The sequence below is a fragment of the Chenopodium quinoa genome, unplaced genomic scaffold (assembly GCF_001683475.1).
Source record: "Chenopodium quinoa cultivar QQ74 unplaced genomic scaffold, ASM168347v1, whole genome shotgun sequence".
In the NCBI taxonomy this organism is placed as follows: domain Eukaryota; kingdom Viridiplantae; phylum Streptophyta; class Magnoliopsida; order Caryophyllales; family Amaranthaceae; genus Chenopodium; species Chenopodium quinoa.
The window spans coordinates 1,991,767-2,063,855 of record NW_018745413.1 but is presented as its reverse complement, the minus strand read 5'-3'; the positions used below and the strand labels follow the sequence as shown (position 1 = coordinate 2,063,855).

Here is a 72,089-nt window from a genome sequence, read left to right as displayed (position 1 = left end):
GCTTAGGGACAAGCAAAGGTTTGGCTTGGGGGAGTTTGATGTGTCCAATTTATATAGTGTTTTACCCCCGTCCCTTGGCCATAATTAGTAATGTTTTTGGCTCTTTAGAGCCACTTTTATTACTAATTGGTGTTTTCTAGTGTTTTTGTAGTTTTGCTTGAGTTTTGTAGGAAATTGCACATTTGGAGCGTTTTTCGGGTTTTTCATGAAGCAACTACGAGCATTAGGAGGACACGACCATCTTTGAAGCCCAGGACCGGTTAGAGCCGGTGATTAAGGGCTCGGTATGTGATACCGGGGCATTTGGACCAAGTATTCAAGACCCGAATAGGAAATCCGGATTGGGCCGAAGAATCAAGCCCCATCGAAGTCCAAGCCTCGAGGAAGAGACCGAGCCCGATCGAGCAAGCTTGCGCCCGATCGAGCGGGCGCGCTGAAGAGGGCACCAACAAGAAGGCGTGCCCCATCGGGTGAGCATTAGCTCGATCGGGCGCGGCTGCCCATGAAGACTTTGAAGAAAAAGGCGGGCCCGATCGGGCGGCCCTTCGCCCGATCGAGCGCGTGTTTTTGGAGCCGAGATTTTAATTTTCAATTAGGATTTGTTTTAGGGATGTTTAAGTACGATTTTTGTACGTAATTTTGATTATCTTCTCTTTTAGACTTTCTCACTCTACTTAGAATATTTTCTCTCTCTTAAATTCTCTCAACTTTGTTCTTAATTCCATTCCTTAATCCGGATTTCTTTTGGTAACAATTTCTTCTCTTTTAATTTCAGTTATTTTCTTTAATTCTTTCATCATGTCTTATTTTATTGTTTTGATTAGTTTAGATTTAATTATGTGTGAGTAGTTTTATTTATTGGGTTTATGGGGATCTAATAAATAATATATAGGGGTAATTTGTGATTGTTGATTATCAATGCTTGATTAATTTCCTATTGATTGATTTAATGCTATGCAATTAGGTTTGACCAGATTTAATTGTATGAGTTTAGAAATATTGATTCGAGATTCGAGAGATGAGAATTGATGTTTTAGGCTTAGTTTCAATAGGTGGACTAATTTATAAATGGTTAAGTCAAGATTCGAGAGATAAGATTTAATACAGGTGAATTAACTTTGTGATTGTAATACGTAGCGAAAGCCCTTTATAATCTGATTAATTGATGCATTGATGATTGCTTATTATGATGTACCCTGGAATATTGTTTATTGGTGAACCTATGCCCTAGGTTTTTCCTTCATTAATTTATCTCCTATTTTATTCCCTTCCTACTCTTACCTTTAGTAGTTTAGTTACCTTTTTACAACAATTTGGTTACTTGATAATTTAGATTGCTTTTAATTAATTAGGAATAAATTGAATTATTTCCATGTGGTTCGACTCTTTTCCCTATCTACATAGTTAGTGGATTTAGGTTTTATTTTTAATTAGGTGAATAAGACTTGAGCCTGTCAGTAAACAGTTCAGTCGGGTTGAGTTGATCGGTTTTGGGTTATAACGAGTCTGCTAATAACAGGTTGAAATGATTAGTGGGTTAGTTTATGTCGGTTTTGAAAATTATCGGTTCAGTTTGATTTTGTTTTTTTTATTGCGGCTCCTATTCGAGTCTGATCCTAATCGGGTCATGTTGTAATCGATTTGGGTCATTATCAGTTTGGGTTCCGTTTTGGTTCAAAACGGATCAGGTGAAATAGGGTCGTGTGATAATTGATTCAGGTTATAATCGGTTTGGATTGAACTGGGTCGGTTTGAAACGGGTTTACCAAATTTGAAGCGGGTTTCAGTTAAAATCAAGTCGGATCATTATCGAGCCAGGTTAATAAGAATGGGTTGGATCGGGTCAGGTCATAATCAAATTAAGTCTTAAATAAGTTGGGTTTATCAAGTAGTATGTTGAAACGGATCAAATCATAAATATATTAGCTTACGGCGCGGGTTGTAAACGTGTCAATCATAATGGGTTACGAGCTATAAACGGTTCAATCTCAATAGCTTACGGGTTATAAATGATTCGGTCTCAAGTCTTAACGGGTTACGGGTTCAAAATGGTTCGGTCATAACGGGTTACGGGTTAAAATAGGTTCAATCACATCAGGTAACAAGCTCGAATGGTTCAAGTTTATGAGATCAAATATTTCACGATTTTTGGTTAAAATGGGTCGGGTTACTATCGGGTTCGTATGTTTTTGTGTTTTAACGGTTTGGCTTGATGACCAATCAGGTCATTAACAGTTTGCACAAATTCGGTTTGATTCAGTTTTGGGTTAGAAAATTTTGACTTGGGTTGATTTTCGTTTTTCTAAAAAGGATTTTTAATAGTTCGATTTCTCTTAGGATCAGTTCGAAACAGTTGGGTTTAATATTTCAGGTTAGAAACTGACACCTTTAAAAATATGTAAATTTATGGTAAACTAAACATGACCTAAGTATTAACGTTTGATAAAGAAATGGTGGGAAAAAAAAAAGGATTTTTCGTAAAAAACTACCTTTTAAACTCCAAATTTTGCAAAAAAACTACCCTAAAAACAAAATGTTTTAATTAACTACCTTATAAAATATAAAACGTTGTAATTGACTACCTTCTACCGGAATGACACATATGAATTTTATTTCCCGACGTTGACCATGTCACGTGACCCTTTAATGACTTAATTCCCCCTTTTTCCCCAAGTTTTCCCGCTTTACACCAATTCAGCCCATATAATTATCAAAGGGGTTGCAAATAAACAATATAAAATATGAATAATCGTATTGTTAAGGAAAAGAGTTTGTATAAAGCGGGAAAATTTGGGAGAAAGGGGGGAATTAAGTCATTAAAGGGTCATGTGATCCTCACATGACATAGTCAACACCGAAAAATAAAAATCAAATGTGTTATTCCGGTGGGAGGTAGTCAATTACAACATTTAATACTTTACAAGGTAGTTAATTACAACATTTTATACTTTATAAGGTAGTTAATTACAATATTTTGTTTTTAGGGTAGTTTTTCGCAAAATTCAAAATTTAAAAGGTAGTTTTTCACAAAATATATAAAAAAAAAAAAAAAAAAAAAAAAAAAAAAAAAAAAAAAAAAACCTATCTTTAGTAACTATTTCAGTGTAGTGATTTTGGTTGTACGTGATACCTCATAAATTTTTGCAATGTATTGAATAAAATCTAAATCATTGAGAAATGAATAACGACAACGGCACAATGGTGGTAAATAGTGATATTTCCTACCGAATGGAAAACGGACATATTCTGCTACAGTACTATGAGATTCACTTATTGAAATCATGAAATGTATTGCAATTTATGATTGGCCTCAAGCCCGCATATTGTGTGGCTTGGACGTAATAGACGCATGAAAAAACAAAATTATGATGCAAAAACAATCTAACTTTGTCAACTATATAGCTTACAGTACAACTGATTTTGTGATTGTTTTTATTTATTGATTTATTTATTTTTTTGACAAATAGAACAAAGAAAAGAACAAACCAAACAACAGAATTAAAAAGACAAAAAGAGAAAATGCCGACGGCGAGCTTGTTTTGCCAACCAATGCGCTGGAGTAACCCAGGATCGATCAACCTTTTGAGGGTGGCAAACCTGATGTTGTGATTGTTGTTATTTCTTATCTATGGAGGACGTACATCTTTGTTGTTATATAGTATGTAATATTGTAATAATACCAAAATACAAAGACACCACTGTGGTATTTATAGACAACTGATTGTGTTAGATTTCATGACCCTGTAAAAACAAAGATTTGGGCATGGATATTTGTAAATCGTGGGCATGGAAAATTATAGAAAGAGACATTAAAAAATAAAATTGACCCAAACTAAAAAAAATAAAATAAAATCAGATTTCAATTATACTGGAGACAATAAGTTAGCATGACTCATTTTAAAATAAATCCGTCTTGATCCCACCTGACTTCATCAAACCTGACATAGCATTTTAAATTGACACCTCAGTCATGAGAATGAACAACTACGAGAGTTTTTTTTTTTTTTTTTTTTTTTTTTTTTTTTTTTTTTTTTTTTTTTTTTTTTTACAACAGCAAAACACAAAAAACTAATAAACAAAAGAGGAAAAATTAATTCTACAGTCATTAGCTATAACGTGGGCCTGAGCCACTTGGTCCCTGCTAACCTTCCATATAACACAAGTCCTAATATTCGCAGCCATCATCTGGATGTCCCGGATAGTCCACAGAATACTGATATCCGCTGTCAGCTGATTACCTAGAGTTTTAACCAGAATAGAAGAATCAGAGAATAGGAAAACCCTAGGGAACCCCTTCGAAACAACCCATCGTAAGGCCATTAAGCAGGCAAGAGCCTCCGCATGTAAAGCCGAAACTGCCTTGCAGGAGTGCCCTCCACCATCCTCGAAGATGGACCCATCTGAAGAAAAAGTCCACCCTAACCCTGCATTGCCATTACTCTTCGTCCAAGAACCATCAACAAGAACTGTCACCCCCTGCGTTGTAATTGGGAAATGGAGAATAGTATAGTCCTCTATACCCACAGAAGTATAAAGAAACCCCGGTGGATGATTATTCGCGGGAGTCATCACATCATCTATTCCTTGAGGGCACCTACCCTTTTTCTCCCGGAATGTCTCCAGCTCCTGCATTACTTTGTTCATATGATGGAGCCACACCTCCCCGTCACCATCTTCCCCTCTAAAAACCCGTCCATTTCTAGTTAACCATAAGCTCCATAGAGTCACTATCATTTTAGTGATCCTATCTCTATAAATGTCATCCTCGCTATAGAAGAGCAGGATATATGTCTGAATCCATTGTCGCACCGGAGTAGATTCAGCAAGATTCAAGTTGAAAATAACTGAACAATTATCCCACGCATACCGTGCCACTACACACTCTCTAAAAAGATGTTGGAAATCCTCTTCCATCTCTCCGCACAAATCACACCATACCTGCACTGGAATACCCCTATGATGGAGATTAGCCTTGACCGCCAAACCATTCAAAAAAACCTTCCAGAGAAAAAGGCCCCATTTGGGGGGAATATTAAGACGCCACAGAATCTTCCAAACCTCCTTATATCTGCTATGATAAGATTCCACATCTCTTAAGCCCTGAAGGAAGGCATATCATGTCTTAGTCGTATATCTCCCTGATTTATGGTGCGGCCAGTAAAGTAGATCTTCATCCTGGTTACTAGACAGTTCCATGCCCAGGATTTCCTTCGCACTTTCCCATTCAAACCTTTTCCTTACCAAGGGTATATTCCACCTCCTAGGATCATTGAGCATAAACTCACTGACGACTTCTGCCCCCACTCCTCTCAACGGTTGGTTGGAGGCCATAATGGGCACCTTACCATTTACCCATTTCATATTCGCCGACTTGATCCTTTCACCCGAACCCACTTTCCAAGCAAAACCATCAATTAGAGTGTTGGAAACAGAGAAAATACCCCTTCTTCCCCACGAAGGAGAGAGGCCTAACTTTGAGCCTCTACGACCAGTAGTAAGCGGACTCTCCTCCCTTTGGTATAGCACTCTAGAGGCCAAAAGTTGGGGATTGCAGTGCATTCTCTGAACTTGTCTGAAAAGCATAGCCTCATTTAGAGTGCCCATAGCTCTAATTCCCAGGCCCCCCATCCCTTTTGGGAGATGCAGAATATCCTTCTTAACCCAATGCATCCCTTTCTCCTTGTTCGAAGCCCAGAAGAATCTAGCAATGATGGAGTCGATCGCATTTGTCGTAGAGGCCGGTAATTTGAAGCATTTCATCACATGGGAGGAGATACTTATAAGGACGGAGTTGATTAGGACAAGCTTAGCCGACTGTGACATCTTAAGCGAACTCCACTGTAGAATTCTATTGGCCACTTTATCCACCAGGAAACGAAAGTTATCCGCCCTTTTACTAGTGAAATCAATAAGGGATCCCAAATGAGTACCCAAATTATCCTTCTGGTCCATTTTCAGAATATCTTTGAAAATTTGCCTGTCCTGAGTTGACATAGAAGGACTAAAGCGAATGAAAGATTTCTGAAGATTCAGTTGTTGGCCTGAGACCTTTTCAAACCTCCTTAGAAGATCAGCTATATACCCACACGAAGAGGACGTGGCTTTAAAGAAAATCATCGCATCGTCTGCAAAGAACAAATGAGAGATGGAGGGAGAACGCCTCATAACTTTTGATTAGGGGATTTTTATCCACCAAGCGCCGTTTGACAAGTGGACCAACCAGGTTCCGCCACGCGTCCTCCACGGACCACTTAAGACACGCCACGTGTCCACCCATGCCAAATGGGACAACCGGCCATCAAGGCCCATTTCAGTCTAGAAGCCCGATCGGCCCTAGGTTTACCTTAAACCTAGAGAGTTGCACGCTTCCCAAGGCTATAAATACTCGATTAATCCTCATTAATCAGGGGACCGAATACATTACGGAACACACTAATAACCGGCTGATCTCGCTAGCAAAGCAGATTACCTACATTAAATACTCTCACCTAGAGAGACCTTATTACTTTAATTTCTGTATTAATTACTCCTTAATCAGGTACTAACTTGACCGTTGGAGGCGGAGCTCTCAGGAGTCTCCGTTATTTTGCAGGTACAGGCGTCCGGTTCCAGTCTCGGAATTGTAACTCTCCCGCAGGACATCAGAAAACCCCGAAACATTTGGCGCCGTCTGTGGGGAGAGTACTTCAGAGATGGCATCCAAGTCTGTACCGACCCCAGAAGAGAGGCGTCCCCTAGACGACCCTCAAGTTCAGTCGGACCATGATACCGAAAGTGAATTTGAAGTTGAAACTCATACAGCTCCAGACGGGACCCTAAGAGCCCGTCGTACCCGTCATACTGAAATAAGGGAACGGGAGTATCTTCAAACAGGAAGCGAGCCAGCAGGCGCACCGCTTGCTCGGCAACAGCCGACTGATGGGTCTGCTCCCATCACAAGGAACGAACTCATGACCTTCATGAGGGGATTCAAGGGAGAGATCCAAGAGTTGATCAACAAAAAACCGCCTGCTTCAGTCAAAGAGCAGGCGGCCAAAAAACCTTCCACTTCACTGAAGAGGAAGCCAGTTCAAGGGCGAGAGGCGACTCCCCATCCTAAATCTAAGAAGCGGGAGCCGTCTGCTCTTGATTTCACAAAACTCCGTTATCCTACGGGAAATAGGAAACCGGTTCGTCATATTCAGGCGGACGGGTCAAAGCAAACGTTCACAGATGCTCGGCACCTGCTAGAGCAGAAGAAGAGTGACCGATTATCAGAGTCGGCTTCTACTTCAAATTTTCAGGACAGTTTGCGAAATGCCTCGATGAGGTCAACTCAGTCGTACCATGAGAGTCAGTCAGGCGGCACCTCCCGTCAGTCTGGCTTTCATAGTGCGCAGGCGGTACCAAATTTGCCATTTGTGCCGCAACAACAATATTTTATGCAGCCACCTCCATTTGGTGGACCTGCAGCAAAAAACGTCCAACCTATGGACTGGCAGCTACGGCTGCTTAGACTTGGTGAACAGCCGTCGGCCTTCTCCAAGGAAATTACTGAAGCCGCTCAGCCGGCCAAAGTAAAAAATGTTTTAGTAGGCGCCTATGATGGCACTACTAACCCGGAAGACCATCTGATGGCATTCACCAACCTGATGTACCTTCAAGGGTTGGATGATCCCACTTGGTGCAAGTGTTTCCCAGCAACTCTCAAGGGAATTGCACAGCAATGGTTCGGCAACCTGCCGACTGGTTGTGTAAACAGTTTCAGGACGCTTGCTTACTTATTTGCCTCCAACTTTGCAATGAACATCCCTGCGAAGAAAACGACCCTTGATTTGGGAACAATTCAGCAGGGTGAAAAGGAGGGGCTTCGTTCCTACATCAGGCGGTTCAACCTGATGAGAATACAGATTCAAGGGTTACCGGATGAGGTAGCTTATACTGACTTTTTTAGAGGTCTCAAAGACGGGTCTACCTTCAAATTTGATTTAGTTCGAAAAAGGGTGGCGACTCTTCAAGAGGCCTTGATTGAAGCAGAAGCCTATATACAGGCGACTGATCTGTGTACAATGAAACAGTCGGACGGGAAGAGGTTCGACAATAGAGAGGGACGACAGAAACAGTCGTCCAACAAAGATGAAAAAAGAAAAGGGGTCTGGGCGGCTGATTCCTCTAAACAGCCGGCCAAGAAGAAAAAGGAATTCAAACCATACTCCCCAAAGTATGTGTTTAACAAGGATAATCAGTTTATCCTAAAAGAAATAAAGGGACGGCTCTCAATTGAGAAACCGCTCCCCATGAAGGGTTCTGCGAGCAACCGGAACCAAGACAAAATCTGTGCTTATCATGACGACATTGGTCATCACACCAACGACTGCATTAGTCTCATGCGGTACCTAGACCGCTTGGCTGATCAAGGTGATCTTGACACTTATGTCAAGAAATCTACGGGGAATACTTCCTCAAAAAAGCAGTCGGCCAAAAAGAATCAACAGGCCGACAGTTCCGATACAGATGATGCAGTCGTCTACACCATTGCAGGCGGCTTCTCAGGAGGCGGCCCCACTATCAGGGGCAACAAAGATAATATAAGGCGGTTAGATGTAAATTCCGTTCACCAAGAACGACCGTCCAAATATACATTTCCTGAGATTGTCATCACTGAAGAGGATCTAGGAGGAATAAGGGGGCCGCATGACGACCCTCTCGTTATTGAATGTAAAGTGGCCAACCAGAGAGTTGGTCGAATCCTCATAGATACTGGGAGCTCTTCAGATCTCATCAGCAGCAAATGTCTGTCAAAACTGAAATATCAGACGGACTGCATACATCCGGCCTCCCACCCTTTAATAGGGTTTGGAGGAGGAGTCGTCCACCCACTGGGACGAGTTGATCTACCCGTCCGCCTGGGCGAAAAAGGGGAAGGACGACACATGGTAGTCCGATTCCTAGTTGTAGAGGAACTCTCTGCCTACAACATGATTCTGGGTCGCCCAACCCTGAATAGTGCCAAGGCTGTTATAATCCCGTCACTTATGCTGCTTAAGTTTGAAAGGGACAATGGAACAGTCGGCTCCCTAAGGGGAGATCAGAGGATGGCCCGAGAGTGCTATCTCTCGGATGTCAAACTCACTGCTAAGGCCACTGGGTCAAGTGGAGAAAAAACAGACCTTGACAATGTCAAGGAAAGTGCGCCTGTTCAAGAAACAGGCGACAGAAAAAGAAAGGCGTCCCAGACAGAGTCCGCCAGAAAGGCAAGAAAATAGCAATCATTGGCAGAGGACCGGCCGGATGAGTTCCGCCCTCAGCCGGCTGGTGAGCATACGGACCTGATATTAGACGACTCCCGCCCTGACCGAACAGTCAAAGTTGGGACGACTGCTCTGAGAAACCTTGGTGATGACTTTCACAACCTGTTGAAAGAATACAAGGACATCTTTGCATTTGAAGTCCATGAAATGCCAGGCATTAGTCCTGATCTGGCAGTACACAAACTCGCTGTGGATCCGAAAAAGAAGCCGGTACGGCAAAAGAAGCGGAACCATGGTGAAGAAAGAGGTCAGGCGGCCGCCGCCGAAGTCAAAAAATTACTTGATGCAGGGTTCATTCGGCAATGTTACTTCCCAGATTGGGTTGCAAATGTGGTACTTGTTAAAAAGCCGAATGGCACCTGGCGAATGTGTGTAGACTACACAGACTTGAACAAGGCGTGCCCCAAAGACAGTTACCCTCTGCCCAAAATTGATAACCTGGTCGACTCAACAGCCGGCCATGCCTTGATGAGTTTTATGGACGCCTATTCTGGTTTTCATCAAATTCCTTTGTGGAAGAAAGATCAGGAGAAGACGGCCTTCGTCACTGATCAGGGATTATACTGTTACACGGTCATGCCGTTTGGTCTTAAGAATGCTCCGGCTACCTTCCAACGAATGATAAACACAGTGTTCTTTGATCAGATTGGGAGAAACGTCGAGGCATACATTGATGATATGATTGTCAAGACTAAACTTCAGAAAGATCATCTGACGGACCTCCGAGAGACTTTCGCCACACTCAGGCGGCACCATGTCATGCTCAATCCCAAGAAATGTGTATTTGGAGTTGAGTCTGGGAAATTTCTCGGATTCCTTATCAACCAGAGAGGAATAGAGGCGAACCCTGAGAAGGTACAGGCGGTCATTGACATGCAGTCGCCTCGTACCGTCCGAGAGGTTCAGAAGTTAACAGGTTGTCTGGCGGCCTTGGGAAGATTTCTAAGCCGATCAGGCGACAAATGCCTATACTTTTTCCAGGCAATTAAGAAAAAGGCAAGGTTTGAATGGGGGCCGGATGCTGAGGCCGCCTTCCAGAAATTAAAGGTTCACTTGCATTCCTTGCCAAGGCTGGTCAGCCCTTTGCCCAAAGAAAATCTCTACATGTACCTGGCCGTCTCTGATCATGCGTTAAGCGCGGTGCTCCTTGCTGAAAGGGACGGCTGTCAACTTCCGGTCTACTTTGTCAGTCACGTACTGAAAAATGCCGAGTTGAGGTATCCCCTAGTGGAGAAATTTGGTCTTGCACTCTTCATGGCTGTTAAAAAATTGAAGCCCTACTTTCTGGCACATGCAGTCGTCGTGTATACCGACCAACCGATCAAACGGCCCCTTACCACCATGGAGTCCTCCGGACGAATGATCAAATGGGCCATAGAAATGCAGAGTCTCGAAGTTACTTTCGAGCCTAGAAAAGCAGTGAAGGGGCAAGCCTTTGCTGACTTTATTGTAGAGATGACTCGTCCTCCTGACTCTCAAGTTCCAGACCAAGTCTGGAAGGTATATGTGGACGGAAGCTCTACTTCAAACGGTTGTGGAGCAGGCGTCGTATGTCAATCTCCAGAGGGCGACAGGTTCGAGTATGCTCTACGCTTCAGTTTCCAGGCTTCAAACAATGAGGCAGAATATGAAGCTTTACTAGCCGGGATCCGCATGTGTAAGGCGGCCGGGGCAAGGAAAATAGACGCCTGTTCTGATTCACAACTGATAGTGAGTCAGTACAATGGCGAATACGAAGCAACACATCCGGCCATGATCAAATATTTACAGGCGGTCCGACAAGCAGTCGGCTCCCTTGAGGATTTCCATCTGATCCAAGTACCGAGATCAGAAAACAACCAGGCAGATGCACTCTCGAAATTAGCATCATCCGCCTCCTCCGATACTCCTCGAACTGTGTTTTGGGAAGTAATGGAGAAGAGAAGCATCGAGGAAAATCCTATTGGAATTCTAGACAGAAGCTCAACCTGGATGGATTCAATCAGGGCATATCTGACAAACGGTACACTGCCGGATGATCCTCAACAGGCGGCATCACTGAAAAAACGAGCCTCCTGTTTTGAAATGATACAGGGGGAACTGCACAAGAGGGGGCACCTTCAACCCTTCTTAAAGTGTGTTACTCCTGAAAAGGGACGAGAGATACTAGATGATCTTCACTCTGGTTTCTGTGCTTCCCATATAGGTGGTAGGATGCTTGCTCAAAGGGCAAGGCGGCAGGGCTACTTTTGGCCTACTTTGGAAGCAGATGCAATGGAGATGGTGAAAAAATGTGACAAGTGCCAAAGGTTTGGCAAATTAATTCACCGTCCGGCTACTGATCTCACTACCATTCACAGCCCACTACCGTTTGCTAAGTGGGGCATGGACATTCTGGGTCCATATACGCCTGCTACAGGCGGCAGAAGGTATATACTTGTTGCCGTTGACTACTTCACTAAATGGGTAGAGGCGGAGGCTGTAAAGGGAATCAAGACGAAAGATGTAATTTCATTCATTTGGAAAAACGTCATCACTCGGTTCGGGGTTCCCATGTCTATGGTTTTTGATAATGGTCCCCAATTTGAGACGCCTGTTCTCAAAAGCTGGTTGGGAGACCAAGGAATTGGGCATTACTTTGCATCTGTCGGCCGTCCACAAGCAAACGGCCAGGTAGAAGCCTTTAATAAAATCATCTCAGACGGTCTCAAGAAAAAAATTGAACGAGCAGGCGGCCTATGGGCAGATGAACTACCACATGTTCTTTGGGCCATTAGGACGACTGAAAAAGGGGCGACTGGAGAAACTCCATTCCTCCTAACTTATGGTGCAGAAGCTGTTCTTCCAATAGAACACTACGAGCCGACTCTTCGAGTAATGCTATATGACGAAGAGGCAAACTGGGAAGCTATGCGCCTGGCATTAGACTCACTTCCTGAAAAGAGGGGCAATGCTGTTTTGCGCCATGAAATCTACCGCCTGAGAATGACTAGATCATACCACAAAAAAGTGCACAGGCGTCCACTCAAAGTAGGGGACTTTGTACTTAGAAAAATGGAAGCAGTTGGTAGGGCTAACGAGTCTGGCAAACTAACTCCCAACTGGGAAGGACCCTACCGAATCTATGCGGAAGTCAGGGACGGTACCTACCGTCTGGAAACACCAGACGGACAACCGTTGCCTCGAACTTGGAATGTAGATAACCTTAAGAAATATTTCTTTTGAATGATGTAAAGTAAAGAGCTACTTAATAAAGTTGGCACTTACTATTCAATTTTGTATTACGAGGGGCATGCCGTCTGTACCTTTACAGTCGGCTACTCTCCATTGAGTTTTTTCACTCTATCTTCAGAGGGGCATGCCGTCTGTACCTTTACAGTCGGCTACTCTCCATTGAGTTTTTTCACTCTATCTTCAGAGGGGCATGCCGTCTGTACCTTTACAGTCGGCTACTCTCCATTGAGTTTTTTCACTCTATCTTCAGAGGGGCATGCCGTCTGTTCCTTTACAGTCGGCTACTCTCCATTGAGTTTTTTCACTCTATCATCAGAGGGGCATGCCGTCTGTACCTTTACAGTCGGCTACTCTCCATTGAGTATTTTACTCACAATACTTAGCTAAAAAGATTAGGGCCTGGCCGACCCTGTGCCTAACAGGCGGCTACCCTTCTTTGACTTAGCACCTACGTTCACCAAGAACTTACCAAGGCCACCGGCCGAATGATCAGACCAGGCGCCTAGTCAACTGATCTAACTTTTAAAAACTAATCCGACCTGTCCCAACATTATAGCAGGCGTCCGGCGGCATCCATTCGGATGAAATTCGTCGCAGAGAGCAGCTCCCTTTTGGGTGGAACATTGTTCTATAAACTAATTACACGGCACCTATACGACTGTCCCAAAGGGCAACCACGTAGCCGTTTTTGAGACAAGGATAACTCTATCACTAACCAAACCAGTGGTAGCAGTTGACATCTGAGTCAGATGACCGCCTGTATTACTTGGGATAAATGCAGGGGGTACCTATTGAGTTAATAGCCAACAAACATTGGCGAATCAAGGGGTCTAGCCGGCCTACGCCGCCTGGTACCTCTACTTCTCAAACAAAAGTGACGGCGACTGAGTAACTCCAAAGTTAACTCATAGTCACTCCTTCAAATTTGGTATGGAACCTAAAAAGTTTGAGTCGTCCGCCTGTTTTATACAAACAAGGACACTCGAACCCCTATTCCTACTGGATAACCTATTGAGTAAATAGCCAACAAACATTGGTAAATCAAGGGGTCTAGCCGGCCTACGCCGCCTGATACCTTTACTACTCAATCAAGATTGTGACGAAGACTAAGTAACTCCTATGTTAACTTAATAGTCACTCAAACTTAGTACTGAGCCTAAAAGGTACGAGTCGTCCACTTGTTTTTAATAAACAAAGGCTCTCAACCAATACTCTTGCTAGGTTAACAAATAACAAATTAGAGGCCAACATTGGCAATAAAGGGAAACAACCGGTACCCGCCGCTTGTTTTCCTACTTAAATTCCTTGGCTACTTGGTAATTCTATTTACTTGGTCAAATTGAATAAAGAGTTCGAATACCGATTGATTAAATGGCCGACTGATCATCTATCCTGGAAACAGACAACCAGTCGTCCAGGGGCATAGGCGGCATACTTACTATTTATACCTGTCTTAACGTTCGGCCATACACAACAGTCTGTCTAGTGAGCAAATTTCAAATACTTAGGCGGCATACTTACTATTTGTACCTGTCTTAACGTTCGGCCATACACAACAGTCTGTCTAGTGAGCAAATTTCAAATACTTAGACAAATTTGAACAAAAACAAAAAATTTGATTAAAATGAGCCGGCCATAAAAGACCAGCAGAATATACAAAACCCCGGCCCCCTGGCCGGGTAATTACAAAGCAAACGGCACGCAGGCCGTGAAAAAAGAAAAAATATACTTAAAGCTTAAGAAGGGGGCAGTTCAGTATCAGCAGCAGCCGCCTGGTCAGCACTCTTCTTGCTGGACTCGGCCTTCGCTGCATCATCTTTTGATGCCTTTCCCCCAAGTGGCACAAGCGCCACAACAGGCTCTTCCTCCTCCAACGCAACGTCCATCGCCTCTTCTTCAGCAGCCGCCAGGATCTGTTGATTATATATTTCCGAACACTGGCGGTACGTTCTTTCCCATGAGGCAAAGTCGGCACTGGGGAACAGTCGTTCCCAGGTCATGCGTTGGATTTGGGCGGAGTCTTCCACCATCTCCCGGACGAGCTCTTGTTTTTCTTGCTCGGCCTTGTCCGAGAGCTCTTGGGTAAGACTCTTCTCCTGGTTCACCAGGCGTTCTTTTACGTTAGCCAAAGATTTCTCCATGGCTTCGTAAGAGTGCATTTTCTGACGAAGGGGCTTCAGCTCGGCTTTAAGTTTGGTGACGGTCCCCTCCAGCTCGTCAACCTTCTTTTGGGCCGCCTCTAGCTGAGCCCGAACAGCGGCGGTCGCCTGCGCCTGATAATAAAGAAGATCAATGGTCAGTACTTCATTTTGGGCAATTTGAAACATTGCTTTATCACAGCTGGAGGCGGCCATAGCCTTTGCGGCCTTTACCTCTTTGTTTTTCCGATCCGGCACAAACAGTAAATACTCCGGGCCCATTTTGTGGTTAGCAATAAAGCTCGCCACGTTGTCTCGCATGGTTGCGATCCGGCCCCGGGGCACCCTGCAGTAGTAGGGGGTGTTTTCCTCTCTGTAAGAGGCGGACGGCTCTGCCCAATTATCCCCCTTCTCCACTGCATGGGAACTTCTCGCCTCTTGTAGGCGGTTATGTTTTTCTTCTGAGTCAGAAGAACTATGGTCAGAAGAGCTGGAATCGGACTCGTCCCCTGACGAGTCCGAAGAGGACGACTCCTCCCCTCTCCTAGAGGGGCCCGCCTCCTCTCCCTTAGAAGGAGCAGAAGGTAAATTAGACATGTCCACGGTTAGATGAGAAGGGAACACCTTGGTCCCTCTCTCAGAACTGTCAGCTTGACAGTCGCCTCGTTCCACATCTGGCGCCTGGTCAGATGTTTCGCTAAGGAGTACCCTTTGGGAGGAGCCGTCTGAGTTTGATATTCTAGCAGTCTTTTTTGTTCTGGCCATCACGTTCTGCATAGACACAGATTCAGTCGGACTTTGTATAAAGGGCAAAGATGGGTCCAGAAAAGGGCAGGCGGCACTCCTAGTCCTAGATTCAGCCGTCCCCGGTGACCGGCTGATCACTAACTTAGGGCGTGTCGTGTGCTTCCATGGTGCCATTTCAAAAAATAAAAAGAAAATTAAGAGTAAGAGAACTGAGTTACCTGAACGGATGACAGTTGATGAAGTCCTGAAAGTTCGGGTCAGTCGGCTTGTCAGAACAGGCGGTAGGCAGAAAAAGTCCGAAAATGTCAGAGCAAGTTCAGGGGTCCGAATGTTCTCGCAAAAATTCTCAAATGTGAAAATGACCGAAGTCAGCACTTCCTTTTATAGGCAAAATGAGAAGGCGAAGGGTCGCTTCCGAATTCAAATTTGGGCGGGAGAGTCTCCCGGCCGTCTGCAAGGTGACACCTGTAACGGGCCGTCGCCTGTCACCGTGCGACGCCTGTCACAGGCGACACGTGACCAGTCGCGTGCCACCTGTGAGGGGCAAATGATTAGGGGATTTTTATCCACCAAGCGCCGTTTGACAAGTGGACCAACCAGGTTCCGCCACGCGTCCTCCACGGACCACTTAAGACACGCCACGTGTCCACCCATGCCAAATGGGACAACCGGCCATCAAGGCCCATTTCAGTCTAGAAGCCCGATCGGCCCTAGGTTTACCTTAAACCTAGAGAGTTGCACGCTTCCCAAGGCTATAAATACTCGATTAATCCTCATTAATCAGGGGACCGAATACATTACGGAACACACTAATAACCGGCTGATCTCGCTAGCAAAGCAGATTACCTACATTAAATACTCTCACCTAGAGAGACCTTATTACTTTAATTTCTGTATTAATTACTCCTTAATCAGGTACTAACTTGACCGTTGGAGGCGGAGCTCTCAGGAGTCTCCGTTATTTTGCAGGTACAGGCGTCCGGTTCCAGTCTCGGAATTGTAACTCTCCCGCAGGACATCAGAAAACCCCGAAACAACTTTTATCCCCTTGATCAGGTCAATATCTTCCGCTAGGAGGAGCATCCTAGACAGAATATCCATACAGAAAAGAAAAAGATACGGAGAGAGGGGATCCCCCTGACGCAGACCACACTCAGGCTTAAAAGATTCCGTGACCCTTCCGTTCACTAGAGACTTGTAAGAGACAGTAGTAATGCATTGTTCAACCCATCGAACCCACTTCTCAGGGAAACCATAAGCCTTAATAATTTTGAGGATAAAAATCCAGTTGACTCGGTCATAGGCCTTAGACATATCAATCTTCAAAGCGGCCATAGGGGACTTGATTCGCGTGCTAGAGATAACATGAGTCAACTCGTGGCTGAGAAGAATATTGTCTTCCATATATCGACCCGGCACAAAAGCATGTTGGAATTCTGTAATCAAGACCGGCAGAGAACCTTTCATCCTATTCACCATACATTTCGTGATGCACTTATAAATGGTGTTGCAAAGACTAATAGGACGAAAATGTTGAACAACTGTTGGAAGCATAACGAGGAGAGACGCATTAAACTCCTTTAGCATAAAACCAATGTCAAAGAAATGTTGAACAACTGTTATAACCAAACTCCCAACCGAGTCCCAATGGACATGAAAAAATTTAGCAATGATACCATCCGGACCTGGAGATTTGCGATGATGAATAGAGAACATCGCCTTCCGGATCTTTTAGCCACTAAAAGGTCTAACCAACGCCAACGCTTCTGATTCATCCAATTGAGGGAAAGCCATTTCGTGGAATAAAAGGTCAATATCATCCTCCAGCTGATTACCAGTCCAAAGGCTCGGAATGAAGACTTTTTTCAACGAACCTTGGATTAAATCGGCAATATCATCATGGCCACTAACCCACTCACCATCATCATTTTTGAGGGATAGGATTTCCTTCCGTTTTTGTCGTTGCTTAACCCTGTTAAATAAGGTCGTAGAAGAAAAATCACCCTCTCTAACCCATTTATCCTTCAGTCGTTGCTGCCAGTGATGAAAGTCCAACCTACACTTAGGGATAATGTCATTTACCCCTTTTACATACTCTTCACCTTCCTTGATCGTCACAATTGCATTGCCTTGGTTACTTAAATCATTTGTGATGGACCGCCAATTGACACCCCAAAAAGTCCTATTATCCAAGCACCATTTTTGAGCACGGTTCCTGAATAAATTAAGATGTTTGGCTAAAACAAACATGCTAAATCCATTCATGGTGATATCCCAAATATCATTAGTCATCCCTTCGATAGAATTATATCGTAGACACCACCTTTCAATCTGATAAGGACGATTGGACCGAGGCATAGAAGGATTCGAATCATAAATAATGACTGCATGATCCGAAACTACTATTGGCTCATGAAAAATTCTTCCTTCCGGAAAATCCGCAAACCATTGATCCGTACAAAAAGCCTTATCAAGCCGTTCTAAGATGAGACCATTATCCAAGCGCTTATTAGTCCAAGTAAACCGAGGCCCCGAAAAAGGAACTTCGAGTACCCCATTGTCAAGCCGCCAATCAATGAAAGCATCCAAACCCTTTATTACTAAAGAGCCTCCTAGTTTGTCTTGTAAGCATTCGACTTGGTTAAAGTCACCAATCAAAAGACAATTAGGAGTTATCAAAAGGAGAGTAGTGAGTTCATCCCACACTCTAGTTCTATCTTCTACTTTAGGCTCTCCATAAACAAACATCACATTTCTATTACTTCCATTACCATCATCAAGGTTACACAAAATGTAGTTCGGAGTAGCCAAAACACAAGTAACAACCCCTTGATACCAACTAAAAACCGCTAGACCCCCCTTAGTACCATCCGCATCCACTCCATAAGAAAAATTTGGAGAGAATGAACTAACTACAAGTTTTACATCAACAAAAGGCATCTTAGTTTCGGATAAAAACAAGAACAAAGGAAATTTAGTAGAGATAAGCCACACTAAATATGGATGTGTAGGGGCTAGTGTGTCATTGAGACCCCTACAATTCCAAGAGATGATCTTCATATATCCATCGAGGGCTGATCCGGTGCAGCCGCCTCACCAAAACTCTCATCCATGGATTTCCAAATGGCTTATCTGTGGACTATCCGGAGAGTTGTTGTTGGGATTTTGTGTTATATATAGGAACCTTAAATTTTTAGCAGCATGTAACTATCTTTATGTACACCTAGATATATAAAAGTTTATATATCAACATAAACTATTATATATATTAATGCTTTTTACCTGTGTATATCTTTAACAAATATTACAATATATAATACGAAATATATGCTCAAAACTAATACCATTGTTTAAATGTCATAATATAACCAATAGAAGATATAAAAATTATAACTAGTTAAACTTGTGCATTAACTAATATACCAATCAATTTGGGGCACCTAAATAACAAGTGAGGGCATATTTTTAGACGTGTCGTATACAGAATTAAAAAAAAAAAAAAAAAAAAAAAAAAAGGTTACAAAGTAGAATTTATAAATTAATAAAAAAAATTAACAAATAAACTAATAGAACAGTTCCACTAACATCATACTCCGTATAAAAAGCCGAGCGTCCGGCAACACCCGCATAAAATAAACCTTGTTTACAAACTCTATAAACCCATTCATTCCCTTCTTCCTGGAATAACCCACAACACACCACCAACCCAAAACTATCACCAAAATGCCGAGTATTATCAGGAATCACTTCCACCTTTGCTTCTCCAAAATCAAGTGTTTACTTACCTCTCTCTCCCCTCCATTAACCCTCCACGACGACGACAACGACGATGAATACTTTGATCACATTCCTAACAACCTCATTACCATCCACAACAACCCTCACCCATCATCGTCCATACTTAACAACTTCAATATCATCTACGACAACCCCTCCACCTCCTCATCGTCGAGTGCGGCAACTACAACCATCTTTCTCGATAATAACCTTTCCTCCTCTTTCTCCAACTCTTCAGCCATCGCCACTGACGAATGTCCTGATCTTTCTGCTATTTTCGCCTCCCAACGGTTGTTTGTCTCCACCCCCGGTCTTTCCAACTCTATTTTGGAATCCCCTTCTTCCGACGATGATGAGCATCAGATGAAGGAGAAACTGGTGGGCGGAGGAGTCCCGATAAAAAAGGACTCTCCCAACCCTTACATTGACTTCCGAAGGTCAATGCAGGAGATGATTGAGGCTAGGAAGATTGAAATGAAGCTAAATAATCAACATAATCTAGTAGATGTTAGTGATGAAAGTGATGATTTGTCGGAGTATTTACGGGAGCTTCTCCTTTGTTATCTCAACTTAAATCCTAAACATACTCATAAGTTCATTATTGAAGCTTTTGCTGATCTTCTAGTGTCTCTAATGCCGCCCACGCCCCTGCCCCACCGCAACTATACGAGTTAGAGCTCCAGGTTGCGGTTGTTGCAAAGCTTGTTACTTCGGGGAATTGAATTTCCTTTTTTTTTTTTTTTTTTTTTTTTTTTTGGAGTAAGCTACTAGAAGAGTTGAGCTCGTCAAATCCCCAAAGCGTTCACTTATATTAATATGTGTACATTGATTGGTTAGAGAAAATTATGTTTCAAGCATTTTTGTATGATATTGTATGATTTAATGACGGAAAATTCATGTAATCTTCTTGTATGTTGGAGAAATGAAATTTAGACATTGTAGAAATTGACATGATTTCTAGCAATTACACATGAAATAAATTCGTTGATGATGAAACTTAGTTATTAGATTGCAATCAACAATTTTCATTATTGACAAGGTTACTTCGTCAGTAGATTTCGTTAGTACCCAATTTAGGATCCATTTTCATATGAAACTATTTAAAATGGATACAAGAAAACGAAGAAAAGAAAAATTATTTTTTATGACAAGAATTTTGGGTGTGATGAAATAGGACTGAACAAGTATCATCTCATCCGTGAAATTACTTTTACTTGTTTCATTATTCTTTGGCCCTGTTTAATTTGATGTAAAACATTTTCAATGGAAAATTAGTTTTCATGGAAAATATATTTTCAAGAAAAAACACAATTGCAAAATAGTTTTCCTCTATTTGGCTGCATACAAGAAAAGTTCAAGAAAAAACAAAAACAAAAAGGAGTAAAAATGTAAGGATGAATGAGAGAGAAGTAAACAAGGAGGTAAGGAGGAGAGATGAAAATGTGACTTCCCTTGTTTTGTAAAGGAAAATGTTTTCCATCATTAAAGATGAATTTTCCACCCTTGGAAAAATTGTTTTCCACCCCTTCACAAACCAAACAATGGAAAATGAAAAAAAAAGGAAAAATCATTTTCCATGAAAACATTTTACATCAAACCAAACGGGGCCATAGTTGAGCATTTATATCATCTATTATGTTGCTACATATGTCCATGTAAATGAGGGTAAAGGATAACTCAAATGGTTAGAATTTTCCTAATGATTCCAAGAAATTCAAGGAGCGATTCTCATCGTGTCCTTGTGGCTCTCTAAAATAAAATAAATATATATAAAAAAAATTATGTCCCTAAATACTTGTCCTACCTTTTTTTTTTAATCTGTCCCTTTAACTTCGCTTTCTACTATTTTAATGTGTAAGGACAACTACACTTTTAGTCTCACAACCAAAATATTAAACCCACCCGTTTTCTATTTCATATACTCCCTTCAACTAGATATTAAAAAAAGTAATCTCACCTGGCCTGCAAAAAATAAATGACGAACGGAGTAAAGTAATATATAAAAATTTGTTTAAGTAATATGAAAGTGAGGGATAACTCAAGTGGCTAAAGCTTTTCTCCCGATTTCAGGAAATTTTAGAATCGATTCTCATCAATCCCTGCCCTTGTGGCTCTCTAAGCACTAAAAAAAAAATTGTTTAAATAATATAGTTGTAACAAAGGATATTTTATTCTCTCATCAACTTATTAAATTTTGACTAATTAACAAACAATTTCGAGCTAGAATTAGCATGAAAATCTTTCATTATCGCAGGACGTAGTTCACAAGGCTCAAAATTTGGGATCTCTAATTATTTTGGAACCATATCCCTAATATGATATCTTATCTTGAACTATAATATAATGTACTAAAGATATAGTAAAGAAATAAAGATCAACATTTCGAAACTAGTAGAAAGTTTGACGACAGTATCACCTAGTTTAGAGTAATTGTGCTTAAATGACCAATCCCAATTGAAGTAGCTCATCCGTTGCATGTGTCGATGGAAAATATCACAATTGAAGAGGGGTTCGAATTGATGTTTGTTAGCATAAAACAAATATAATGCTGTCTTTAAAAGCAAGGGATGTTGGCGTCTCTATGTAATGTGTCACCTAATGGCGTGCTCATATCAATTGTTTTATTAAATTTCTACGTTGGTTTATATGTTTTGTGCTTTTAAGATGTCATTAACCTTAATGACAAACTACATTTCATTTAGTTAAATGATATATTCCAAATTCCTATTTGGATTTAGCTTCATAAAACTATTTGGCACATAGAAAGTAAAAGAAATCAATGTAGTTCTTCCTTGATCTAGATACATTAGCATAATTATTGGTTCAAATTCATGATCACTTTTTCATTACATTGTATAACTATTAGCGTAAATGGCTTTGGGGACAATTTTAATAGTGTGTAACAATCAATGTTATTCCATTCAGATCCATACAAATACATATTACTTATATAGTATGTAGTGTCTTATTATGTAGCTTTCTTTGCATAATATAAATAATTATTTCATGTTTAACCATATAATTAACTTAAATTGTCTTGAACTTGGTAAGCCAATGGCCTTGTTATAATTAGTTGTTGCTTGTCAAAAGTTAGATGTTCATCTTGGCTTAGTTAGTTGTTCACCTTGGCTTAGGGCCTGTTCTCTTACGTGGAATTCAGTCATTTCAGTTCAGTTCAGTTCAGTTCAGCTCAATTCTGTTCAGTTCAGTTCAACTCCTAATTTCCTTCTCTTATAAAATATTCAGTTCAGTTCAGTTCAGTTCACTTCAATTCAGCTCATTTCAGTTCAGTTCAGTTCAGTTCAGTTCAGCTGAGTTCAGTCAATGAGAACAAGCCCTTAGTTGATTGTAAAGACTGGTTGTTTATCTTTAATTTGTTGTATGTGTTAGCGGTTTTGTTACTATTGAATGTTTATAAAGATATTTGTAAAAGTATGTACGTAGAACTCTAAATTTCTACTCATTTAATTTGCATGGAGATCTAGGACTAGCTTGTTTCCTCCGCAAGTATTTTCACATAAGTACCTGCAAGATATGCTTAATAAATCAAATTTAAAACATAAAACAACATCCATAAAATAAATAAATAGATTGATAAATAAATGAATAAATAAGACCTTTATCTTCCTGCATGAGAATGACTCGTAGAACAATGTTTTGATAATCTAAAATTAAGTCCTCGGTAGTTTAATACGTCCACGGATTGCGATCCGACAAATTAACCATCAACGAATAATTATTTTAGATTCCGGCATTGCAAAAAGCCTCGTCAATAAGCTATAAGCCAAACAACTTTATCACTAATTACTAGAAATCATTATAATATAATTGGCTTTATTAACCTTTTTGGTTTAATATATGTGTCACATAGACCAAAATTAATGGGGATCCAAAAAATGTTACCAACTATTCCTTACTCTTTCCTAAAAAAAAAAATATTCCTTATTCTTGAATGGCTTTATCCCAACATCTTGTGACTATTCTATTGCACATTACTAATAAGAATTATTTACTACTATGTCTCTTTATTATTATATAGTACTAGATGAAAGCCTGATACACGTTTTTTTCGTGCATAAATTTTATTAAAGAATAACTTATAATTAATAACTAAAATATAAATGTGATATTATTCATTGGATATTATAACAAAAAATTTAATTTTAAAAAAAATAATTTAAAACCTAAATCATAAGGAGTAGTTATTCACCCCGACACTTGAAATAACACTATCAAATTTCATTCGTTAATATATATTATTTATATGACCATTGATTTTTGTAAAAACACAATAAATTTATAAATATTTTTTTCAATGGTTATGGATAGACATTTTTTTTTTAATTTTTTTTTAAGATATAACAATTTCATTGTTATTTCTCTATATTTCAATTCTTAATTAAATTGTAATCCTTTACTTAATTTAAGTTTTTGTATATTTATAGATCTCATTTATTGGATATTTGGATAAAATTTCTAATATCATAAGATATTTTTATTTATTTTAACTGTTGTTTCATTTATTTTACGTAACACTTGAATTTAAAATCTCAAACCTTATTCGTTAATTTTGCTTATGTGAAAATTTAAAATTTTAATTCAAAAATAAATTATAATTTCTGTTTTATTGTTCGAAATAGGATTTTTGCTTATGCATTTTTTTTATATATATACTCCTTCATTTTCAAAATGTTATTCTCGATTTGAATCTTTTGTTTATATATTAAAAAATAGATTCCATATTCTAAATTTCTCTCTATATATGCTATTAGTATAAAAAAAAAATTAATGTAAAATTCAAAATATTTTTAATTTTTTTTTGTTTTAAAAATAATTTTAACAGATCACTAATTGTAGTTTTTTAAACCGGCATATAATTTTAAACTATCAAATATCATCTGTTAAATTTTCTTACGTGGTGATTAATTTTTTCAATTCTAAAGTAAAACACAAATCTCTTTTTCATTAGTTGAAATAATGTCTTTTCTTATTTGACACGCCAGATGCTTCTGAAAAATGTCTCCTTCATGCTAGTTAGACCTAAGTTTTTTTTTTTTATTTATTATTATTTGATTCATTTTACTATTTAATACTTTGTAGTTATAAACATAATATAACAAATAATAATTTGATAATTAAACTTCTATTGCATATTCAAAAGTTTAATTTTATTTTTGTAAATAATGCGACCTAATTCGTTGTTGTTAATTATGTGGCAATTGAATTTATTAAATATAAATAAATTTTAAATGTGTTCGTGACATATTAGGATAATAGCTTTTGTGATAAGATATTTTTTTTTAAAAAAAAATAATTCCAATCCTAAATCAAGCATTGTTTTATACGTTTTAAATTGTATATGCGATGCACAGTTATTGGATCGATGTATTCACCAAAGTCATTGAGTAGTTATGTTTCTAACTTTGAAAATATTTTCCTAAAATGTTATGAAAAAGCTAAATTGTCAGCTTGTTGTGGGTCTTACTTGGAGGAATGCAAAGGTTGGTAATGCCTCAATATAGTGATTTGTTCAATAAACTTAGTTTCGGATATGGCTATGCATGACTAAATTACCTTTGAGGTATATCAGTGTGCGCAACAAGACAACGAAATTGATTGAGCCTATACGTGATGATGTTTATGTTTGACAAAATCAGTAGTTGCACGAAAACTCAACACCTTGATGAGGTATGCTTTTATTTCCTTCCTTCAATTACTTGCTTCCATTATTGCACCGAACAAACACACAAGCATATATCATAGCTAAAATTTGCATCAAGCAACGTGAAAGGAGTTGCCCAGGAATCCGTAGTAGCCCAGGCAATTGCCCATGTATCTACAACATCCCAGGCAGGTGCAACAGCCCAGGGAGTTGCATAAGCGGCTAAACAGCCCAAGCAGCAGCCTAGAAAACTGTAGTAGCCCAGGAAGGTAGCCCACACCATTTAGGTGACTTAGTGTCTGTGATTTTTGTTGAATTTGGTGCCTAATTGATTTTGAATTTTGGTGCCTAAGTGTTTGTAAATCTTGTTCATTTTGGTGCCCAAGTGTTTGCGGATTTCGGTGACTAAGTGTTTGTGTTCTTAAACTTTATCTACTTATCACACACACACACACACACACACACACATATATATCATATTTAGCTATATATTCATAAACATTAGGGGTGTAAGTAATTCAGATTAAAACTGAACCGAATCCAAAAACCAAACCGAATTAGTAATTCGGCTTGGATTTTCTTAGAATTTGGATTGGATCGGTTAGGAAAAATTAAAAAATTTGGATTACGGATTGGATTCAGTTTGGGGTTTAAAAAAACCGAAAACCGAATTACAAACCGAATTTCGACCGATTACGTTAAGCCCATTTTTTTTTCAAAGTATCCAATCACTTTCCCCTTTCATATATAAACTTTACAAAAAAAAACCTAATTTTCAATTTTCCTTTCTCAATATCTTACTCTCTCACAAAGAATGTTGTTAATAAGAAATGATTGTAGGAATTTTCTAGGTGAAGTTCGGGTTTTGATTTGAATGTTGCAAATAAAGGGAACAAATTTCGGTTTGGATTGGATTCTAATTTGAAAAACCGATTTAATTCGTTTTGGTTTGGATTGGATTAAATCTTAAATCGGGTTTGGATTCGGATTGAGATTTTCAAAACTGAATTAATTTGGATTTGATTCGGTTTTGGCTATAATCCGAACCGCAAACCGAACTTTCACCCCTAATAAACATACTCGTATATTGTAATACCCCGGAAATTTCCATATTCTAAAAATACTCTTCTTACTTTAAATAAAAATATTTTAAGGAAATAACCAAAATATTACTGCCACCATGATAACGGCTAAGACTATTTTTTTAAAATCACACAGTTGAAGATTAAATTAAAAACCAACTTTCAAAATAAAACTTGAGTTAACAACCTCAAAACAAAATAAAATAAGTAAAATACAAGTTGGAACCATTCCCAACATGACCCTTTCAAAAACCAACTTCAGGTAACACATAATGGTTAGTCCATAAGTAAATAATTCAAAACATAAAACTAGGAAAGCATAACAAGTAACTCTCGGCAATCATTCCCATCAAGCTCTTCATGCTTCAAATACCTGTCACTTCCCCTTTATTCAACCCTCTACTCACCATAAAAATGGATCATAGTAGGGCTAACCAAAGGAAAGCCAAACACAAACACAAAGTACGAATCAATAAAAGTTGAGTACATATGCACCACTGTAGACACCCATTTATGTCTCCCCAAAACCAAACCCAGTGATGAGTAACTTTCACGTCAAATCATAATCGAATGAAGCGAAAGTCTGGAAATTTTAGTGTTGCGGATAGTTTTAATTTCTTTTCTCTTCTCTCTGTTTTTGAAAACTTATTTTAAGAAAACAACCAATCCAGTTTGGTTAATCCATGATATGGGTCCAATAGTAGTGTAGTTGGATGGGGCTTGACAAGAGCTTTCCAGCGATATATTATAAGCCCAATTCAGATGAATAATGAGGAAGTTATGGCCAAATTACTAAACAGGGCCCGGTTTGAGCCTTATATGCGACCCAATGATCTAGAGGAGCGCCTAATATGATTTATCATTCCTAATGCAATTAGGAATGGTTTTAGTCTTCTAGATTCTTCTAGAAGGTTCTTTTCATTCCTAATTCAATTAGCATTGATAAATTGACTTTTGTTAACTTTTCAGAGTTTTAACTAAAATCAAAGAGCATTTTTTGAGGAAAGATGCAATTTTCTCCTCCTGTAAGGCAAAATTTATCTGATTTTAGAAAACGCGTCAAAAACAGGACTAGCTCCTAACGCCAGGCATTGGCGCCAGCTATTGGCGCCTGGCGCTAATGTTGGCGCCTGGCGCCAGCTCTGTTTCAGTTGCGCCAATACTCTGTTTTGTTAATTTTATCTTTTTGGCTGATTTTCTCTATAAATAATGACGTAAAAACTCCGTTTTCATTGACCAACAACCAGTTTTCATTCACCAATTCTCATCAAATATCATCAACTCTCAACAAGAAATTCTTGATTTTCTCTCTCTTTTTCTAAACTACCCTTTTACAAACACAATTCCTCATACATTAGCGTTAGACATATCTAGCATTATTCGAAGTTGCCTTCGCCCTAGACGTGAAAGGTTTAATTTCTGAGGGTTTGGTCCCAAATCTCTCTTTCAATTATTTAATTTAATTGTTGTTTTATTATTTTACATGAAGTTACTAACGTGTGTATTTTGTTATTAGAAAGAGGTACGAGGCATCAAAGTAAGTGCTTTAATGGTTTTAATTGATATTATGATGTATAAATCATGTTTAAATTGTTATTATGATATTCCTAGTATCATGTTTAGGGAAAAGGTTATAATATCAAATATACTTATTATGATTCCTACGATGCTTCCTATGCTCTTCCTAATATTTATGATTGTTAGTATCATGTTAGGGTTAAAGCTTTGATTTTTATTGCTTAGTGACATGCTAGGGTTTGTTATCAATCTTGTTAGTATCACGCCTAAAATCTTGCTATTATTATTATGTTTTAATATTAACATGAACATGATTATGATTATAATTGTTATAATTTATGATGATTATTTAATTTATGATTATTATCATTATTATTTTTATTATCTTGACGATAATTATAATTTTATTTGTCATGATATTTATTATGTTGCTTGATATTTATTTTTGTTGCTTGATCACGCCTTTTATGCATGTTTAAAGGGAATTTGTACTTGTAATCACGCTTAATAAGATAATTAATAATCTTGTTAGGGTTAATTTGATTATAATTTCAAGTGATCACCAATAATAGATTTATTTGTGCATTAAATTCAACTAACATAGATAAACAGGTTTAGGTTAATCCTATTGATTGCATGTTAATCAGAAAGCGCACATGAATACGATCAGAATAAAGTAGAGGCCTATATTAGGGAAGGTTCAATCTCTTTTAGGTTGGATTTGTACCTTCATCCCCGAACCCTTATTTGGTTCTAGACCTTATGGAGTTGACGATCTCTTGGATCATTAAGGGGTGTAACCAGCACCCCGTGAACGGTTTACAAGTTCCTAAAACTTGTTGGCGACTCTTTTGCTCTATCTTCTTTCCTTTTGGACGCCACCGTACTTTAGTGTATGATCACAGTGGGTTCAAGCTAGGGGTTTAACGCTTGAAATATTCCCTACAGTTTTTGGCGACTCCACTAGGGAGGATTTATATTTTAATTTCTGAATTTGTTTCTGCAATGATTAAGAATGAGTGGATGAGACTCGAAACGTTCTAAGTATTTCATGTGCGTAATTTTGATTAACATTATTGTCATATGCATAAAAAAGATTTCATTGGAAAGACCATCCGTAATGAGTTAAAAACATAGGATTTTACACGTAGGAAATTTGAGAAATATCTTTCACAACTAGGACCAAAATAACACCGCGCGAAACTGGAAAATTTTATCGAGCACAGAAAGCTGCTGAGGCATGAGGGAAGTAGCGCTAGAGGCCAGAGCTTGGCGCCAGACCTTTAGCCGTAGCGCCAGACGCCAGCATTGGCGCCAGGCGCTACAGTTAAAAACTGGCGCCAGTCTCTGATTTCTGGCGCCAATTTCCCCCAATATCGAGCCAGAAATATGCATTCTAATTTCGACCGGTTTTTCGTATTGTTTGCTCGATCCTACTTCCTGATTGAATTTTTTCTCACTTTTCTGAAACCCGTATGTGTTCTACATATGGACATAACCCTCTGGGAATTCATGCTCCATCTACCTGATTGAACGCTCTGTGCAACAAAGGGTACATCCGAGAATGTTGAATTCACCAAACCATGGAAGCGAGTTTTTTTCTAAAGCTCGTGGTGTCCCATCCACTCGCGCCAACCCTTCACGGTTAGGCTTCCGCGCGGTGCATCCGGACAATTAACCATGGACCCTCTATTGACTAAACCATATCACGAACTTTAGAGAACTAGAGCCATGGTTAGGTTGCAAACTCATTGCATCATATTGTGCCTACTTGACTAATTGTGCATTATTTGTTGTGCATATATTCTATGTTTCTCTTAACCGTTTGTTTGACTTGTGCCGAGATTAAATAAATTAATGACTTAAAGAACTTTGCCTAATTAATTAATTAATTTGAGTCAATAAAGTCTAATATTTTAATCAGAATTGACCTAACACGACTTTAGGCATACTTTAGTTGATTAATAACACCGAAAACAGTCTCAGATTGAAGCTCCACCATTGGCGCCAAAATTTGAGTTGTAGCGCCACACTGTGGAGTGTGGCGCCTGGCGACAGCTCTGTTGTCTGGCGCCAAGCTGCACAGTGTGACGCCAGTTCTGTCGTTTGGCCGACAGTTCGGATTATTGGTCTAGTCATCACCTAGTGTCTAATTAATCAATTTGCTAATTAATTCGATTAATTTTCGCTGTCAATCATACCTTGTCAAGTTGTTAATTGAGTCTAGTCACATAGTCTAGCCACATGGTCATGACACGAGTCTTAACGTACCATCTACACTCACTGTTCTTAGCACACACTTTGAGTATATGTCACCATGACCATGTCTTAGGTCGGTCTTTTCCGTCATTTGAGTTGGGGGTACATTCTATTCTTAATTCTTCATATCCCTCCATCTAAATCTTCTTTCACATCTATTCCAATCTTTCTTCACTTCCTCCATCCATTGCATGTTGAATAAAGTTTGAGTCAAATAATTAACAATCAATATCCCCAAATTCCTTTTCCACAGTACTTGGTCGAGGAGAGAAGGGCGATTAATCAAGGACAACCTCTTTATTCAGGTCTCGCTTTTCGATAAACCGATTCTTCAAAAGAGGAAGGCTAAAAAGATAATGGCAACTCAAGAAGAAGTCAATGAGCTTAGGAACCAACTGGTTACCGTGACTGAGACGTTGAAGCTACTCACGCTCAAGATCGATGATCCCGTGAAGCAACAATAAATAAACCTCATGCAAGAGATTCTAAGCAAGCTATCTAGTGACTATAAATTTCAGGGCATGAGTTCACAAGAGGTCTCGCTGGACAAGGAACTTCTTCCGCATAAGTTCAACGCCACTGACATCCCAAAATTCAAGGCAACATATAACCCTTACTTCCATCTAAGAGCTTTCGAAACTATAATGAACAATAAGGGTATCGATAAGAAGGTTTTCCCCTCTCTGTTCTCACTATCTCTTGAAACCGTTTGCTAACAATGGTACTTCTCCCTTGACAAGGAGAAAACCTCTACCTGGGAATCGATAGTAAACGCTTTCATTGACAGGTACAAGTGCAAAATTCAAGTTGAGACCGATCATAGACAACTTGAGATGCTAAGACAAAAAGAGAATGAAGGTTTTACTTCTTTCTTTAATAAGTGGAGAGAAACTTCCGCTAAGATGATTGAGGTCCCCACCGAAAAGGAGTCTGTGAGGATGTTTATCAAAAATATCCAAGAGAAGTATTCAAAGCATATAAAATATCAACACAATCTGAATACTTTCAAGGCCGTTTATGACATCGGAATTGAAATCGTAAATGACCTCGCAAAGCAAAAAGCTACTAACAATAGTAACCACGGTGGCTGGAAAGGAAAGAAGAACGACAATACTTCTTCTTCCAAAAACGCCCACTCTAGTAACAATGTTAGTACCTTTGATCTCAGTAAAGTTTTAGCCATGGATAACCAAGGATCTAAGAAGCAACTAAGGAAATACTTCACCCCCATTGGGATGAGCTACGATACTGCCTTTGATCGACTCCATGCCAAAGGACTCATTACTCCCATTGGACCTATTCAAGATCCCGCACCTGAAAAGAGATTGCCTAGTTGGAATCCAGACGAACACTGCAAGTACCATCAAGGTAGGGGTCATACTACTGAGAGCTGTTGGAAGCTAAAGGAGGATATCCAACATTTGATTGATAATAACAAGATTCCCATGCCTCCATTAACAAGAAGAGCGAGTGATGATAAAGGAAACAACACAAGACAAGAGGCGAGTTTCAACGACAAGATTTCGCGACCTCTTTTTTCTATTTCTTTTTTATTTACCCTTTCCCTAATAAGTCTAGAATAGGCACCTTTTTATTCTCCTTAGATTTATTCTGTAGAATCATTATATATTTTCTTTTAATAAAATGAGCATTTATTTCCTTATATATGATCATTTCATTATATTGCATTAATAAAAAAAAAATCCATGTCGAATCCTTATTTGGTTCTAGACCTTATGGAGTTGACGATCTCTTGGATCATTAAGGGGTGTAACCTTCACCTCGTGAACGGTTTACAAGTTCCTAAAACTTGTTGGCGACTCTTTTGCTCTATCTTCTTCCCTTTTGGACGCCACCGTACTTTAGTGTATGATCACAGTGGGGTTTAAGCTAGGGGTTTAAAGCTTGAAGTATTCCCTACAACCACACTAATATGAATAACCTATCAATAAGAATAAAAATAAAACATGCTTGCCATACAATCATAGTCAACTTACCTTTGACTCTTAAATAGCAATATTAATAATTTAATTAATAGTTTTGGATTACGCATTGAACGAGTTTCCTTCCTTTAAAATATAGCCCATTAAAATAGAGCTTCCAATCAGGGAGCTACCCCAATTGGCACCTACTATGTCACACCATGGTGACTGTAGACACCCATTTGTGTCTCCCCAAAACCAAACCCAGTGATGAGTACCTTTCACGTCGAATCATAGTCGAATGAAACGAAAGTGTGGAAAGGTCTACTGTTGCGGAAAGTTTTTATTTCTTTTCTCTTCTCTCTGTTTTTGAAAACTTTATTTTAAGAAAACATCCAATCCAGTTTGGTTGATCCATGATATGGGTCCAATAGTGATGTAGTTGGATGGGGCTTGCAAAGACCTTTCCAACGATATATTATAAGCCTAATTCCGATGAATATTGAGGAAGTTATGGCCAATTTACCAAACTGGGCCCGGTTTGAGCTTTATGTACGGCCCAATGATCTTGGGGAGGGCCTAATATGATTTATCATTCCTAATACAATTAGGAATGGTTTTAGTCTTCTAGATTCTTCTAGAAGGTTCTTTTCATTCCTAATTCAATTAGCATTGATAAGTTGACTTTGTTCACTTTTCAGAGTTTTAATCAAAACCAAATAGCATTTTCGAAGAAATTATATTATTTTATCCTCCAGTACGGTAAACTTATCGGATTTTCGAAAACGCGTTAAAATCAAGACTGGCGTCTGACCCCAGGCCTTGGCGCCTGGAACCAGGCTTGGCGCCAGACGCTAGCCATTGGCGCCTGGCGCTTGCCGTTGGTGCCTGGCGCCAGCTAGCCAGGGTTGGTGCCTGGCGCCAGCTAGCCAGGGTTGGCGCCAGTTCTGTTTCCTGAGCGTCAGACTCTGTTTTGTTAAATTATCCTTTTTGGCTTATTTTCTCTATAAATATCGTATCAAAAATTCCGTTTTGATTCATCATCTACATCTATCATTCACCAATTCTCTTCATTCACAAGTTTTAATTAGCATTCTTTAAAACATTCATCTTTCTTTCTAACTTTGCTTTTTCATACAAAATTCCGCATTCACAAGATCCAGAAACACCTAGCCATATTCGAAGTTGCCTTCGCCCTAGACGTGAAAGGTTTTAATTTATGAGGGTTTGGTCCCAAATCTCTCTTTCAATTATTTAATTTAATTGTTTTGATTATTATTTTCCTTGAAGTTACTAACGTGTGTATTTTGTTATTAGAAAGAGGTACGAGACATCAAAGTAAGTACTTTAATTGATTTAATTGATATTATGATGTAGAAATCATGTTTATATTGTTATTATGATATTCCTAGTATCATGTCTAGGGTAATTTTAATATTAAATATGATTCCTGTGATGCTTCCTATGTTCTTCCTAATATTTATGATTGTTAGTATCATGTTAGGGTTAAAGATTTGATTTTTAATGCTTAGTGACATGCTAGGGTTTGTTATTAATCTTGTTAGTATCATGCCTAGGATCTTGCTATTATTATGCTTTAATATTAACATGAACATGATTATGATTATAATTGTTATAATGATTATGAGTATTATTATTATTATCTTGATGATGATTATAATTTTATTGTTGTTGCTTGATTATATTTATTCTTTATTGCTTGATCACGCCTTTATGCATGTTTAAAGGGAATTTGGTACTTGTAATCACGCTTAATAAGATAATTAATAATCTTGTTTAGGTTTAATGTGATTATAATTCAAGTGATCGCCAATAATAGATTTATTTGTGCATTAATATTAAACCAACATAGATAAACAGGTTTAGGGTTAATCCTATGGATTGCATGTTAAAGCGCACATGAATACAATCAGAATAAAGTAGAGGCGTATTATTAGGGCAGGTTCAATTTCTTTTAGGTTGGATTTGTACCTTCATCCCCGAACCCTTATTTGTTTCTAGACCTTATGGAGTTGATGATCTCTTGGATCGTTAAGGGGTGTAACCTTCATCCTATGAACGGTTTACAAGTTCCTTAAAACTTTCTGGAGACTCTTTTGCTCTATCTTCTTCCCTTTTGGACGCCACTGTACTTTAGTGTATGATCATAGTGGGGTTCAAGCTAGTGGGATTTTAAAAGCTTGAAATTATTCCCTATAGTGATGGAATTCCAACACATAAATAATAATAAAAGAAAGTACAGTGTCCTGTACCTCTGTATAAGTTATGCTCAAATATAAAGTCACATAACTCCCCTCATATGTTCATACTCAAGGTATATACGTTCCAAGAGTTTTGGTGTGCATCCTCTTACACTTTACGTGATTTACCAATTTAACATGTGAAGACTCCAACCAATTAATCAAGAATAATCACAACAATAATCAACACATTTTTCCAATTAATTCTTGAATTACTTAGTGAGCACATACTATTTAGTTTAATTAATGTTCCTTGCCTAGTTTTATGCACAAAATTGCACGATTACAACCATGGTGCATAGAATGCACTAATAAACTTCCTTGACTCGATCTTAACTTACTTGAGTGAGAAAATAAATAAACTAACTTCTTGACTCAACACCAATAATAAATGAGTGAGAATAAAATTCATGAATCATGCTCAATAATTATAGTTATAGCTCTTTTAAACATGCATAAGCCTTGATTATTAATTTCATGCTTCCTTGATACTCAAAAATAAAACATACTTCCATGATTCACATATATTCAACTTGTATCATGCTTCAAATATCATACTCACATGCTTGCATAATAATTCCTGTTCAAACAACATTAATTCTAAGCATATAATAAGCCAATCATGCTACTAATTCAACACATCAATCTCAATTCACAATCCTAGCACTACGCATACACAAATATTCTTGTGCACATACGTATCTTGAATAATGCCTAAACTTGGCCACTCTTGCTAGAAATCACCTAGCCTGAAACTTCTACAATTAAAAATACATAACCATAATTAATCCACTATTCTCACAAATTTATAGCATACTTATATAGTATAAAACATCACTAGGAAATCATATTTAAATCATTAAAACCTTTTTCCCTTTTATTGGTAATCAAACCCTAACTCAACAGTTGAAAAGTAGTGTGTGTAAATAAATTTCAGCATTAAATTGAAGGCTTTGAACTCATCAAAAACATGATTAGGCCAAGAATTAATCAATAACAACAACCTAACTTCAATCACTAACCAATTATACAAAATCCCTAATTTTTAGGGTTTATAATTTGAGGTTTTAGATTAAATAAAAATCTGAAATTTATAACAATAAATTAACAACATCAAAATCCCAAAATCAATACCAAAACATAATAAAAATCATGCCTTTAATTAGAATAATAAATTAATAGAATAAATTTTTTTAGGATTAAAGAAGTTTTCACTACAAGAAAAAGGAGAATTAGCAACTGATATTTGCGACTACCGTAATAAACTGTCGCAAAAAATATGTTTGCGACTGAAAAAGACTGGTAGTCGCAAATTTTACGACAGATTTTGCAGTGGTTGCTATGCGGTCGCTAACTTGCGACTAATATATGCAAATACCTTAATAGTCAGTCGCAAAAAAACATTATTGCGACAGAAAAAGACTGTTAGTCGCAAATTTTGCAACTGATTTTTTGTTGTAGTTGCTATTTAGTCGCTAATTTGCAACTTATATATGCGACTAACTTAATAGTCAATTGTAAAAAAAAATTATTGTTGCAACTAAAAAAGTTTGGTAGTCGCAAATTTTGCAACTGATATTGCAATAGTTGATGTGCGGTCGCTAATTTGTGACTGATATTAGTAACTACCCTAATATTCAACCGCAAAATCAATAATTAGGACTGGAAGAGAGCGGAATATTCAGTTGTTTAGTATTACTTTGATGTTCATCTTTTTCAAAAAGTAATTGTTATTTAAGCTTATTCTATATTCTATTGACAAGTTTGGTGTTTTAAAAGAGTTAATTTGATTAATTTCTTAAATACGATGAAGTTAAGGTTTTGTATCCAACTGTAAAAGTGTTATTAGTCCAGTAGAGTCATTTACTTCTCATTTGTTTGTGATAGAGGTGATCATAGGTCAGGTTAAGACAAAGGCTAAAAAAATATTAACTTGTAAGGTTAGGTAAGGCCAAGGTTTGGCTACAAATTAATGCTTGCCCAAACTCGTAAATTTTGAAAATATTAAAAATCCATAATTTTATTTAAATGCTAAAATTACCGGGTCATTTATCACCGCTACGGAGTCATTTTGTTGACTTACTTCGACATGATTTCCCTTGAGCACCCTCATACACTGATTTACTTTATCCACTTGTGTTGGTTTAGGGTAAGGTAAGTTCACCGAGTGGATTGCCCTTCCAATTTAAAGTTTTACCTAGAAGCCCTAACGCCTTGGTTGACTATGACAATCACGACTATGGTAGACTCTACTTGCACCATTAAAATAACTAGAATAAGAAATAGAAATATATCAAAACGGTTTAGCTTAATTTTAGTTCAGTTCAGTTCAGCTTAGCTCAACTTCATTTCCTAATTTACTTTTCTCATAAACAATTGAGTTTAGCTTAGTTCAGACCTTAAGATTCTGTCACCAAAAAAAAAAAAAGTATCACCCTAAGAGATCGAATCAAAGTATCAAGTAATCAAACATTCAAACCCATGCTACTTTTCATATTTTACCTCTTTTAATAATTTTCTGAAAAAAAACGTCAGTTGTTCTACTAATGGAGTTTGCAACGCTCATTGCTTCACCACTCCACCGCCAGTTTGCCATTCCTCTGTACGGCCTTGTCGTTGAAACACCGCCCCTCTGCACGGCCACACCGAAGCATCGCTGCGCCACGACTGTACTATCAAGGTAGGCTTTTGAATTTGCCTTCTCCTAATGTAATTTGATTTGAATTTGTCAATCTAATTGATGTATATATTCATTTAAATTATTCAATAATCATAGTATGTATCGAATTACTGTAATTTGATGCGAATTTTAGATAGATTAAAAGAAACTTCAAAGCACTAAATTTAGGGAAATAATTCAATCGTATTTTAGCGCAATTAATTCAATCTAATTGTAGTAATTTCAATCAAATTACACTAAAATTATTCGAGTTACATTTATTTGATTGTCATTTTCGCCAAATTAATCTTACCTAGGTCAAATTCAAAACCCTAATAAGAATAAGAAAGAGGGGAAAGCCAAGACAATGCTTACCCTTGTTAGTGTCATCTCTCTGCTTAGCTTGGCTGGGTTTGAGCCTAAGCTTCCAAAAAAGGGCACCCTGATGTGATCATTGGGTCTGAGCCAAGACGATGGTCAAGGCAGAGCACTCAGTTCATGATGACCCCCTTGTAAAATGGCAGTGATGGAAGATGGCGAAATTCGTTGCATTGTGGAGAGAGTTGAAATTCCATTTGATTCTATTGTTGATAATCCTGGTCACCTGGTGTGCATTATGGATGCGGTTTAAAACTGCCTATGTTGTCAACTCTTTTGTATATCTTGCCATCATGACAAGTAAAGTGGATTTCTTTTCCTTCTAATTTTGAAATGACGTTGTGTATTTCTCCGTAATTATTTAGTTGGCTTTCTTATTGGCTGATCTCCATATTGTGGAGAAAAGTGGAGGCAAAATCAGATATAGTAAGGCTCATCTTCTATAATATCTATACACTGCTACACATTAGGCCCTCCTATACATGATTGTTGTGTGAATTATTTTGACTCGAATTATTATGTTGGCAAGTATGTTAACGAATAGGATAACGTTTCCAATCTACAAAAAAGTTATTATAATTCTGCTACTGCTTTGTTAATTGAGCTATTCTATTGTGAACTAAATGATGTTCTCCCTCTCTTTAGTTTCTATCTATTTCAGTGTGAGTGTGTGTACTTGATTATTTGTTCCTAGGTTATGTTTGCTGCAATGTTATATTAAGCAATGGAATATTGGGTGTTATATCTTACAAGTGGGTAAAGGTTTGTCTTAGGACTCTAATTTGCAGAAGTTAGCTATTTAGCCTTGTATTAAAGCTGTGAGCCTGTGATGTTCATAATTTTATTATATAACTTTCTCTTTATTGAAATCATCTATTGTCTATGCTTTGAAATTGATATGAGTTTGATGTTTGAACACTTTTTTGCTGCGGGGTAATGGAATACTATTGTATCCTTAGAAACTAAATTTGATAGTTGTTTTTGTGTACCTAATTCCATGTATTGCTCAATTCTCTTGTAGCTTTATTAGATTATCTGCTAGTGACCAAAGCTCAAAATACTGATGCGTGAGCTTAATATTTCCTCAGATATACTTTCAGGAATATAAAAGATGTGATAGAGTCATCACACCAACTATGAGGGTAAGTTTGCTGCTGAATTACTTTTGAGGCGGTATCTTTATTGACGTTGTCAGACAAGAGCTAGTTGTTACCATATTTATTTTCTTTGTAATTTGTGTTGCTTCGCTGCTATTGCTATGTATTTCAGTGAAGCAAGGGCTAGCTTATCGGTCACCAGTGGACCGAACCCTGACAATTTTCCTAACTACATAATTTTTAATTCATAAAATTGATTATGGCACCGTTGATTTTATTCGATTGAGTTGGATCATAAAGATTTTTTCTCTAACCTTTGTTTCCTTCACCCCATTTTCCCAATCAGTAAAAATTAATGCAGCCATGTAGCATGCTAACTATTAATAGCTTCATGTGAATATCATAAACTATCCCTTAGTTTTTTGAAATTACATGTTAATTTTACTGTTTAGCTAGCAAAAAATTTTGCTTTGTAAAGATCTATGATATGATGGATACTTTCTTTTGGCAAGTAGCTTCAAGATAACTTACTGTGTAAAATGGTGTGGCATGTTGGTTTATTGCTAAAATTAAAAGCATTGCAATTTAGTTTGTGTGGAAATTATATCATGGTGTTTTTCTAGAGTAGGATTAAGTCTAAAATGTTATCTTTTTGGCATGACAGGGGTGCAGATTTGGTATGCGCTCTTCCTTAGCTGAGTAAATAAAGCAAATTTTAAACAAGATATAAGAGATTACTCCTGCTGCTACTACCATACTTGTTGCTGCTGTTACCACGCTATTGCTAGTTTGCTACTACTGCTGCACTGCCATTAAAGCATCGCTGCCATTTCCATGTGCTACACTAAGTTACAAGAGAATAGTTTATATTATGATAAACATTTTCTAGTCTGTTTTTTGTAATGTAAAGACATATTGTATTAGATTTTGAACTTTTATCTATGTATAATTGAGATAATATTAATTAATCATAAATAAAGAAATTTTTTAAAAAAAAAAAATATTTGACCACTTTTTGTTCCGGTGCTCACTAAAAACTGGAGCAAATAACCACTTTTTGTGACTATTCGTCGTAATAGTAATCTTAAAGGATTGATCTCTGTAGTCGCTAATCCGTCGTAAATATTTTATGGTGGACAATGATTTTGTTGCAAAAATTTGAAAGTTAGTCCCTAAATGGCAGTTGCGAATTCGTTGCTAAATTTGCGACTGTTTAAACTGTAGCCGTAAAATTTTGGTCTTATAGTCGTTAATTTGTCGCAAAAGTAATCTTAAAGCATTGGTCTCTGTAGTCGCTAATCCGTCACAAATATTTTACAACAAACAATGATTTAGCTGCTAAAATTTGAAAGTTAGTCGCTAAATAAAAGTTGTAAAGTCGTTGCAAATTCATCGTTAAATTTGAGACTATTCAAAAATTAGTCACAAAAATGGATTTGCGATGAGGCCTTTGGCAACTAACCAATGTAGTTGCAAATTCGTCGCAAATCCAATGTAGTTGCAAATCCGTCGCTAATTCCCCTTTTTCTTGTAGTGTTTTTTTAAACACACAACAAACCGAAAAAGAGATGAGAGAAAGGAGGAGGCGCCGACTGGTTAGGCTACCGACGCTGCTGCTGCCGCCAGTGGGCTGCCGGTGGTGGTGGCCATGCGTGAGGAGGAAGAAAGAGAGAGGAGATACTGGCGTGGAAGAGGAAAATAAAAACGAAAAAAGAGAAGGAAAAATAAGGGAAAACGAGAGAGAGAAAAAAAAGAGAGAGAAATCTGACAAATAAGAACTTGAGTGGAAAAACCTTGAAGTTTTAAAGTATTTATGCTTTCCTTTTAAGAAATAAACTCATATTTACAGCTTTGCCATTATTAATTCCTACTCCCTCTCAAATTCTCCCTTTGGGGCAACTTATTGGGCCCTTAAATTCCCAATAAGTTGATCCACCCTTTTAAATAGGATTGACCCAATCAAACATACTTTTGTTGCCTCAATTCATGGTCCATTTTATTTACACACACTTATAATTTATTTAAATAAATAAATTCTTTTTAAAATGAAATAATCATTTTAATAAATAAAATAAATAAATAATTTATTTATATGCATAAAAATATAATAAAAATACAGAGTATTACATATATGATGTAAATCAAGTGTTTGTTCCTTCATTTGTATGTTAGATAAAACAACGGGAATGTTGAAGCCGATTTCACCCAAATACCCAATTTATTGTTCTAACTTGTTCTTAAACTTGTCATATTTTCTCATTTATGTAAATAAAGTCTTCTAATCAAAAAGTAATGACAGTGATGTCACTATTACTCCATTTAGTTCACTAAAGAACACATAAAGGGGGAGAGAGAAGCCATTTTAGGTTTGTTTTGGTGCTTTTTTGTTCTAGATTGTCCTAAAGATTGTCAATTAAGGACTTTTAAGTCATAATACAAGGTCTCTAGAACACAAATATTATGTTGTTAGACATGATAAAGGTGTTCATTCATCCATTTAACTATTTGATACAAAAACGGGAAAGGAACAAGACATTGTTGGCCTTTATGGCTCTCTCTTGTTCTAAAACTTATCTACTTAACATATCTATGTCATGTTTAGCTATAAATTCACAAATATACTAGTATATGATCTAACCAAGTGTTTGTTCCTTCATTTGTACACTAGATAAATAAAAATAAAAAATAAAAAAAAAAAGGAGAAAGGTTGAAGCCAATTTCGCCCAAAAAAACCTATTTATTGTTTTTACTTGTACTTTAACTTGTCCTACTTGGTCATTTATGTGAAATAAAGGTCTTACTTTAGCTTTCTACATTTTTCAATAACATACAAGTTTCTAAAAGAAACAAACTAAGCCTGTGACATGAATTATTTAACATTTTTTTTGAAATTTTCAGTAATTTGAATATAATATTTGTTTTTTTTTCTAAGGTTTGCAAGATTCAAAGGGAAGGCCCGTTAATAAGCAAAAAAATTAATGAATTTGGCAACATGTGGGCTTTTTCATGTTATTTGATGGCTTGTAGAATTGTCGGAGTGGGTGCCCCCGTACCAAATTAGTGAGCTTATTTGTGAAGTTTAGTTATGAACTTTAATTATTAATTATAAGCTAAGTTTTTTATATATTAACATAAATTATTAGTAGTATTTGTGATTGTTATCTTTATATATTTGGCGTAATTATTACACATTAATATATTATTATTTGATGTTAATAAATATATTAATAGTTGTAGACACCCATTTGTGTCTCCCCAAAACCAAACCCAGTGATGAGTAGCTTTCACGTCGAATCATAATTGAATGAAGTGAAAGTGTGGAAAGTTTAGTGTTGCGGATAGTTTTAATTTCTTTTCTCTTCTCTCTGTTTTTGAAAACTTATTTTTAAGAAAACAGCCAATCCAGTTTGGTTGGTCCATGATATAAGTCTAATAGTAGTGTAGTTGGATGGGGCTTGACAAGAGCTTTCCAACGATATATTATAAGACCAATTCCGATGAATATTAAGAAGTTATGGCCAATTTACTGAATTGGGCCCGGTTTGAGCCTTATACGCGACCCAATGATCTAGAGGAGGGCCTAATATAGATTTATCATTAGGAATGGTTTTAGTCTTATAGATTCTTCTAGAAGGTTCTTTTCATTCCTAATTCAATTAGCATTGATAAATTGATTTTTGTTGACTTTTCAGAAGTTTTAATTAAAATCAAAGAGTATTTTTGAGGAAAAATACGATTTTATCCTCCTGTACGACATTTTTATCTGATTTTAAGAAACGCGTGAATTTCCAGATCAGCGCCAAACGCCAACTGTAGCGCCTGGCGCTACGCTTGGCGCCTGGCGCTAATGTTGGCGTTTGGCGCCAATAGCCAGTGTTGGCGCTGGTTCGATTTTATCTGCGCCAGAACTCTGTTTTGATATTTTATCTTTTTGGCTGATTTTCTCTATAAATAACGTCGTATAAACTCCGTTTTCATTCACCAGTATAAACGTCCCAATCCTCTCTTTCAATTATTTAATTTAATTGTTTTGATTATTATTTTCCTTGAAGTTACTAACGTGTGTATTTTGTTATTAGAAAGAGGTACGAGGCATCCAAGTAAGTAATTTAATGGTTTTTATTGATGTTATGATATAGAGTTCATGTTTAGGTTGCTATTACGATATTCCTAGTATCATGTCTAGGGTAACTTTAATACTAAATATGATCGTTATGATGCCTTATATTTTCTTCCTAATATTTATGGTTGTTAGTATCATGTTAGGGTCAAAGCTTTGATTTTTATTGCTTAGTGACATGCTAGGGTTTGTTATTAATTTTGTTAGTATCATGCCTAGGATCTTGCTATTATTATGCTTTAACATTATTATTATTAATATAATTGTTATTATGATGATTATTATTATGTTGCTTGATATTATATATATTATTTATTGCTTGATCACGCCTTTTATGCATGTTAAAAGGGAATTGGTACTTGTAATCACACTTAATAAGATAATTAATAATCTTGTTTAGGGTTAATATGATTATAATTTCAAGAGATCGCCAATAATAGTTTGTTTGTGCATTATATTCAACCAACATAGTTAAACAGGTTTAAGGTTAATCCTATTGATTGTATGTTAATCAGATAGCGCACATGAATACGATCTAAATAAAGTAGAGGCCTATTATTAGGGCAGGTTCAATCTCTTTTAGGTTGGATTTGTACCTTCATCCCCGAACCCTATTTGGTTCAAGACCTTATGGAGTTAACGATCTCTTGGATCGTTAAGGGGTGTAACTTTCACCTCGAGAACGGTTTACAAGTTCCTAAAAAACTTGTTGGCGACTCTTTTGCTCTATCTTCCTTCCCTTTAGCTCTAAAAACTTGTTGGCGACTCTTTTGCTCTATCTTCCTTCCCACACTTATAAAAATGAGATAAATACTAAAGCAAAAGAAAGAGCTAAAAAAGAGTAGAAAACCTCAAGTATAAAAATAAAGATTCAAAAGCAAGGTTGCACACCTTGGGGGCTTATCTAGGATCTTGAGCCTTTATCCCTTTCTTCTATAACCTTTAGCCTAACAACGCTACAACCATTATAAAGACCTTTTTGAGGTATACATAATTGTGCGAGGTTCGGCTAGAGCTACGTTCGGCTTGATTCCTATTGGATACGTAGGAAACCTCACATCGAGGTGCGGCCGTAATAAACATGCATTCATATTCACACACCATGATCATATCAAGGGATCTCCTATGCTCATCCCTATTCACTTAGAGAGCTAGACTTGGGGGCTTGATCCCTACATCATTAGCTTACCTAGCCTAAAGACTCACCATCATTTGACTCTTCTTGAAATAATCTTTTTCCACACACTTATCTCTTGCAGCCTAGATTTAGTGTCACTTTCACACACTGCACAAATACATGACCAAATATACTTCCCTTAGGAATCCTTTGTCATGAAATCTTAACATAACGCTGAAGCATGCCTTGTCACATCACTCGCCAATCATAATTGTCATTGCATCACGAAGTATGAAGTGCTTAGCCTCCGTGCCTAAGTTACCTAAATACTTTCATTATCGAGTCAACTAGGATAGTATAAGATGTTACAATCCTTGTACTGTGAGAAACAACATTTGACTAAGCTCATTCAACATGAACCTTCAAAACCTTCGATTCTTTTTCGCGTCTTTCTTTTTCGAAAGAAAGTCGGTACCCTCCACAAAAATGACAGAAAATTTTTGCTTTTTTGCATTTTCGAGTCGCACAATCATAATGCAATGCACACACGGGTCATGAGTCACACTTGTCATTTCACTTCGAGTCGAGTCAACCTCAAGTCAATCACAGAGAGTCAAGTTTATACCTTGAGTCGTGTCAAGTCAATGTGTCAAACACATTAAACCTTAGGTCAACCCTAAGATAATTAAAGAAAGGTTAGCAAAGTTCTACAGTCAAAAATAAATAAAGATGCAGCTGAATAGGGAAGACCCTACTCCAGCGCCAAACGACAACATCTAGCGTATGGAAATAGATTTCAGCGCTCGGCGCTAGATCCCAGCATCTGGCGACAGAGTCAATTCTTGGCGCCAGAGATATTTCTGCAGCGATAGAGATCGAAGCCTCTCTGAAGGGTGATTTCGACCTCATATGGCAATTTCGGGTTCCTTGGTGCGCCAGTTAGCCCCTATGAGCAATTTGACATGATTAAGTAGTCAGTTTGATTACAATCACAATAAGCAATCGACCTAATGAAAGATCGTCTCACTTAGCTTAAAGCACCTAAGAATTGGCTCATCACGGAGACACCGACATACTGGTTTTAGCGGAAGCAAAGTTCAAGCGAGCTTTAGAGATCGGCAAGCGTTGGTCTTCGGAAATTTTTCTTTGGAATATTATCGCAACAAACATTCAATCATCAAAGCTCTTTTGTTTTGAGACGCGTGAACATTTCCATCGAAGCTCTTTTGTTCAGAGACGCGTGAACATTTCCATCGAAGCTCTTTTGTTTAGAGACGCGTGGACATTTCTTTTCAAGATCTTTTGTTCAGAGACGCGTGGACATATTATCAAAGCTCTTTTGTTCAGAGACATGTGGACATATCATTCAAAGCTCTTTTGTTCAGAGACGCGTGGACATATCATTCAAAGCTCTTTTGTTCAGAGACGCGTGGGCATCCTATTTTCAAACTCTTTTGTTCAGAGATGCGTGGACATCTCTTTCAAGCTCTTTTGATCAAGAGACGTGTGGGAATCCTATTATCAAGCTCTTTGTTCAGAGACGCGTGGACACATCATTCAGAAATTCATATCATCAAAAGCTCTATTGTTCAGAGACGTGTGAACATGTATTTCAAGCTCTATTATTCAGAGGCGCGTGAACATATCCAAAAAAAGAAGCTCTTTGTTCAGAGGCGCGTGAACATATCCAAAAAAAAGAAGCTCTTTGTTCAGAGACGAGTGAACATCAAAACAGCAAGATGGCGTTCCCTAGATTGTGGAGAGTTGTCAAAAACAACTGAGGATTATTTCAAGTGAAGCAATCTTCGATAGTATCCCCTTAGACGTGGAATATTATCAAAGCGAAAGAGGATTGTTTCAAGTGAAACAAACTTCGATAGTATTCCCTTGGTCGTGGAATATTATCAAGGCGGATATTGGAAGCAGTTACAAGCGTAGCGGTTTTCAAGCGGGATGGCATTCTCGTGGCAGGAGGTCATCAAAACAACAGAAAGCGGCAGCAAATCGGTTACTTTCAAAGACGTGTGCTCGACGATGCAAGATACGCGTTTCTTAACTCTTTTATCTGTTTAACTAACGTTATTTTACAGGTATCGACGTTAAAAGAATGATTTAGGATCGCAAAACGTTCTAAATCATTCTCCGTCCCTATCGATACTTTGACTTTTGTTTTCGAAACTTGCGTTTCTCCAAACTCAGTCAAAGTGGGGGCTTCTGTAGACACCCATTTGTGTCTCCCCAAAACCAAACCCAGTGATGAGTACCTTTCGCGTCGAATCATAATCGAATGAAGTGAAAGTGTGGAAAGTTTAGTGTTGCGGATAGTTTTAATTTCTTTTCTCTTCTCTCTGTTTTTTGAAAACTTATTTTTAAGAAAACAGACAATCTTGTTTGGTTGGTCCGTGATATGGGTCCAATAGTAGTGTAGTTGGATGGGGCTTGACAAGAGCTTTCCAACGATATATTATAAGCCCAATTCCGATGAATATTGAGGAAGTTATGGCCAATTTATTGAACTGGGCCCGGTTTGAGCCTTATATGTGGCCCAATGATCTAGAGGAGGGCCTAATATAGATTTATCATTCCTAATGCAATTAGGAATGGTTTTAGTCTTCTAGATTCTTCTAGAAGGTTCTTTTCATTCCTAATTCAATTAGCATTGATAAATTGACTTTTGTTGACTTTTCAGAAGTTTTTATTAAAATCAAAGAGTATTTTTGAGGAAAACTACGATTTTATCCTCCTGTACGACAATTTTTATCTGATTTTAAGAAAACACGTGAATTTCCAGATCAGCGCCAAACGCCAACTGTAGCGCCTGGCGCTACGCTTGGCGCCTGACGCTAATGGTGGCGTCTGGCGCCAATAGCCAGCGTTGGCGCTGGTTCGGTTTTATCTGCGCCAGAACTCTGTTTTGATATTTTATCTTTTTGGCTGATTTTCTCTATAAATAACGTCGTATAAACTCCGTTTTCGTTCACCAATTTTCACTTACAATAACCAATTCTCATCAACAATCATCAATTCTTATTTTCGCCAATTCTCTCTCTCACTTGATTACTCTCTCTTTCTCTCTTTTCTAAACTAGCTTCTCTCAAATATAAAAATTCCGCATTCATAAGATCTAGATACACCTAGCCATATTCGAAGTTGCCTTCGCCCTAGACGTGAAAGGTTTAATTTCTTAGGGTTTGGTCCCAAACCTCTCTTTCAATTATTTAATTTAATTGTTTTGATTATTATTTTCCTTGAAGTTACTAACGTGTGTATTTTTTTATTAGAAAGAGGAGGTACGAGGCATCCAAGTAAGTACTTTAATGGTTTTTATTGATATTATGATATAGAGTTCATGTTTAGGTTGCTATTATGATATTTCTAGTATCATGTCTAGGGTAACTTTAATACTAAATATGATCGTTATGATGTCTTTTATTTTCTTCCTAATATTTATGGTTGTTAATATCATGTTAGGGTCAAAGCTTTGATTTTTATTGCTTAGTGACATGTTAGGGTTTGTTATTAATCTTGTTAGTATCATGCCTAGGATCTTGCTATTATTATGCTTTAACATTATTATTATTATAATTGTTGTTATGATGATTATTATTATGTTGCTTGATATTATATATATTATTTATTGCTTGATCACGCCTTTTATGCATGTTTAAAGGGAATTGGTACTTGTAATCATGCTTAATAAGATAATTAATAATCTTGTTTAGGGTTAATATGATAATAATTTCAAGTGATCTCCAATAATAGTTTGTTTGTGCATTATATTCAACCAACATAGTTAAACAGGTTTAAGGTTAATCCTATTGATTGTATGTTAATCAGAAAGCGCACATGAATACGATCTGAATAAAGTAGAGGCCTAATATTAGGGAAGGTTCAATCTCTTTCAGGTTGGATTTATACCTTCATCCCCGAACCCTATTTGGTTCAAGACCTTATGGAGTTAACGATCTCTTGGATCGTTAAGGGGTGTAACCTTCACCTCGAGAACGGTTTACAAGCTCCTAAAAAACTTGTTGGCGACTCTTTTGCTCTATCTTCTTTCCCTTTGGACGCCACTGTACTTTAGTGTATGATCACAGTGGGGTTCAAGGTAGGGATTAACGCTTGAAAAATATTCCCTACAATAGTGTTACTTTTAATATAGTTATTTCTTGTTATTATTGTATTATTGTGTTGTAATATTATTATTATTATTGTTAATTATGAATATTATTATGACAGGTCACTATTAATATTATTATGATAGGTCCCTGTTGTTATTGTTGCTGGTATTATTATTTTTATTGTTATTGTTATTAATTATAATTTCGAGAGGAAAAATTTTTAAACGGGAAGCGATTTGGACTACTGCATCGCTCCCCATAACACTTTACTTATCATTTGTGAAATGCAAATAGAAAGTGGTTTAGCGTCAAAATCGCTTCCCGTTACCTTCAAATAGGAAGCGGTTTGAACCTCTCTCAATTTAAATGGGCAATGGGATACCCCCCAAGCCCAAGCGGTTAAAAACTGCTTCCCATTAAGGGGTTTGAACTGCTTTTGAAATAGTTTTTTTTGCTAATGACAACTGAATTTGGAAAAATGAGATTTGACTTATCTGGTGCTTTTCTATGTGGCCAGGGTTACTAATTCTTGGATTAGTTATTCAAGGGAAACTTAGTCGATTAAGGGTTATTTATTCTGGATTTATTGAGTCGATTAACTTTTCACCGGGGTACTTTTTAGGAGTTACTCAGTTGACCATGGGATACAATATGATCGTGTATAAGAAGAAATGTAAGGATTTTAATTGTTTTGCTTTCAAAAATTAAAATAAAAAAAGTTGAAAAAAAAACAAATAAAAGCAAAGCATTTAAGAATCTTTTACTTTTACTATATATTACCACTAATTTTGTGCCCGGACATATGTATATATATAGCAAGATTGGCATATGTATATATATATATATATATATATATATATATATATATATATATATATATATATATATATATATATATATATATATGCCAATCTTGCTATAGATAGTGTTATGTAAAAGGTGTATATCCCTAGAGAGATAGTTCCCTCCAGGGTTTTCCCTTGGGAGGGTTTTTCCTAGCCTCTTTTTCTAGGGTTTTTTCTTTGTTTTTTCTTTAATTTTTCCCTACTTCTCTCGATCTCCTTTATTCTTGATTTTTATTTGTGAATATTGTATGGGCTTTTACTGGTTTTTACCGGTAAAAAGCCCCAAAATCTCTTTAATTTCTTTCAATAAAGAGATATCATCCTCAAGATGGTGTTCATGGTAGGGATTTTAATTACTTGTTTATTAAAGAATGAAGATTTAAGGTTTCGCAATTTCTACCGTAGTTTAGAAGACCACAGAAGTATATTCATCCAAAAAATTATGCATATGCAGATCTTATGCCGAATTAGAGCGAACTCATAGATTGTATTGCTTCGAATGAAGTTTTTTGTTAAGGCTAGTTTCAATCGATTCTACGGTGTTGTTGTTTTTAGGGTTTTATGTTTTTTTGTTGGAATTTTAATTTTCTCAAAAATGATTGTAAGTGCCGTTTGGCTATTTTATAAATGAAATCTTTAATCTTCTCGTAAAGGTGTATATCCCTTTTGATTAAGGATATCTTTACGTCGAATACCATTAAGAAATAAAACTCTAAGTAACTTTTTTTAATCTAAAAAAGCTATCTAATATTCAAATTTTTTATCCTTAAAATCTATCTTAGATTCGTTTATCTAACGTCGGAGGTATCGTATTAAATCTTATATGTCACTTACGTGGCACGACACTTGGCAAAAAGTTGAGACGCCAAGTGTCGTTGTCTCTTGGCCTGGCTAAAAGTTTAGCTTTAAATATTAGTTATATGATTATAATGTGAGTAACTAAGTGAGGTTTACGTATCTCTCGCCTCTCCTCTCCGCTTCTTTCCTCCTCTCTTGTAGGGTTTCTCCAAAACCTTGGCCGTTTAAGCCGAAAATAGTCTAATTTCTTTTTCGCTTAATTTTATTTAATTTGCTATTTAGGTTTCAATAAATCTACACAAGTAGTGTAGATATTCGTCCGTCTCCCTATGGTGGAGTGTCTCCCTATGGTAGAGTCGTTAGTTTTTGTTAGTTTAGGGCTTGTTAGTTTTTGTTAGTTTAGGGCTTGTTTGGCATTGTTTTTTGTTTTTAATTTCAGTTTTTTTAAACTAAAAGCCAAAAACAGGAAACAAAAAAAGGGTGTTTCCACTTTTTTGTTGTCAGTTTTCAAAATTATCATAATTTTAATAAGTTTGAGTAATTTTAAATTCATTATATGACATGTATTATATGATTTTTTTTTTTAAAAAAAAAAATCAAAAAACAGAAAACCACAGTGATGCCAAACGAATCGTACCCTTAGTTGTTCTTTTATGTTTGTTTAGGGTTTGTTTGTGTGTTAGGGTTTATCAAAAAGGTAATATCTTTTTCCCTATTGTCATTTCTTTGGTAAAGATTTGTTCGAGATCGCAACGGTTATCGAATTTTCAAATGAGTTCAGGCGAATCAAATGAGAATCATCCTTACAGTTACAACAAATCGTTAGGCTGTCTCTCTGAAAATGTTGTATATTCCATCGATGTGTGCGAGTGAAGTACCACAGTGTAAGATCTTTTCAACGATCATAGCTTTGATGAAGGAAACCCTAATTTGATTCAATTTTATGTATTTGTCAATTTAGATTTCATTTGTAGATGCCGGATGGCTTTTTATTAATGAATTGATTTGTTTCAAAAATAAAAAAGTAAAGTTTACGTTAATTCACAACATAACTTTTTTTTGTCCTTAATTATTTTGTAGCACCATTTCTGTGGCATGTATATACCTTTCGACTCTATAGACATAGCCTTAGAAGACAGAAGTTCAGGGGGTGTCTTACTTTCGAACTAACAAGCATTGACGGACTACACCGATATAATCATTTACGTGAAGAAGAGGCCATTACATCAATCGGCATACACCAGTCATAGTCATTGGTTATTCTTACTCCAAAATTAAGTTAATTTTAAATTTAAAAATTATTAAAAAAAATTTAAATTTTTTTTTTAATGTTTTAACCCATATAGTCATATAATCTAAGTCATTGATTATATATATTGTCGTTTTGTTGTAGTGTTGGTTGTCTGGTTTAGGCTCAAGTACCCCATATTATTTTCGGGCACTAGCCTCCTCTGCTTCCGAATTCTATTTCGACATAGAAAAGCCATGGGCGTATGAATATTGTTCAGTAGTTAGACGTGATTACAAGATATGTAACACAATGTTTATTATGTTTTTTCTTGACAAATAATATTGATTACGTTGATGGGTAATACAATATAATATAATTTTTTTTATAGATTGTCAATGAAAAGTGTTACGAGCAGATCAGAAAATCATGAGACATGCATTACTAACAACATCAATTTACAAAGAGCTAGCGGATCGAACAAAGTTGGGATTAATCATGACAATTTTTCCAGCTATATATTATATACTATATATTATATATTGCACATATACATACATACAAATATATATGTGTGTTTCATTCAGACTTTATTTAATCTACAATTTTGTATTATTCGTTTTAAACTTTCAATAAACTTAAAACTAGACAAATTTTTATTTTCTTTTGTGCAGTACATTACTATTTTTTGAGGAGTTTAAATCAACCTTAGTTAATATTTTCTCATATTTCGTACAATATAATAGACGTTTTAACGGCCAAATCAATTCGATTTGCGATGAGTAGTACGAACTGCCGTTAACGGACATTTTAGGAGGTGTAGCTTGTTTCGTTACTTGGGGATCACCATGTCATAACGCAAACTTTTTTATGGATTTCAGCTCGACCGAAAATCTATTCGATCCAAATACATCAAAGGCGTGAAACAGGAAGGTAAGATAATATAAATTTACTATTCTCAATTTTTTATTTTCAATTTTCATACACTTATATATGAAGAGAGATGTAAATATATTGTATGCATGTCCCAATTACAATCGATTCAGGGTACCCTGATTTTTTGCTCACCCCTAGCAATAACCTTAGCCATTTCCCATTGCTAAAAAACATACAACATCGACATCAACCCATGAACATCATAAACCACATTAGTAGAAAATACTAAATGGCAAGCGGTTCAAACCCCCTAATGGCAAGCGGTTTTGAACCGCATGCGCTTGGGGGGCTTGCCATTAGCCTTTTAAATGGCAAGCGGTTCAGAACCGCTTGCCATTTGTAGAGAAAGGGAAGCGGTTTTGGCAAAATCGCTTCCCATTATGCTTTAAAAAAAATTTAAAAGTTTTTTTTTGGTTTTTTTCAGTTTAATTGATACACAAACAAAACATATGTACTAACATCATTATTTTCATTAATCAATCCTGTAATTTTACAGTTTCTGATTTTCAACAAAAAAATAAATTAACAAAAAAAATTGATAATAAACAAACACCCTTAGCAGCCGCCGCCACCACCCTACACCTCCAACTTCTTTAACCCAAACCCAGCCACCAGAACCACCTTTACCCACCTAACACTAACCCACCCCACACCTCCAGCCTCCTTAACCCTAAATTGCCTGTAGACACCTACTTTTGGCCTCTTTTCCCGAAAGGAAGTGCGATGATGTTACAAAAATCCGTTCTTCATGTTAGATCAAAGTTGAAGTGTTTATGGATTACGAAATGCATTATGAAGTAAGTTGAAGCCCATATTTGAGACCAATTTATCTTAGAGCCTTGTCCGATTAATAATTAGGCCTAAAACATGTTCATACATGTTTAAACTTGATTAATAACGGACCCAAATGCGTCAAATGCAATGATTGGATCCAATGGAACCTACATTGTTGAAAAAACCGATCCAAACAGGTAAACCAACCATCAAATTCCCATAAAAGGCCTATACAAATGGATATCCCTTTCAAAGAGCTTTCCAACGGTATATTATAAGCCCAATTCCGAGCCAAAACGAAGAAGTTATGATCAAAGCACTAAACCGGGCCCTAAAACCGACACCCTTGCACTCCAACGGCCATAAATTTTGACCCGTAACATATTTTAACCTAATTCTACCGGCATTGGAAATTAGACATTCAGATATTTTCAATGATATCTTACACGCCTTAATTCAACTCAGCAATCAAAAGTTATGGAAGTTTTAAAAACGCGCTTTCGTATAAGGCAAATTGCAAATCAGCGCAACTCAATCAGTTGCGCGCGACTCAGAGCGACTCAAAGAGTTGCACGTGCCACCTAAAGGCGCGGCTCTAAAACCGTAAACCTATATCCCTACGCCTATAAATAGGGGTCTTCGTTCAGCATTACGGGGACCGGAAAAATCAGAATTAAATCCCTATTATTCTAAAAACCTCAATCTTTCTACTTCTCTTACTATCATACTACTTTTCCCTCTTTCTTCCCAACTACTCTTCAACCCTAATTCATCCATTGAATCTCTTAAAGGTACGAAGAAGAAAGAAAGTCCATAAACACATTAAACGGAGATTTAACATAAAAGAAGAACGGTAAGTTTCCTGAGCACTTAGATAAATCACTTTTCCTTTATTGTTTAAATAACTTTAATTGAATAAATAGTGTTGTTTGATCACTTTAAACAAACTTTTAATTAATTAATTCACATAGTATTCTTTTGTTAATCAAGAATAGAATTTGATAATTAATTCTTGTTTTATCACTTAAGACAAGGCGAATATTGTTTATTTTGTTCTTTTCACGAATATTGATTAAACAAAGAATAACAACTTTTGCAATGTAATTCCTACGTGATTAATGCTTGTAAATAAAATCAACTAACTTAGTCTTTAGGTATCACGTTGCATATATTGTTTGATAATGAAATTGTGAAAAAAGGAAGAGCTAGTAGAGGTCGTACTAGGGCTAAGATAGCGATTCCCCTCTAAAGGGAACATTATCTTAGTACCCTCGCTCCCGAACTCATTTCTAGTTTATGAAGGCCAATTTGGGCATGGGTAAACTTATGATCCGTGTTAATTATCCCTTGAACTCTACTTGGGAGAAAGGCATGAACGAGGTTTATGAGTTTTCCTAAAACTCATTGGCGACTACTACTTGTTTCTTATAAAAAAGCATGATGAGAGTACGTATCATTTCTAATTCAAGGTTCTCAAACAGTCGGGAATTTAAATCCTAATGCACCCTAACAGTACAAGTGTAAAGTCCTAGGCTTTTAAATGGCCATGGGCTTTAAAGGAAGGACCCCCTTACGATGGGATCACCCTCCTTACAATGGCGACTCCACTGGGGACTTAGAGGTTACAAGATTAGTTCGTAGTTATGATTCAAGGTCTCCAACACTAGGTTGCCTATGGGTTGTAACGAGAACTAACTTGGATAATCTCTAGTTAGAGAGCGAGACTCGAATGCATAATATCTTCCTTTTTCACAAATGTAAAAATCAAACAACCAACATTGCATCATGCATAATCATAGCACAGTTTAACCATTGAGGATTGACTCATTGACTAGGAGTTGCCAACACTAGGGTTCTATCCCAAAATCAATAACAATCATCCCATCCATATCGCCAACAAAATGTTGGGAGAGCTATGTCGTGGGTCAACATGTTGAGTGATTGATTCGTGCATCGTCCCTTAAGATATGGTACCTTTGGACACCCAAGCCTTGACCTTAGAATGACATTGTATGCTTTGACGGTTCCTTTTACGTGTTTATGGGACTACATGAATATGTGCATCGTGTCTAATCTAACTAATTCCAACTTGTTACCTAGAGATATAATAAAAATAAAATAAAAAATTCGCAAAAATTATGGTTCGAAAAAAAAAAATTGTCGAACCTAACAGTCAAAGTTGCGCGCGCCCTCCTAGCGCAAGTTCAGAAGTTGCACGCGGCACCTCCGCGCAACATTTTTGTCTTGCCCACGCCCATTGTTCAACGTTGACTTTGACTTGTTACGAGCAATATCAAACGGAGAAAATGATACTACCGCTTTAAGGTTAATCGTTAAGTAGGTGTTAAAAATACCTCTTTGGCTAACAACGTTGTCTAACTTTTACTACAATCGTCTTTTTTTGAAAAACATGCTTTTTTTATCGTTCTTTTTGCGTTTTCGCAAAAAAAAAAAAAGAAAAAAAAAAAAAAAAAACCCTTGCATGTGGTAGATGCTACTCTTGAAGATGCACTTTCCAACTTAGCAAAAGACGGAAAATTGCGCGCGATACTATTTTTGATTATGATGATTCGTGTACGTACTTTATAATCGAGCTAATGACATTACTTCTTGTGAGGTTTGTCATATAAGTCTGCATCTCTTAATAGGACGTCATCAATATATTTATTCTTAAACATGCCTATTTTCATGTTCATCGTTTTTTTAGTTGTAATTGATCAACCTTGATTTAAGAGTATAATTTATTTACCTCTTCTATGGTTTAAAAAGAAAATCCCGAGAACTTTACTTGGGATGATTGCCTCAAAAAAAAGAGAGAGAGAGAGAGAGAGAGAGAAATAGAACGAAAAAAAAATGTCGTTCTTAAAAAAATAATAAAAAATATTTATTTAAAAAAAGAGAGTATGATACAAATATATATATATATATATATATATATATATATATATATATATATATATATATATATATATATATATATATATATATATATGATGAATGATGAAATCGAGAAAATGATTTAATTATTTCTTTTTAAACAAATAGTAATATATTATCCTTTAAAGATAAGCAATATGAGAATCATAATTAAAAAAAAACGATATTGATCTCTATTGTAATCTAAATGATCAACAAATACTATAGTATATTTGATCATTTTAAGGAGTATGTTCGAGTTGATTAATATTCCTAAAATTTGATGAGCATTTTCAATCCAACTTTCTTGACTTTCTCTTCTACCTTTTTCGAAAACAATTCATTTAAAGTAAAATCCTTAGATGATTACCTTGTTGAAGTCAACTCAAATCATGACATTCCATTAATGATTGTTCGTGAATTTTTTGACATTCTTCATCAATAAACTTGCTTAAAGTGAATTCGTATTACAAGGATTAAAAAAAAAGAAATAAAACAATCATTTTGACTTTGGTTCAATGTTTGAATGCTTGGCGGAAAAGGTTTAAGTGAACACGCTCAATTTCTCGTGATACACATTACTAGATCATCTTCCACATTCACATACTAGTCCAATCATGGGTGACAAAGCAGCATTGGAGAAACTTAGAGAGGAACTCCAAAACATAAAGGCCCTACGAGAAGAAGAAGCCCAAACGAAGGCTCATAAAAAAAGCAGAAAAGGCTAAAATAAAAGCAAAAAAGAAAAAGAAAACATTCTGCAAGAAAAAGCAAGAGCCGAAAGAGTAGAGGCCTTGGAGAAACTTGCCCTTCGAGCTAACACAGGGAATAAGTACTTCAATTATGAGCTTGCACCACAACCTAGTGGCAAGACTCTCCCAGAAATGTTCTTGACTACGGATTTTCCAACCTTTAAAGTTACAGACAATCCTAGAACTCACTTAATGAGCTTTATTGGAATTATGGCATTGAAAGGGGTTGAGCCAAGCCTATATGCATTTACTTTTCCTCTTTCATTGGACCCAACTGCTAGATCATGGTTTTATAACCTCCATGCAAAACAAACTTCCACTTAGAGTGACGTTGTAAAAGTGTTTTTAACCCAATATGGAGATAACATTGAGCTTACAACTACCTTGCGCGATCTCGAATTGCTTAAGCAAGGGGGTTGAAGAAGGCTTCATTGACTTCTTTTCCAAGTGGAGATAAAAGGTTTCCCTTATTCCACAAACACCTCCGGATCATGAACTTGTCCCAAAGTTCATAGACAATATGTCTCCACCAAACAAGTGCCATTTACAATACCTTGGTTTAGACATATTTCAAAAAGTCTATACTATGGGAACATTAATTGAAAGGGACTTGATAAATGAAACCATGAAACATATATATGGACTTGATTTTAGAGAGGATTTCACCTACGTCAGAAACGGACAAAGCTCGAAGGCGCAATCTCAAGAAGTTGTCAACAATTCAAGATGTAGCACCCTAGGTCTTGTTTTGTTTCTTTCCTTTGTTTTTTATGATAGACTAAGAGATTCATGCTGTCGAATCTACTTATTTTGTACTCTCTTTAATTAATGAATAAAAAATATATTTTCAAGTACGTCTATCTTGTTCTCTTTTCAATCTCTTTAATGTTATTGACTTTAATTAAATAAAACGTATACATACAAACAGGCAATATCAAAAGGCATACATACTCAACACCTTAAGAATCTTGATAAGCTTTGGCTTACTAGATTTATCAAAGGAAAATAGGCCCATATTTGGCCCACAAAGAAAGGATATGATGATTTCACCAACACAGGAGGCAACTTGAAACTCCATAAGTATAATCCCATGTTCTTAACCTTAGAGAAAATCCATCATTTTGGCAGCCCTTTTGAGCCTCGTCAATTGAGCCTTAGTCATTCAACATACATTATTCCATACATACCTTGGGATGAGAATGGTGCAAAGATACAAATAGGAAATTGGGGGAACAAAACATAAGAGGAGGACACAAAGTTAGTCTAAACCCAAAAGGAAAGATCAAATGCAAAAGAAAAAAGAAAAATCGTTCTAAACCCAAAACAAAACTAGTCAAAAAAAAATAAAGGAGAGATGACAAGGAAAAGGCACCTAATGTAGGAGTTGTCACACAAAGCAGAAAGGTTCTAATTTGATAAGCACCAAAAGTAAAGGATTTTGGGAGTATATTTGAGCCTGTCCGTTGTTTATAACCCCAAGCCTAGCCACGTTTACGACCCTGGAAAGACCCTCCTTAAGGTAGACCATAACCATATACCAAAATCATCATTCCGTGAAAATATGGCCAATCTTAGGCCTTTTCACATATGGACCTACTATTAAGTAGTCATGCCCATATATAAAATGCATGAAGTGTTGAGTTATGATTACAAGATCATATAAAAAAATTCAAATGATTTGGATGATTTGATAGCCATTGGCTTGATTACATCATGTTAGTAAAGCAATCGAATCAAACTAAATTCGATGTTTTCCATATCCTTTGCCAAAGAAAAATGAGATGACTATCACTTTAAAAAAACACATTCATCTTATTTTCTTTTAATAATAGGGCTATTACCAAGGTAATTCAGGTTCTATATACATTGCCTAAAAGAAAAAGAGTTAATACAATAAATTGATTTGATATATCGACAGCTTCAACGTCAACTTTAGATGTCTTTTACAACTCTTGAGAATTAGTATTTTCACTTGTCATGAGTAACTAAAATGTCTGCCTACGTGGATATCTCCATCTTCTCTAAGCGAGGAATGTTGATTGAACATGATCGTTACATGAAAAAAATGATCGTTATTGCTATCACACGTATACCACACTGCCAAGTCATCACGATGATTCAAATATTAAGTCAATGATCCTTGCTTTTCAAAAACATGTCTAATTTTCTTTCTTTATTCTTCTATGGGAAGGTTGGATTCCCTTTTCTTTTTATACAAATCCGTCTTTTTTGTTCATTTATTTTTTAAGGGGGTAAGTCAGGATGATCCCTCCTATTTGGCATCTAGAATACTCAAAAATAGTATAATTTTTTCGCTCTTTGCCTCAAATTGGGGGCTTAATAAAGCCAAGACATCCCCACTTCTCTCTATTTACATATTTGAACACGCTATTTATGCTGCAAAATCAATGTCATGCAAAGCATATTACGAACCATCTTAATAATTTTGAATGACAAAGGGAAGAATACCACTTCCTATTATCTGATCAAGATGATTAATTATATTACTTGATCAAACAATTTGTGATAAACATATGCAATATTCCACAAATTAAAAACACAAGTCTTGGGGCTTTAAATAAACATGAGAAACATCCCCTAGCATATGTATACATGAATTCCAAAAGCCACCTAAAGTCTACACTTGGGGGCTTCAAATTAAAAATATAGGTATCACCTTAACTTTCATTTTAAAATGAGACCATATTTTAGAAAGTGATTTGAATGATTTTATAAATTATTTTAACACGTCACCAAACCTAAGTTTGATAAACATTCATTTTCAAACTACGATACTTATTTAATTGAAAGAACTTCACTTTTAATTAGAAAAATATGACAATGATGACAAGCAGAAAAACATAAACAAAATCAGATATTCAAACATGTTTCTAATAAAAAATAGTATTCAAAATTTCCTTTCTAAATATTTGTTTTCTCCAATAAATAATGTTCAGATTCTCTATAACTGTTTGGATAATACATGTATTTTTCCAAAAGGAATGAATTAAGATTCGACTTCTTCTTGACTCGAACTTATTCTCACTTAGTTCTCCTGCGAGTATTGGCTAAGGGATGGTAAACAAACCACCTACTAGACCAAAATCAAAATTGATAAGAACAAAGAAAATATTTGATGTTCTAAATCAACTTTGAGAATAAAATCACCACAATGATCTTTACAAACGTTTAAACATTAGGTATGATATACTAAACCTTAAACAAAATTGTTTTGGTTTATAAACAAGAAAAGAACTAACTTGCTTTCTTGAACATGACTTTAACTAAAATGTGAAAGCCATGTCATTGTCCTAAATATCTCAAAAAAAAATAGGACATAGGTCCATCTCAGTATCATATGAATGGCCTAAATGATAGCAAGTCATTAGAACTACCCTAAATTGGGGGCTCCAAGACTTGTGAAATAGAAATAATGTGCATAACCCAACACATGGGGGATCCAATATCAACCAAAAAACAAAATGAGATATTCATGTCATTCGAGCTACTTCGAGAATCCCCTAAACTAGAAATGGTTTACATAGATCTCGAGCCTTACCAATTTTCAAATGTATCACAATGATTTAATAATCATGTATGTTGTTCCTTTGAAAACTAAGTTTGCAACTAAACTTGGCCATTAAACATGTTACATATTCAAGCCATTTTCAAGTTCAACTTCAAAAACTAATCTTAGTGCATAATTTTTGTTTCAACACTTCAATTTACTCTAGAGATTAGAGAGTATGACTAGTATAGAGCAAAAGAAACAAAATCATAATTGCTCATATGAAAGTTTAGTACTTAATCATTCATCATGAAAATTGTATCAAGACACTTTATTAACATAAGACAAACAATTTCATGAGTTAGAATGTAAACAAAAGACTCCTAAATTCTAAATTAAGGAGTCTTCATTTAAAATTATTCTCCATTGTTGAACATTGGAATTTCGCGAGGAGGATAACATCTACTTTCTCGAGCTTCAAAACAGTGACAAAATTTGAACTCAAAAGAAAGAATTCAAAAGTAGCAAGAAAACACGAAAAATTTGAACAACATTTCATTTTTCCCCTTACTTGTTCTAATGAATGACCAATATTACTAGACTTATAAAATTTATTTGTTAAAACTATGAATGGTCAAAAAACGGTTTAAACACACTAGTTTAATCGTTTCCAAGATCCTAGTTGTTATCATAATAAGACAAAACACGGGATTTATAGACCCATTTTAAGCAACATCGAAGGGTCTAATTATTGACAACAAGAAAATCCTCGAAGTCACCCAACACTGGGGGCTACAACATTCGAACATGTAAAATGGGGGCTTACGAACCCGAAATGTAACCAAGCTACACCAGTTCGATGATCTCTTCAAGAACTTCCTAAACTAACTAGTTTTGTGCAAATCTTGAAATCACGGTTTTATAAGTGAATAATAATAACCATCGGTTATTTTTATCATTGATAAAGCTAATTTTGCAACTTACGAATGAAAAAAACAATATGAGTCGCAAGAACAAATTCATGCTATTATAAAAGTTCAAAATATCATTTATAATTTTAATGCATAATTGTTGTTCTAAACACTTCAATTTACATTAAAATTAACAAGTATAGTCTTTTTTTTTTTGACAAATGCTACAACAAGTATAGTCTATGTGAGCAAAAAAGAGGGAAATAAAGATCAAGCAAAAAGTCAAAATTAGAACAAAAAAAAAACATATATATGCTTGACATGCTCATAAAAGATCAATGCTTTGTCACTTAACATGAAATTTGATGCAATATATTGCTTAAACATGTCACAACGACAAACAAACAGATTCATGAAACCAAGTCGAATAAAAAAACCCCCCAAATTCAAAATTTGGGGTTTAACGGTTCGAAAGTCACCCAAATTCAGCCAAGAATGAGCTAATTATGGCAAATATGAATAAGGGACGAGATCTACTTCCTTTAGCTTCGAAAAACAAGCAAAATCCAAGCTCTTTAGAGAGAGAAAAAAGCAAAAATCATGAAGGAAGGAGAAAGAAAGCGAAATGAAAAATCGAGCTCAGCAATTCTCTTTTTACTAACTTAAAATATCGCGCGCAACAGAATTAGTTGCGCGTGACATACCAGCGCAACTCAAAAAGATGCGCACGCCTTGCCAGCGCGACCTACTGATTTGCGCGCGGATACTGGTCACTAAAATGACCGGTATCCGGATTTTGATCTGTTTGATCATTTTTCAACGGGTTTTGCTCGTCATTAGACGTAATGGCGCGCAAATTATTAAAATCTTTTAAATTTCTTTGAATTCTGTAGTTTAGTTCCTTATTTGTTAGTTTTTTGCATCATATTGCATGCACACCGTGCTTTGTGCCTTCCCCAAGCATACGTTTTGAACGTTTTTCGTAAGAGTGCTTTAAGACGTTCCTGGTGGTGCTTTATGTAAAAGCACCCATAGACAGGTTTGTCATTTTACTGTACTGATGTTACAAATATCCGAGTTTTCTTCTTTTTTCACGTCCGAAGCAAAAAGGAATGCGTTTTCATGCAGCGTAAAAATGCAAATGGCGTATCGTACGGCGCAAAATTGTACGGCGTAGGTGTTGCGTAAAATTTCACTTCAGCCCAAGCTTTGCAAGATCTACCTCTCGGAATTAAAAGGTAGAGAATTACTGTAGGCGTTAGCTCACGAGTCGACAGGCGCGCTGAACCATCAGGAATAGGCACTTCTTGAATGGAAGCAAATACGGTAATTATTGCGCTTACTAACTTACCGGACAGTTAGGGTGTCTGACTACCCCCAGTATAAAGAAGCGAAGAGATGATGTCGCGCCTATGTAGTCACGTGCCCCCATTCTTGAGACACGTGTACTCATCTTGTGGATAAAACTGCCGAGAGAGTTGCTGACTTTCTTCCCTCTCACTGGATTTGGATATATGCCTCTAGTCCTGAGACATGTATTTCTATCTTGTGGACATCCGGCTCGAATACCGGACCATTTAGGCTCGAATACCAAAAACACCTTTTTCATCTTTTTACTTTGTTAAAGTCATGCTAAAGTTTCAATGACATATCGAGGGAATTTAGACCAACAATGACACGATTGAGAGGAAATCATCCCCTTTTATTCTTTTTTAAAACCAATCTCTTCTCATGACTTGAAATCACCCTAAACACCTTTACTTGTAAAAGCGTTCTACTATTGCAAAGGATCAATATAGATTCTTTATCGCGTTAAGACTAGGAAAAAACTTTTCCTAGCCTTAATAGCTACTTGTTTCGAACACTTAGCGAGCCAAGGATTGTTTCCACATCCTTAACATTTCTGAAAGATTCTCTATTCTTTGAGAACTTCACAGAATGAGTCTCGGATTTATTTCCTTGACTACTTTGGTCATCGTCTATTCTAGACACAATCAAAGTGGGGGCTAACTGTAGACATCGACTTTTGGACTCTTGTCCCGAAAGGAAGTGCGATGATGTTATAAAAATCCGTTCTTCATGTTAGATCAAAGTTGAAGTGTTTATGGACTACGAAATGCATTATGACGTAATTTGAAACCCATATTTGAGACCAATTTATCTTAGAGCCTTGAAAGATTAATAATTAGGCATAAAACATGTTCATTCATGTTTAAACTTGATTAATAACGGAACCAAATGCGTCAAATGCAATGATTGGATCCAATGGAACCTACATTGTTGAAAAACCGAGCCAAAAAGGTAAAACAACATCAAATTCCCATAAAACGCCTATACAGATGGATATCCCTTTCAAAGAGCTTTCCAACGGTATATTATAAGCCCAATTCCGAGCCAAAATGAAGAAGTTATGATCAAAACACTCAACCGGGCCCTAAAACCGACACCCTTGCACTCCAACGGCCATAAATTTTGATTCATACATATTTTAACCTAATTCTAACGGCATTAGAAATTAGACATTCAGAGCTTTCCAATGATATCCTACACGCCTTAATTCGACTCCGCAATCAAAAGTTATGGAAGTTTTAAAAACGCGCTTTCATATAAGGTAAACTGCAAACCAGCGCAACTCAATCAGTTGCGCGCACCACCTGACGCCGCGGCTCTAAAATCTTAAACCTATATCCCTACACCTATAAATAGGGGTCTTTGTTCAGCATTACGGGGACCGGAAAAATCAGAATTAAAACCCTATTATTCTAAAAACCCTAATCTCTCTACTTCTCTTACTATCATACTACTTTTCCCTCTTTCTTCCCAACTACTCTTCAACCCTAATCCATCCATTGAAGCTCTTGAAGGTACAAAGAAGAAAGAAAGTCTATAATCACATTAAACGGAGATTTAACATAAAAGAAAAACAGTTAGTTTCCTAAGCACTTAGATAAATCACTTTTCCTTTATTGTTTAAATAACTTTAATTGAATAAATAGTGTTGTTTGATCACTTTAAACAAACTTTTAATTAATTAATTCACATAGTATTCTTTTGTTAATCAAGAATAGAATTTGATAATTAATTGTTGTTTTATCACTTAAGACAAGGCAAATATTGTTTATTTTGTTCTTTTCACGAATATTGATTAAACAAAGAATAATAACTTTTGCAATGTAATTCCAACGTGATTAATGCTTGTAAATAAAATCAACTAACTTAGTCTTTAGGTATCACGTTGCATATATTGTTTGATAATGAAATTGTGAAAAAAGGAAAAGCTAGTAGAGGTCGTACTAGGGCTAAGATAGCGATTCCCCTCTAAAGGGAACGTTATCTTAGTACCCTAGCTCCCGAACTCATTTCTGGTTTATGTAGATCAATTTGGGCATAGGTAAACTTATGACTCGTGCTAACTATCCCTTGAACTCTACTTGGGAGAAAGGCATGAAAGAGGTTTATGAGTTTTCCTAAAACTCATTGGCGACTCTTACTTGTTTCTTACAAAAAAGCATGATGAGAGTATCATTTCTAATTCAAGGTCTCCCAAACAGTCAGGAATTCAAATCCTAATACACCCTAACAAGTGTAAAATCCTAGGCTTTTAAATGGCCATAAGCATCTAAGGAAGGACCCCCTTACGATGGGATCACCCTCCTTACACCGCCCGACTAACCTTAATCCACCCACTAACATACACATACCCAGCCACCAGAATCCCTACCCACCTTACTGGAACCCACCCGCCACCCCACACCTCCAGCCTCCCTAACCCACCCACCCTAACCCAGATCTATCACCTAAACGGCTAAACCCACCCAAACAGAACCCACAACCCACCCTCCACAACCGCCCTTAAACCGTATCACCTCTATTAGCCCCCTTATCCCGAATCATCACCACTACCAAGCACCTTAAACCCACCTATAAAAAAAAACATCTAACCCACCACGACCTGTACCCAAACGTGATCCGCGTCCATGAAAGCGCCGATTTTGGCTTGAAATTATGGTATTAAAGGTCAAATTCGACCATAAAAACTTCAGATCTAGAGTTTAATGGTCGAATTTGACCTAGAAAACTTGAAAACCCACACGCATGCACCACCGCCTCCTAGAATTAGGGTTTTTGGTTCGAATTTACTAGAAATTTTACTTGATTTTACTCGATTTTACCTCAGATCGAGATAGCAGAGGAGGGAGACAGAGAGTGAGAAAGAGATTTAGGAGAGTGATAGTGAGAAACTGAGAAATGGAGAGAGGAGAAAGAGATCAAGGAGAGTGAGAAACTGAGAAAGAGAGGGGAGGAGAGTGAGAGTGAGAAACTGAGAAATGGAGAGAGGAGAGAGAACTGGTGAGGCGTGAGAATGGAAAAAAGAGGCGTGAAAATGGTTTATAAAATGGGTAGGGTTTTTTAAAAAAAATCAATGGGAAGCGGTTCATGGTACAAACCGCTTACCATTTACAATTTTGCAAGCGGTTCACCCAAAACCGCTTGCCATTTACAATTTTGGAAGCGAAATTCCATAATCGATTGTCATTTGGGGCTTCCCATTTACTATTTTCTACTAATGCCAATAACAACCCTTCACCCCACGCCCTCTCCCTAGGCCTATATAAATACCATACTTGCATGGCTGCTACTCTCACTTTCCAACTCTTCTTTAAATTCACTTTTATTTCCTACCACTTCTACTAGCACAAAAAATAAACATAGAATACAATAAAACATGGATCCACAATTAAAACAACATCACTGCTATTTCACCACAACCTAGACCAACTCCTTCGATGATGGTCCTGAGAAACCCCTTGGACCCGCCAAGAAGGCCCCTAAGACCTCGGTCACAATCACGACCATGAGATACCAAGGTGTCCATTGTAGGTCGTGGGGGGCGATATGCAACTGAAATCCAGGACACACAGTTTAAGGAACGCCACTGGCTCGACACGTACGACACTACGTATGCCGAGGAAGTGGCGTGTGCTTACGACACTGCGGCACGTGTCATGCGTGGAAGCAAAGCACGTACCAACTTCACTTACGCTAGTTCTTCCCCTCATCATCTTGATCATGACATTATGTACCCTCCTCCTTTACCTCCTTATTTTAGTAACCCTTCTAATAATAAGAAGAAGAAATCTCGTCCGTCGTCCATTAAGTTTAAAACTACAACCTCTAACTCAAATCCTAGCCATCCGAATCCCACTTTTCGTGGAATGGCTTCACTCAACCCAAACCCAAACACAAAATCATCAAAATATAATCAACGACTATGATGAAGGTATTAAAACTTTTGTTTTAGAAGTTTTGGTGGTAAAAAACCATTTTTTGAATTTTTTTTTTTTTTTTGGTGATAAAAGTGAAAAAAGAAAACCCTTTTTGTTACATTAAATGTTTATTTTCAAAATGAGGGATTACTTGAGATCGCTTTAGATTTGCGATTTGTGAAAGATGGAACAAATTCTAATTTGAGAAATGTCTAGATCCATTGTCCACCACGGATTACCTAAGTCCAATTTGCAAGTCCAAATTCTATAAAAATGGATTTGGATCTGGAGGCCCCAAGCCATTTCTACATCATAGTATCAAACTAATAAATTGTTCCAATCCATCCAAATGACCAAACACAATGATTAATTAACCAAACCCAAATCCAACCCCATTCAATTGATTCAAATCCTTATCCAAAAAAAAAAAACCCTCAAAATATTCAATCTTGTTCACCCGCAAACTCTTTGAGTCACACAAAATGGCAACACTCCGCCAATCCCTTCACCTCCCCTTCTCTTCCTTCCACCCATCTTCCAACCCCTCTAAACCCCATCTCACTAACCTCCATTTACCAATCAACAACCCTAAATACCCCATTATCTCCCTGACCCGAACCAGGTTCATCCTCAAAGCAGCCGAAAATGGTGCTCAAACTGACAAAGAACAGGAAAATTCTGCCATTACAGAACAACAGCAGAGCTCTGAAGAACAATTATCGGAATTAGGGACGGAAATCAAGAAGGCAATGAAGGAGAGAGAAAAGGTTGAAGAAGAAGATTCTGGGTTTTTGAGCGGGTTTTTGGGGGAAATTGGGCAGATTGAATGGCCAGATTTTGGGAAAGTGATTGGAACAACCGGTGTCGTTTTGGGTGTTATTGCTGGTTCTAGTGCCGTTTTGCTTTCTGTTAATGCCGTTTTGGCTGAGCTTTCTGATAAGGTTTTTGCTGGGAAAGGTGTTCAGGATTTCTTTGGTGGGTAAAATTTTGTTGTTCGGGTCGGGTTCAACCCGATCCAAACCCGATTAGAATGTTTGGGAAAAGAATCAAAGATTGTCTGTAATTTTGTGGTGGTATTCACGTGTTGTGTTGTATACTTTTGATTAAGAGTAGAATTTACTCTACTTTGACTCTACTTTGTGTAAAAGCTGACAATTTTGATTTATGAAAAGAATAGATTTCAATATTTCATGATATGAGAATGTAGGATTGTAGAAGGTAGTTCTTTCTACCATTTGGAGTCATCATTGTTACCAATTTATTAACTGAATGTTAAAAAACATTAAAGCTAGTGAAGTTTGGAAATGCATTAAATTTCGTGACTGTATTATTGTAAAGTTCTTGTACTCTTTTGAAAAAAGGTACAACTACAAATAAAAAAACATAACAATACTCTCTTTAGAATTTCTATATAAGTTAGAGGACGGGCGTGTTCTAACTGATTGAGCAATACTGAAATGAATATTTTATGAGAGGAGGATAATGAACTAATCTGAACTTAAGCGAAAGAGAAAAGGCCCGTAATAACCAAGTTCAAACTATTTAATTAATTCAACTAATTCAACTAGGTTAGTTATATACGAAGTAGATTATTAATTTATAAGTATATCATTAATTAGGGCATGTTCTCATACGTTAAAATTCAATTTAGTTCAGTTTATTTCAGCTCCTAATTTCCTTCTCTTATAAAATATTCGGTTTAGTTCAGCTCAGCTCAGCTCAGCTCAGGTCAGTTCAGCTGAGTTCAGTCTGTGAGAACAAACCCTTAGTCTATAAATAATAAAAATATGTGATATATTAGTATTTGCATTTTTTAATATTACTATATTAGCTTATAGTTTATCTTTTTTTTTTGACAAAGATTACAAATAAGAAATACTAAAACTAAAAACAAATAAAATGGCGACAACGAGCTAAACCAGCCAAAAGATGAGAATAACCTCTCTTGTCTTGAGACTTTCTGAACGTTAAACCTATGGAATCCAGCAACAATCTGCCAAATTTCCCGCAATATCCAAATAACCGAGATAGTATATGAAGTTTGACCCCAAATTAGCCTCCGAACTAAATAGCAGTCCGTAAAAACTCGCACACTGGAGTAGCCTTTATCCCTTACATGTCGCAAACCAAGTAAGCAAGCCATCAGTTCAGAATGAAGGGGCGAAGAAGTGAAACCCGGCGGGGCCCCTCCCCCAACAGACGAGGAAGATAAATCAAAAGATAAATACCAACCCATGCTTGCACGTTGATCCCTGGCACTCCAAGAACCATCAAAGGTAAGACAGATGTCATACTCTTCAGAGGGTCCACCCAACCTTAGAGATCGATGAGAAGAGAAAACGAACCCCAGAGGTTATGGGGGTTGAGTAAGGTCAGAAAAATCTCGAGCCTCTACACTCCTAGTAATATTTTTTAAAAGTAGCAACCATATCAAAGATCCTAGCTGGAGAATAGACCTCCGAGCGGAAACGAAGGTTGTTCCTAGTTAACCAGACAACCCACAAAAAAGTAATAAGGCCATCCAAACTACTCCGGTCCTTAGACAACCAAATACTGAAATCTCGATCTTGGGGAAATGTCCGAAGGGCATTTAAAGGATGAGAAGCCCTGACCAAACTAGTAAATTCACATTGTTGGAAAATGTGTGAAACTGTTTCAAGAGATTGATGGCAGAACCCACAATTAGCATCAACCAGAATGCCTTTTAAGGCCAAAACAGTCACTGTGGGAAGGCCATTATGTAAAATTTTCCAAATGAAGAGCTTCCATTTTGGTAAAATTGGGAGACCCCAAAATTTCTATCACCAAATTGGGAGGATATTAGAAGGCATAGATCTTTCCAAACAAGTATGGTTCAACAACTGAGCATAAGAGGACGTAGTAGTTTTAAACGAACCATCCCGAGTGAATTTCCAATAAACAAAATTATCCATTTCTTCCTGTGGTCTTTCCATCCCAAGAATGAAATCTACTGTAGTAGGAGGAAAAAGCCGTCGGAATAATCCCAGGCTTGAGAAATAGGATCAATTATCTTCGACACCTTGGAATGAAGCTCGGAGGGGGAACATAATTCTTGAACCGAACAAAAACCCTTGTAACCCAATAGTCGTCGACAATGTTGATCTGAGAACCTGAGCCACCTTCTAGATAACTCCATGTGAGTGAACGCGAGCCCCTTCCAAAAAACTCCTACACCCCCAAGAAGGATGGGGAGAAGAAATAGTAGCTTTATAGTTTATAAGGTGAGGATAACGAGCACGATAAATCCTCAAAACCAAAAGCCGTGGATGATGAATTAGATGTGTAGACACCTAAAAATGTCTCCCCAAAACCAAACCCGATGATGAACAACTTTCACCACCATTATTGGTCGTGTTGAGTATTTAATCTTTGGAGTGCTTAAATCCATATTCTATCCAATACATTTCATAAACCAATCCATTTCCTAGCTTATTTTCCTAAACCTTAACTTGTTATCCACTTTTCGTGTCCACATCGCAAAATCGAGAGAAACTAATTTTTTATATTATAATTTTGATCTAATTATTAATTGGTTGGATATTCATTGAAATAAGCTTTCCAACCATATATCACATAAGCCCAATTCCGAGCTATAACGAAAAAGATATGAGCAAAACACTAAACTCGGCCCAAAACCGACACTTTTCCACAAAAAACGGCCATATCTTAAAATATTTAAATGATTTTGACCTGATTTTGATTGGGTTGGAAAGTATACTTGATAATATTTCCAATGATATATTATATGCCTTATTCTGAGTTACGGATCAAAAGTTATCGCAATTTTAAAAACGCGTTAAAAAACTAGAATTGCCGCGCAAACAACATACCTGCCGCGTCACGGGAGATGATGACGTGGCATGGGAATAGTACCGTGACGTGGGATTTTTCACCGTGTCACGGTGCTTTCCCGTGTCTTTCCCGCGTTTCTTTTCCTTGCGCTTAAGAATCTGGATGCAAAAACTGCACCGTGACACGGGAAAAAGTGCCGCGCCACGGGAAATATTGCCGCGTCACGACATATTTTACCATCTCACGGTGCACATCCTGTAACACGGGACTGCTCCATGTTTTCTCCGCGTAATCCCGTAATCCCTAAACGCGTTTTATCCTATGTAGGTTTGTTTCTGTCCCGTGTCACACCAAATTACCCCGCGTCACACTAAAGTGTACCGTGTCACGGTGCATTTTACCGTGTGGCGGCATTATTTTTTAGGGTTTTTATCTTTTTAGGGTTTCATGTATTCCCTCTGCTCATTTCCCAATAAATAGGACCCTAATTTCTGCAGTTCGGGGCATCAAATCATTCTCTCTTTTGACACCAAAAATCATTCTATTCTCTCTCTCCCATATTCTAAGCCTTAACCCTATATTCCTAATTATATCATTCTTCCCTTAAGCACTCCAAGGAGTCCATACTTAATCCGAGGTTCTGTCCTTAAATCAAGGCGTGAAAGGTACAAATAACTGAGGGTTTGGACCAAATCAAATCTACATTTATTTAATTTAATTTTCATTTGATTTATATTTTTTTATTGAAGATACTAACAATTTATTCATGATGTAGCAATTTTAAAGAGCGCGCGAAATGTGAGTAATTAATTAATTTAATTAATTTAATTACTCTTATTTTATTTTAATATTGCTAGCATCATGATTAGGTTATTTTATATTTGATTTGATTAACGCTATTATTGTTAAAATTGCTTCCAATATTAATGTTTAATTTATTATATTTATTGATCACCATATTGCATGTTAAAGGGAATATGTAATTGAAAATCACGCCTAATAAGATAATTTGGACGACCAGTTTAGGTTCCTTTTTAATCTTGTTGTGTAAATCAAGTGATCACTAATATTTTAGAATTATATGTTGCATTAATATTAAACCAATTTAGCATAATAATAGTTTGGAGCTAATTGAATCTTTGTTTGCATGCCTTTGAGATCACAGGAATCACTTTTTCACTATAAGAATCGAGTAGAGGCCAATACGGGCGAATGTGACTCCATGACTCACTTCGTACCATCATCCCCGATCCTCCTTTCGTGGTTTTGAACCATATGGAGTCAGTAATCTCATGGATTATGAATGGGGTGTAACATTCACGGGTCAATCGTTGTTGCCTATCGTTGTCCCTTTATTTGTGGTTGCCTTTTATGATCCGTGAATGGTTTACAAGTTCCTTAAAAACTTGTTGGCGTCTCCCTAATTTCTTTGTCCCTAATCGTTGTCCTTAATCCTATATGTCAATTCCCACTTCCTATGAGTGTCAAGCATATTCACAACATGCTTAACGTAGGTGCACTTCGAGCGACGCCTACAAGACGCCACATTTGTTTAGCTAGCAAAGCCAAGTTAAAGGAGGGCACATGGCGGATGCCCAAACCCCCTAAGCCTCGAGGAAGATGAAGGGTTGAAGGAGTTAAAGCTAAACCTCTAGTGGATTTGCTATTTTTCCACCAAAAACAAGTCAGAATCTGATGAATACGGTCAAAAATAGTCGTAGGCAACTTTATGAAAACCGAGAGCACATGATTTAAAGACGCTAGCTATGACCACCGTATTGATAAGACCAACTTGGCCGTCTGCAGATAAATATCGAGAACTAAATGCTGACAGCTTTTACGATACTTTATCCACAAAGGGTTGAAACTGGTGACATTTAGCACGACCTAAAACAACCGGAAGACCCAAGTATGTGCCAAGCAAATTTTTAAGCTTGCATACGCAGAGCGGAACTTAAGAACTCGCGGTAATCCTCCGGAGTATTCGAACTGAATTTAACAATTACTTTTAAACATTAACCATCTGACCAGAAGTGGTACAGAAGCGGTTAATCACTCCCAAAAGATGAGAACATACCTCTAGAGAAACACATAGAAACAATAATACATTATCAGCAAAGAACATATGGGAGGCTGAAGGAGCCCATCTAGTAATACGCAATCCTTGAAATATAACAGTTTCATCAGCCTTTCGAAGAATCATTGAAAATACTTCCATGCAAAGGACAAATAAGTAGGACGGAGAACAGTGGACGGCCTGCCATTGACAAGCATCTGGTACAAGACCGTAGAGACGCACTGCTTAATTAGTCGAATCCAATAAGGAGGAAACCCAAAAGGCCTTGAGCACATCCCATAAAAACTCCCAACTAACCCTATCATAGGCTTTGTTCATATCCAATTTCGAAGCTACATAACATAATCTTGTAGAAGAGGAATTCATATAGGAGAGTATTTCATGAGCAATGAGATTGCTATCTGACATTAGGCAACCCAGAACAAAAGCAAATTGAGCCTCCAATATCAAAAGAGGCATGATTTTACGCAGACAAGTCGTCATGCATTTAGCAATACACTTATACAGCACATTACACAGACTAATCGGACGAAACTGGAAAGGAGAATCAGGATGCTCCACCTTAGGTAAGAGAATCAGAAAATTGTGGTTCCAATCTTTAAGCAGATATCCGCGAGCAAAGAAATACTGAATTGAAGAAGTGACTTAGCCACCAAAAATCGACCAATGAGATTTAAATAAGGCAGCCGAGAAGCTGTCCGGCCCTGGAGATTTGTCATTTTCAATATGGAAAATAGCGTCCTTAATCTCTTTTGTAGAAAAAGGAACTATAAGTTGCTGATGGTGTAGTAGCGAAAGAGAAGGAATATTCAGATCATCCTAGAATCCAGGAATGGTAGGAGGAGGAGAATTCTGACAATTATGGAGATTTGAGAATTGATTAACTAAAAGATTCTTAATTCC

General features: G+C 36.9%; 3 protein-coding genes and 1 long non-coding RNA gene across 4 annotated transcripts; 3 read left to right on the top strand and 1 right to left on the bottom strand.

The window, feature by feature from the left end:
• Nucleotides 1–17,119: 17,119 nt before the first annotated feature.
• On the bottom strand, nt 17,120–18,328 carry LOC110713414. The gene has a single exon (XM_021891866.1). The coding sequence runs from the start codon at nt 18,326–18,328 to the stop codon at nt 17,120–17,122; it is 1,209 nt and encodes a 402-aa protein (XP_021747558.1).
• A 557-nt stretch (nt 18,329–18,885) lies between these two features.
• LOC110713362 (transcription repressor OFP12-like) lies at nt 18,886–20,433 on the top strand. The gene has a single exon (XM_021891821.1). It carries the CDS (start codon nt 19,112–19,114, stop codon nt 19,838–19,840), a length of 729 nt encoding a protein of 242 aa, XP_021747513.1. The 5' UTR covers nt 18,886–19,111; the 3' UTR covers nt 19,841–20,433.
• Nucleotides 20,434–36,129: 15,696 nt separating this feature from the next.
• On the top strand, nt 36,130–38,974 carry LOC110713436. The gene is made up of 3 exons (XR_002509919.1): nt 36,130–36,549; nt 37,995–38,048; nt 38,668–38,974. It is a non-coding gene; the product is annotated as an uncharacterized LOC110713436 (long non-coding RNA).
• Nucleotides 38,975–65,380: 26,406 nt separating this feature from the next.
• Nucleotides 65,381–66,490, top strand: LOC110713424 (preprotein translocase subunit SECE1-like). Its single transcript, XM_021891877.1, has one exon. The coding sequence runs from the start codon at nt 65,779–65,781 to the stop codon at nt 66,277–66,279; it is 501 nt and encodes a 166-aa protein (XP_021747569.1). The 5' UTR covers nt 65,381–65,778; the 3' UTR covers nt 66,280–66,490.
• Nucleotides 66,491–72,089: the final 5,599 nt, after the last annotated feature.

What these genes read in the sequence shown, in the direction of transcription:
- LOC110713414 (XM_021891866.1), bottom strand. Translation starts at nt 18,328, where the DNA reads ATGCCTTTTGTTGATGTAAAACTTGTAGTTAGTTCATTCTCTCCAAAT.
- LOC110713362 (XM_021891821.1), top strand. Translation starts at nt 19,112, where the DNA reads ATGCCGAGTATTATCAGGAATCACTTCCACCTTTGCTTCTCCAAAATC.
- LOC110713424 (XM_021891877.1), top strand. Translation starts at nt 65,779, where the DNA reads ATGGCAACACTCCGCCAATCCCTTCACCTCCCCTTCTCTTCCTTCCAC.